This window comes from Nyctereutes procyonoides, unplaced genomic scaffold (assembly GCF_905146905.1).
Source record: "Nyctereutes procyonoides isolate TBG_1078 unplaced genomic scaffold, NYPRO_anot_genome, whole genome shotgun sequence".
In the NCBI taxonomy this organism is placed as follows: domain Eukaryota; kingdom Metazoa; phylum Chordata; class Mammalia; order Carnivora; family Canidae; genus Nyctereutes; species Nyctereutes procyonoides.
In genome coordinates this window covers 13,441,056-13,500,036 of record NW_026575037.1, presented here as the reverse complement: position 1 = coordinate 13,500,036, position 58,981 = coordinate 13,441,056, and the positions used below count along the sequence as shown (strand labels likewise).

General features: G+C 53.6%; 1 protein-coding gene across 1 annotated transcript; it reads left to right on the top strand.

Moving 5' to 3' along the window:
* Nucleotides 1-3,413: 3,413 nt before the first annotated feature.
* On the top strand, nt 3,414-39,696 carry QSOX1 (quiescin sulfhydryl oxidase 1). The gene is made up of 12 exons (XM_055318978.1): nt 3,414-3,745; nt 10,887-10,987; nt 18,838-18,883; nt 19,380-19,482; nt 21,681-21,771; nt 24,185-24,330; nt 26,113-26,247; nt 28,436-28,565; nt 30,925-31,047; nt 31,855-32,002; nt 35,718-35,897; nt 37,775-39,696. Exons 1-12 carry the CDS (start codon nt 3,487-3,489, stop codon nt 38,533-38,535), a joined length of 2,223 nt encoding a protein of 740 aa, XP_055174953.1. The 5' UTR covers nt 3,414-3,486; the 3' UTR covers nt 38,536-39,696.
* The last annotated feature ends 19,285 nt before the right edge of the window (nt 39,697-58,981 follow it).

The following is a 58,981-nucleotide window of genomic DNA, read 5'->3' as shown; positions in this document are numbered from 1 at the left end:
TTGACCAAACACAATCCTGTTGCTCACCATAATTATCTGTATTTGTGTGTAAGCTGCATTCCTCTGGCCATCTGTCTTATTTTTGGTTGACAGACTTCCAGATTCCCACTCTTTTATTCATGCATAATACACAAATGATTCACAAATGGGAAAGTCAGCAGGGCTCCTTCTACCTCAGTCTCCTCGTCTGTATAAACGGGATAATAATACTGTCAACCTCACAGAGCTGGTGTGAGAATTAAATGAGTAACATCTGTAAGTGTTTAGAACAGCAGGTGCAAAGTATTGTCTAATACTATTATTATACTCTCTCATCTGGTTCCTCTTGGCTCACTTTCCTGAGCTTGTCTGTGGCAAGGGAAGCAGGGGACCTGGGTAGGAATTCCCAAGTCCCCCCACTTTCAAGGTTTTCCTCAGCTTTCCCCTCCCCCTCCCCCTCCATACCCCATTGCAGAATAGATCTCCTTCTTTGCCATCTTTTCTAGCCCAAGAAGCTTCTGGAAGGGCAACCAGAGCAAGTTGTGATCCTTATATGTTCTGCTTTCAGTTCTAGACTGGGGGTTTTCATATGGTGGCCTGGAGAGCCCTAGGGCTCCTAAAAAGCACCCCCCCACACACACACACACCAGACCACAGAAAGTGGGTATCACTCTAGGTCACATCCTTTAGCTTGCTTTTATCTGTTTAAGCTTTCTTTCAAGATTTTGTTTGAACAGAGGCTTCCAGGACTTTAAAAAGTTGGAAATCCCTGTTCTGAGATATTGAAGCCCTAGATCTGGCAACTCTCAGTCTTAATTTCTTGGACTCCAGTGCCAAGGAACTTTCTTTACTTCATTCAAATAATTTGTATTCTTTTCTATTTCTGATGCTCTGTAACAGATATGTGAACAAGCACATCTTTGTGTATTTGTCTGGGATGTCTTTCCCAGGTCCTGAGTATGTTCAGCAAATATTGTCTCCTTAATTTGCAGGCCTCTAGGGAAGATAACTACAGCACTGTTTAACAATAGAAACCTTTGAAGGCACTTGATGTTTACTGGCACCCTACTCAGCCACTGGAATACTTCCAACCCAGGAATCAAAAGACTACTAGGACTCTATCCTGATAAGACTGGGCCAAGCCTGCTCCTAATGGCTGCTAGCAATAAGGGAAGTAAGGTAGCAGAAGCTGTACAGGACTGGCAGGGAATATGTGAAAGGAGCAAAAGCCCTAACCTCCAGATCTTTGCCTGGAATGCCTTTATCCCAGATTGCCACAAGGCTCCCTCTCATTTGGCTCAACTATTACCTCATTAGAACTGCCTTAAGACTAGGGGCACAAGAAGCTCTTACCTTCGGCTCTGAGCTCTCTGGTCGTCTTCTAACCATAATCTTTTCCACCGAGCAAGAAGCCCGTGGGCCAAGGGCCCACTCAATTTCCTGCTCCTCATCCCTTATTAGATCATACTGTGGGTATCCAAGACCCTAGAATTCTCTGTCCCTATAGCACTAGGCCAGCTTCTAGAGATTTCATTGGCCTTTCCATCTTCTAGAGGAGCCAAGAAACAGCTATTTGCAGGAGGTGTGAATGAAGCTCAAATGTGCAGACTCAGATATTGTAGGTGTGGGCAGATGGCCCCTTGAAGTATGGGAAAGAGCTGGAGTGCAAAGAATAGGAAGAAGGCCAGGAACCAGTTACCCCTTAAACCACCCCATTCCGGTGTACATCTTGGGGGAGCCCAGGAATTCTAAATTTAAATTTGGCCTTCCAGATTATGATGAAGGTATACTGTCACAATGAAAGGATAGGAATTTTACATGCCAGTTTAACTTAGTTTGTAATTTTTAAGTGTGTAGACATACGTGGGCCTCCATTTGTACTGTTGACCAAAACTCTGTAAATATTAGGGGTAGACTCATCCCTGACCACACTGTGTAAAATAAAATAGCACTTCTCTGTCACTCTATTGTTCCTCTATTGTATAGTTCTTCGTAGCATTTGTCACCATCAAATCTACATTTATTTGTATATCATCTCTCTATCCCTAACTCCACTAGAATGTAAGTCAGTGACTGTAGAGTCTTGGTTTGGTTTCCTGTCTTAGCCCCCCCCCCCTTTTAAAGACTTTATTTATTTGACAGAATATGAGAGAGAGAGAGAGAGAGAGAGAGAGAGAGAGAGAAAGCAGGTGGAGCTGCAGAGGGAGAGGGAGAAGCAGGCTCCACCTGGAGCAGGGAGCCCAAAGTGGGGCCCCATCCCAGGACCTGAGATCATGACCTGAGCCCAAGGCAGAAGTTTAGCCAACTGAGCCATCCAGGCTGCCCTGCTCTCTTATTCTTAGTACTACCTAGTGCAGTGCCTGGCACAAAGAAACCACTCAGTAGATGTTCAGTGAATAATGAGTCCGGTCTCAGATGGCTTGCAGATGAGGTGGGCTAACAGAGAAAACACACAGGAAAAACATCACGTGTGACAATGCTCTAAGGAGCTCTGTCTGTAAAATCACTCCGCCTAGGAGCTACAAAAGGTGACCAGGGAAGATTAACTATTAAACACCTCAGTACGCACGAACACAAAGTTAGTTGCGGGCTGCCTTGTGAGGGGACACCTGAGTGCCCAGGGCTTCGAGTGAGGTGTGGGGCACCTGGGCTGCTGGGAGCCCCACTGGAGGAATCCCCTCACAACCTTAGGAGGGCGGCCAGACCCGGGCACCCAGGAAACCTTGATCCCAGCGCAATGACCACACCAATCTGGCCCAGCGTGGGGGGGAGGGGCTCCTCATGCACGACTAGGAAGCCCTCAAATATGCTTCCTCGGAGGTCACAGGCCTCAGGGGTGTGGGCACATCTCATCCCTGTGGGGTCAGGAGGATCACAGACTCGGAGACCTTCCCTCTTCTCTTTCACCAGTTTCTAAACTCCCATCTACCTGCGTGGAGCGGTCTCCAGAACTTTTGGTACAGCATGAACCGGTCCAATCTATCCCAACTTACTTCTTTTCCGTTAGATACGGGGCTCCTGAGAAGCCAAATGACCTCCTCGAGTCCCCAGCAGCCACGGCAATACCGGTCCGGGACTCGGCCGGGCGAACGCCCCTCGGATTTGGGGTGGGGGCTCCTGGGCGGGGGCTGCGCTCCTCGCACCCCCTCCCCACCCCCCGCAGCGGGAGGCGGGGGGGGGGGGGACCGGCGAGCGCAGGTCCTCGGGGCGGGGGCGGGGGCGGGGGCGGAGGGGGCGGAGCCTGGAGGCTGAGGGGCGGGGCCTGGAGGCTGAGGGGGCGGGGCCCGGAGGCGGGGCGGGCGGGGCGGTGCCGGGCGGTGGAGGGGCGGAGCCCGGCTGGCACAGCTCCGCGGGGCGGGGGAGGGGTCGGGGTCGAGGGCGGGGCCGGGCGGCGGAGGGGGCGGGGTCCCGAGGCTCCTCCCCGCGACCGACGCCGGCGAAGCGGCGGAGCGGCCGGGCGCCCACTCGTCCGACCCTGGGGCGCGGAGGTGGGCGCCGCGGCGCAGGATGGGCTGGTGCGGCTGCCGCTCGGGGCCGCCGCCGTCGCGGCTGCTGCCGCTGCTGCTGCTGCTGGCGGCGACCGGCGCGGCCCCGCGCTCCGCGCTCTACTCGTCCTCCGACCCGCTGGCGCTGCTGCAGGCGGACACGGTGCGCGGCGCCGTGCTGGGTTCCCGCAGCGCCTGGGCCGTGGAGTTCTTCGCCTCCTGGTGCGGCCACTGCATCGCCTTCGCCCCGACGTGGAAGGCGCTGGCCCACGACGTCAAAGGTGAGAGGCGGGCGGGGGGGGGCCGCGCCTCCAGGCCGACCCCCTCCCCCGGCCCCTGCCCCTGCCCGCGCCCGCACCGGGCCTCTCCGCGCCGCGTCCGGCGCCCGCCCCGTCAGCCTCCGCCGCCCCGCGCCTCCGCCCGGCTCTTCCTCCCTGCCGCTCGCATCCCCCCCTCCCCCCGGCCTTCTGGCCCTCAGCTCCGTGCTTTGGCCCCCGCGCCTCGCGGTCGCCTCCCTTGGCGGCTGCGGCGCGCTTCTCCCACCGCCGGGCCGGCCGGCCGGGCCCTCACACCTGCTCTGCCCCCTGCCCCGTCCCTGCGCCGGCCTCTGCTTTGTTCCTCCTCCCGCTCTGCTGTCGCCGGTGGCAGGCACCTTCCTGCCGGGGTCCGCAGCTGCTCTGGGGTCGGTGCCGGGGAGGAAGCTCCCTCCGCCGCCCTCCAGCCCCGCTCGGCCTGTTGACCCGGCGGCTACCGCGCAGACGTCGCTCTTCAGCCTCACTTTGGAGCCGGCTCTCCTGTCTCGGTTCTAGGCCTCTCCTGACCTGCGGCCTCCAGCTCCTGGGCCGCATGCTCCCCCTTCCCCTTGGCCAGGCCCCCTGTCAGACCCTCTGATTTAACCCGCGAACCCAGATGCGCGCCCGAAGGCAGCCTCTTGGTGTGTGGCCCCTGCTCCCTGCTCCTGGTCCCCGGCCTGACCGCCAGCAGCATATTCCCTTGATTCCAAGAGCCCCTCCGTTGTGAGACGTGCCACTCGTTTACTAACAGTCTGAGGGGGTAAAGAGAGAACGAGACCGCTAAATGTTTTGAGATTTAAAGGTGTACTCTATTACAGAAATGGTAAGGTTTTTTTTAGACACTTAAGATCTGAACTGAAAAAAATATGGTAATAGGAGTAATGTTTGCAGATGCTCACTCTGTGCCTGACACCTTCCTGGGTAAGTACGTGACTCCATTATCCCAGAGTTTCCTTTCCAGAATTTAAGGATCTCTGTGGTGTCACACGGCTGCCTAGCCCAGATAGTGGGTGTTTGGTGGGTGTGGTGGTAGTGATTTGCTTCTGATTTGCTGCCTCCGAATGGAGCTACTTCCTGGTTGTGGTGCTAGGGCCCTAGCTCGGCTCCTCACTGGGAATGGTCACTGAATGAGAACTGTGGGCATCTGAGGGAACAGGCCTCTCTCTAGAGAGAGAACTGGAACTGTTGTTTCCATGCTGTGCTGTTGGCATTTTTTAAAGCTCTCATTATTATTATTATTATTAATTATTACTCAGAGAGAGAGAGAGAGAGAAAGCACAAACCAGGGGAGGGCTACAGGAGGAGGGGGAGAAGCACACTGCCTGCCAAGCAGGAAACCTGACATGGGGCTCAGATATTGACCTGAGGATCATGGGACCCCAGGATCACGACCTGAGCTGAAGGCAGACATCTAACCTACTAAGGCACCCAGGCACCCCTGGTATTTCTTGATCATCTCAACCATTCGTGATAGAGTAGTGCATTTGTAGCTGTTGGTTTTCAAACTCAGGCTTCCCCTGAGCAGCTTGCATAGCGGTTACTGAAGTGGCCAGATGGAAAGATGTGTACATCTGTTAGCCATATGGTCCTGGAACGTTATTTTTAACAAAACCGATAAACTGTTTTTACCTCCAGTGTACATGTAGGCACTTGTCAGCATGCCTCTCTGGTCCCATCACCTGAATGTGCCATTTCTCAGCAGCTCTTCACACTGTTTCAGTGATGTCAACACATCTAGTCAGGGCAAGAGGAGGCGAGAGTGCTGAACATGGAACAGGAACACCTGAGGGGACATTAGTGTTCAGGGGACCTTGTGGGCCTGAAAAATCATAAGAATCCCCAGATCAGTTTCTACCTTGAGGCTGTGAGAGGTCTTGAAGGGCTGCCGATGAGCCCAATCTAGAAGATTCTTCTATCTTAAGAATGCTGGAGGGAAGGTTTAGGTTCCAGCTGACTCATGTGTTTGGCCTTCTGCAACCCACAGTTTTCCAAAGAGTTGCATAGCCAGACACTGACCCAGCTCACTCCTGGCTGAGGGCTGCCCCTTCCAAAAGGGGTCTTTTCCTAGTGCATGGGGTGGCAGGCTTCCCCTAAAAACTGCAAATGGAAGCTTCATCTCAGGAAGGACAGGGGAAGCATCAAAATCTGTGGAGATGAACCACAGCCAATGGGAAGTAGGAAATTTAGGTGGGGAGCAGAGGTCTCCCATGAGCCACTGGGATGGGTCAGTCTCCTTAAGAAGATCGTGTTGGGGGAGAGTGCTGGCCGAATCTGGTGTCAGCCTGCAGTGATAAGAATGCCCCCACTCCATTCCAAGGATGAGGCCCCGCTGAGAAGCCAGGGTTGTTCTCACATCATCTCTGTTTTACTGAGTTTCAAGGCTCCTTGGCTCGAAAATGGCTGTGGGCCTGCAGAGGCTTGAACATCATCTGGGGCCTGTGGGAGTGTGGCTCCTGCCTTCTGCCAATGCTGTATCTGGGGTAGGAGCAGTGAGAGTGTAGAAGGTCATGAGGGGAGAGAAAAATTTTTGCAACCCTGCCCAGCTGGCCTCAGGCATTTAATCGGACTGGCTAGGGCTCATTTATTCAGTGACTTGTGGGATGGGTTCTCCGGGGCAATTGTTGCCATGGGCCAGGGCACTGGCTTCTAAATATCTGGTTCATCCCTTTCTATTCCAGGACGGCTCTCACTGTGTCGCCATATGTTTGGGAAATTGATTGTGTTCCTTTTAGATCTTCATTAGTCTTCACTGGCTAATCAATCTGTAAATATTTGTTAAGTGACCTCTGTGTGCAAAACCTTGTTTACATTGCAGTTTGGGAAATGAGCTACACATAGCAGAAAAATTGGCAACAGTAAGAGGCTGTGTTTGAAAAGGGCCAAAGGAGTGGCTCAACCATTTCTTGTAGGAACTCAGGGAAGGGGACAGTCACAGAGGGCTAAGCTGGTCACCAGGCCTTAATTTAAGCAGTTATTGATCACACACTTGCTTAATGCACTTTGCTAAGGGCCTTTACAGGTTCCTATTACTTGTGTGTATATGTATATACACACACACACATATATGTTATATATAACCTTTATGAGAAAATATCTGAGGAATCAATTGTTCTTTGTTTTTAACAGATAAGTAACTTGCCCAAGATTGTACAGATGCTGGGCGAGGTTCCTGAACCCATCTCTTTCTCTCCAGACCATAGGCAGGTGGAGAGATGGGTGACACTCTGGGTGACAAAGTGGTCTCTGCAAAGCCACGGAGATGACATAAGGCATGGATGTTTGAGTGACACTGACTGGTGTTGGTTTGCCTTCTTTTCTTTTCCACGGGTGTAGACCGCCTCTCTTGTACCCCTGTGATGCCTTAGTGCAGAGCCTGGCACAGGGTAGGAGCCCACTGAATATTCACGCATGCCAATGGCATGAGCCTCACAAGATTCCAAATGAGAATATAGTGACCAAACCTTTTGCTGGTGCTGTGGCTCTTCTGGACTCAGACCTGGGGTGTCAGCCAGGTGTGAAGGCTAGGGATGGCATTTTGTCTATCCCGTGACCTCACTGCCCAGAAGTCTGCAACAAGGAGGAAGGGATGCGGTGGTGACAGCATGGCACAGGTGGGATAATTCCCCATCAGGTGGTCTCCTGGAGACTTGGATGGGGGTCTGGTTCTGACCACTCGACTTGAGTGGCTCTTGGTGCTTTGGGTGAGCCTGGCCTCTGTCTTTTTTTTTTTTTTTTTTTTTTTAATGATAGAATGAGAGAGAGAGACAGAGACACAGGAGGAGGGAGAAGCAGGCTCCATGCTGGGAGCCTGACGTGGGACTCGATCCCAGGACTCCAGGATCGCGCCCTGGGCCAAAGGCAGGCGCTAAACCACTGAGCCACCCAGGTTCCCCCTGGCCTTTGTCTTAATAGGAGCCTGATTAACATTCAGAGGACTCATGGTCATTTTTCTTGTGGAGAGTTGTTTGCCATCCAGCACTTGAACAGTTGTTCGAACTGGAAAGGGCAGGAGATACCATCTATCCTGGTCCCCGTTTGACCCACAAGGCCCAGAAAGAAGACATATGGTGCTTTGGGCACTTAGAGCTATACGCAAGTCACACAACTTGCTCCGGGTCCATGCCCCTTCCTGGACTGGTGAGTGGGGGTGGGGATACTGCCTGTGTCTCCAGATGGAGCCCATGACCCCCCCTCGCTACATGTGCCTCCACTCGCTACCCCAGAGACCATAGCTACCCCAGTTATGCTTGTGTCCACACCCCTCCCCTCTCTGTTTGCTCATTTACTCCGTTGTTAGTAGAGAAATCACTTTGCCAGGGCAGTAATTGCACCAGGAGACGTTCTCCCCAAGAGTCGGGCTGGACTGATACTGCTAATGTTAAGTGTTACACCTGCACATTGTGGTGTTTTAAGTCACCTGACACTTAAAAAGCCTCCCTCACCCAGTCCTCTTCTTTGACAGCACTGCACTTTACCTAAATGCAGCTTTGCATTACCAGTGGGCACCCAGACAAGGGTCCTCTTTATTCCTCCTATGGTTACTAGAATGATGAATGGTCAGGCCCGTGGTGATTAGAATCAAACCAGATCTTTATATGTCATTATGGCTCGTTAAGGTATTGACATTGATACTCCTGAGAAACATTGCTTAGCCAAGACTCTTAACACCTGACTGGCCTCAGCCTCCTCCTCCTCCTCCCCCTGGGGCTGGAGCAGGTAAGAGGAGGCAGTGGTTCCATTTCATGGAGGGACTTGGAATCAAGGTATAAATATAAGGTATAAAGAAGTCAAAGACCTGCCCAGGAGCAAGGGGCTGGCCACCACCTTTCCTCCTGGTCTACGAAGGGCCCCCTCCACCCCACCGTCTCTGGCTTTCCTGGTTGGACAGCCAGCAGAACAGCTCTGTCTTCTGTCTTGGGCCCCCTTGAGACTAGAGGAGAGACTCAAATTCTAGGTTCAGATCCCAGATTTACCATTGATTCATGTGTACCTTGGGCATGGTTCTCAGATCCTTCTTTTACAGTGGGGAAAAGTTCTGGAGATAATAATTCCTTTCTTTCTTCCAAGGGTAGTTGCAGGTTGAAGGAGATAAGTTAAGGGCAACAGACTCTTTGTAAACTCTCTGTATGCATGATATCATCATCTAAGAGCCAAGCCTGTGGCAGTGACTGGGTGCTTGAGTTCGAGAATCATATGGTGTTTGAGGACAGCATGGTTTTTACCATTCTCTTTTTCATGGGGAAGGTAGTGATCAGAGCAAAGAGCGAAAATAGAGGGGTAATTCTGTCCCTGGTGAGGCAGAGGGGGAAGAGAAGTGGGTTTGAGTCTGGTAGCCCTCGAACAACTTGGCGGCTTCAGTTGCTTTTTGTAAAGTAGGGGGAATGGTGTCCCCCTCCAGGGCCAGCAGCGGAGAGAGGTCATTTAGGGGTGTCCCCATTGAGCGCCAACTGTCTCTTCTGTCCCCTACCTGTCCCTTCAGCCCTTATGTGCCAAGGGCAGCAGGCACTGACTCCAGCCCAAGGGATGGCCTCCTGCACTCTTGGAGAGGAGAGTCCTTGGTCACCCCACCACGTGGCTTTGTGAGACTCTTTGCCAGCAGCCCTCACTGGTGGAAGGAAAAGAAATTGCTCTGTTCCATGCTTGTGTCTCATTGATTTAATCTTTTGAGAGTAGCCAAGTCTCCTCTATGGGTCTCACCACACAAAGTGACCAGAGCCCGAGATGTGTAATAGAAGGAGCAAAGCCTGCAGTGTGTCAAATGGCGGAAGGGGGTGACTTGTGCTTCCCTCTCTCCCCTGGGCCTCCCCTGGGCAGGGAGGAGGGCACAGAAGGGCGGCCTGAGGTGCTCTTGTCTGTGTTCCAGGGCAAACCCTGTACCTGGGCAGCTCTGGTCGTGGGCATTACCTTCACCCCAGGCTTGGACCTGCCAGGCTGAGGCAGAGCTGAGAGTCGCTGTCCTGGCACTGGGGCTGCTGAGAGCCAGGCCCTGGCCCGTGTGACGCAGTCAGCGGTCACTGAGCACCTATTGTGTGCTGCACAGCAGGGAAGCCAAGCAGTGAGGATGCAGGAGGCACTTGGGGGTGGACAGGCTCATAACTGTGGAGGAGCTGCGAGCAGGGCCCTGGGCTTGTTGCTCACACGGGGCCCCGTCAGCTGACCAACAAGCTTCCACTCAGTTTCTCCCTTTCTGGCAAAGCTCGTGCTTAGTCCCCAGGGCTGGTCACCCCCGTGTCCTCACCCCGGTTGGGCTCTGTGCCACGTAGCAGGCACCCATCCATCACCACCTCATGGTGGCTTCACATGCAGGAAGCTGGCCTTCCAGCTGAAGCGGCCTTGCTGTAACGTGGAACTTCCGTAGCTACCAGAGGGGCACCTGAGCCAGAATCAGAGCCCCGGTGGCCTGTGCAGTAGGGAAGTCTGTTTTCTGTTTCACAGATCTTGGGCCATGGCCCAGAATGGTGCCATTAATTTCTTCTGCCAGAGTTTCAGCAGAGGGAGGCCTGGGGCCTATGGCAGGAGCCGAGTGCCCAGGCAGCTCAGGGAGCTTTTCATCTCCTTCCAGACTCTGGCCTCAGGGCTCCTTTCCCTGCAGTTACTAGATTCCAGGTGCCTATGCCTTCTTCCCCGGGCTTCCTGCTTCCATCTCCAGCAGGGGAGCCAGTCCTCAGCACTCTGTGCGCCACCCATGCAAGCTGGGCTGACTGCCAGGACCTCTGGCTGCAGAGGTCTTCACCAAGCATCCACTGGGGAGTTCTAAACATCCTGAGGCATGCTAATCGCTCTTCTGGAGCCCAGCAGGGACAGAAGCCATGTCAGGGTTTCTCCCCAGGGGTTCAAGCCCATCTCACATCTCTCTCCAGCCCCTGTGGCCTCCCCCACTGTGGAATAATGGAGGAGCACAGATACCATTAGAGGACAGCACTGCTTGTGCTATTTGGCCATGTTCTGAGCACGGACTGAGTACAGAATGACCAGGCTATCTCAGAGAACCTTCCTGAGCAAGGGGATGCATGACCTTTCTCATGAGAACCTTGGGGGCACTGGTATGGGTGGAGTATTACGTGGGGGGAGGTGAGCAGACAGGTGCCAGCCCCTCTTACTTACCTAATTGTTTTTCTTTTCCTTTCAGACTGGAGGCCAGCACTGAACCTTGCTACCCTAGACTGTGCCGATGAGACCAACAATGCAGTCTGCAGGGACTTCAACATCCCTGGCTTCCCAACCGTGAGGGTACGTGAAAGGGAGAGGAGAGCAGGTTGGGGCTGGCAGGTGTGGTGTTGCCAGTTGCCCCATGCTTCCCTGGCATCGGAGCTCCATGGGGTCCTCTGATGTTTCTGGGCTTGATCTGCTTAAATCACAGCCCCTGGAGCACTGCCCCTGTGTTTGATGAGACACCTGTTGTAGAGGCAGAAGGAGGGTGTGCATTGGGAGGTTCATTTGGCCTGGCATGTTCTGCCCTTTATAAGGGAAGGGACTGTGGCAGGGGAGGGTAGTTGTGATGGGCTGATTTGAGCTGTGAGGTGGCTGTCACTTGGGCTCATGAGAACCCCAACTCCTAAGGGCCTCTTTCCAATTCCTCTCCCTCCTGACCTCCCACCTGTAGAGGTCTCTAACCCTATAAAACCCACTTCAGGCTCTGAGCCACCCGTGGTCAGGATCAGATTCAGGGGGGCCTGATGATCTTCCAGAAAATACCAGCAGGCTTCATCCTCATCAGGCAAGTGCCTTGAGACCAAGTAGCTCAGAAGTGACCTGTCAGGGTAGCCTCACCCCATGGTCAAATGCCGATGCCTCGGGCAGCAGGGATCCCCATCGCGGGAGTCATCACACCCAGCACATGAAGGCTCCATCACCCCAGCTCTCCAGTGAGGCCTTGCCTGACACCCTGCCCACTGTGGGGCATCAACAGCTTAATTAACATCTGAACAACTTCCAAGACTCTCAAGTAGGAGGCCCTGGAAAGCCCAGAGTAACAGGGCCGTGCAGTTATACTTAGTGCCCTCCCCAGGGCTCAAACCCAGCTGTAATCCAATTAGCTTGCTTCCAAATTAAAGAATCAGAATCTCTCTCCTTACCTCCAGGTACAATTAGCCTCCTTCTACCAGAATGACATCTAGAAAAGCATTTCCTCTGTAACCACGAAGAACGATCAGGAAAGGCCTCTGAAAGCTAAAATGCCAAGCGCTGTCCCCTGAACAAGATATCTGAGTTCAGGGGCCTCAGGTTCCATGCAGAACCACAAGCCATATCTCAGCCTAATTACTCCAAGAGAATTTTTCTGGAAAGCAAGGCTCTACACTCCAGCAAGAATGCCCCGCTCGAACTCCATGTGACCTTTCTGTTCCTCACACCCAGTGAAATCCTGCTGGGTTCAAGGTTCCCACAGCCCCAGAGAGCTCCCTCCTACATTCTTGTTGCCACGTGGGTCAGGCCCAGACCCCAAGTTTAGCTGAGACCAGACTGGTCCAGGGAATAGCTCCTGCTATATCATTTAAAGGTGGCAGTAGTGGGATTGCTTATCAGTCATTCCTTTCAAGTAAAAGACATCCCCGGCAGGGCCATTGTTTTATCCACATCCCGAAACATGTAACTGAAAATATTTAAAATTACTATCCAGGGGAAGACAGGGATCTCTGTTGCTTTTATGAGCCAGGGTGAGTAGCCCTGTGTGGGAAGTTGTGGGAAGACTGGCGTGCCTGGAAGAGCCAGTGATGACTGGCCATGGGGTTTCAGCCCCTGGGAACGGGATTGGCATTGGTGCCAGGTCAAGGTCAGGACATCCTGGGGATGGGGATGGTGGCGGTGGGTTCAGTGGGACCTGGCACCCGAGGTTTTGTATTTCTTCCTGGGAGTGGCCGGGGCTTGGTTGTTATGAGGGAGGTGGCTCAGGCAGTCCGGAGGTCCCGAAGCTCCCAGTGCCTACCCAAGTCACGCAGCACACGCAGCCTGAATGCCTCAAGTGATTAATCATCTCCTGCACCGCCCAGCTGGCTGTGGGAGGGGAGCTGGGAGGGCCCCCAAGCTGGTCGTCTTGACCTTCCCCAGCCTCCACACTGACTGGGCCCGGCAGTTTAGTTTCAGCAAGGAGAGGCCCTCAGTGAGCTGTCCTCAGGACTCTAGCCCAGGGGGCAAGTAGTCCTAGCTCCCACTGGGTCTCTGCTCTAATGGCCAACACAACTGGCTTTCAAACATTTTTACTATGACTCGTGGTACAATATATTCATTTTACAGTGAGATCCAGAAGTTGGTTTGTATGTGATCACTAAAACAAAAGTGTCCTCAAACAATATTTATTCTTCCTAAATGCAGTACATGCTGCTATTTTCTGTTCCATATATTTTTAAGAACTATTTCTCTTCCCACTTATTTATTTTTTAAAATACTAGCTGTTACCTCTAAATTGTTACAGCTTACTACTACTACTACTATTCTTTTTTTTTTAAGATTTATTTATTTATTCATGAGAGAGACAGAGGCAGAGACACAGGCAGAGGGAGAAACAGGCTCCTCGCAGGGAGCCCGATATGGGACTCGATCCCAGATCCTGGGATCACGACCTGAGCCGAAGGCAGGTGCTCAACCGCTGAGCCACCCAGGCGTCCCAATTATTACTGTTCTTTTAACTATTCTTGAATTTGCTGTAGTTGCTTCGAACGTTTGGGAAATGCTGCTCAAGGAGATTGCAGAGCTCCAGAGAGTCTGGTGTGCCTGTAGGCATCACACCTGGATTCCCTGAGAGCCATGCAGACCCTGGAGGTTGGCCTGGCTGCTGGTAGGCTGCAGTGATAGCCCTGTTGCCCTGTCTGCTGCCCCCCCCCCCCCCCCAGGGCTGGACCTGTCCTCACTCCTACCTGTAAAGGCTATGGGAAGTCTAAGATCAGGACACATGGTGAGCAGGGGAAGAGAGAGTGTTGCTGATATGATGGAGAAAGACCCACACATGAGTCTGGGCCACCCCCAGTTACATGTATCATTGTCCCTTTCCTCTGCCTCCTGCCCCTTGTCAACCATTAGCAAGCAGTCAGCTTCCACTAGTTCAGCCTGTTTAGCAAACACCCGGCCCTGCAGGGCCAGCTGGCTGTATCAGGTGCCCATCAGGGAGCTGGAGCCCAGCTGGAAGGAAACAAAGGTGTCGGGGAGGGAGAGACTACTCCGCAACAGTTCTGGCTGGAGCTTGGGAACCTAGACACTGGACCAAGGAGAGAGAGGCTTTGCCATGGGCCACAGGAGTGCCCTCAGGGAGGTGATCCATCAGGACCCCTGTAGCCAACGGCCCAGCTGGGATCAGGATTACAGAGAGCATCAGCAGTGACAAGGACACAAGTCTCCCATTGGCAAGATTCTGAGGTAATTGACGTGGGTTCAAATCCTGGTTCCAGTGCTTACTGTATATACTGTGTGTGACTCAGAAAGTTGTTTGACAGTTCCTCAGCAACAGGCCTTAGTTTTCTTTGTAAAATATGGCATGATAATATCTATTCCTAATAGGACTGTTGCCAAACGTGAAGTGAGATCTAACACATGAGTGCCAGGACACTGTGTGGTATTACTTGGAGTTCAGTTCATGTTACTTGGCTTCCTTCCCATTGTCCTACATCGTCCCTCAGTCACACTAGCTCCTCCATGGGCACTGCATTTAGGCAGTCCGTCTGTGAGCAGCTGTTGAGCGAGTGTTTGCTGGGGCCTGCCCGTGCTTGCCATTGTTGGGGGGCACATGGGGCTTAGCAGCTGGCTGGCAGGCAGTGAATGATCTGTATGCCATGGGTGCCAGCGGAGCTCACCTGGGCTACAGAACCCTTTCCCTGACCTATCAGAGAAACTTGGCGGAAGAAGACTTCCACTTGGTGTTGAAGGACACCTGGGTTTGCCTAGGAGAGGAGGAATGCGGGCAGAGGAGGAGGTAAGAGCAGAGGCCCTGTGTGGGCAGAACTGTGTGACATGTTGAGAAGACTGGTCTGACTAGAACAGAGGCTCCAGTGCAGGGCTGAGGCAGGGCAGTGGGGCCTAGTAATGGCAGGTCCCCGAATTCAGGGCTGAGAGTGTGGAGGTTCAGAGGCTAGACTATTACTTTATGTGGCTCTTGCTAGAGGGTGAGATGTCAGGGAGGGTACTCCTGCCTCTCTCTGGAAGAAGAATATGCACCCCCCACCCCACCCCCGCCGCTGTCAGTAGCTGCCTCCTCTCCTCTTGCCTCCGCCACAATCAATTCCAGCACAGCAATGGTTCGGTTTGTGGATCCTCCTGGACTCACCATAAGCTGTTTGGAGACTGCCTCATTTTCCTTGAAACTTGTTTTAAAAGCTTGGATTCAGCGTCATTGATGGTCACTCCTGGAAAGCATGCTTTCCATTCAGCCTCATTTGACCCCTAGAAAGGCAGTTGCTCCTTGATGTTGGTGTTGCTTCTTACTGGATTGGTAGAGACCCATCTCCTGCCCCTGGGGAGACATGAAGGTCTTCCAGGAACACCAAAGTTGGGGAGAGCAGAAGCTCCTGTGTGAAGTGATGGAAGGAAAGGGACTGGGTGCTGACCACTCCTGGAAAAAAGAAACTCACCGCTGACATCTTAATTGCCTGTTGCCAAGGAGTTGTGGTGGTATTCCCTGGGGAGAGCACACGCCTCCAACAGCTGACTTAAGAAGGATGCATTTTAATAGGAGGACAAAAATGTGCCCTGACTAGATTTTAATATGGTTTTCACATGAGCATCTAAGATGATCAAAGGGCAGAGATTCTCTGTTCAACTGAACAGATGTCTTCTGAGTACTTCTATGTCTTAGACACTGTGGGGCTTACAGAGATGCCAAAGTGTGGTCCTGTCCTCAAGAAAGTTCAGGGTTCAGGCCCATCAAAGCTGAGGGGTAGGGAAGAGGAGCAGTGGAAGGTAAATTTCAGAATTTGGGTCAGATCCTGGAAGGCCTTGAACGTAATAAGTTTAGATATTATTCATTGGTAATAGGCAGTCATGAAAGAGATTTGAGGAGGAGTGACATGATCAGACCAGAACTGTGCTACTAAGCCAAGTGACAATGAGGAACATAGTTGGGGAATGAAAAGATTGAGCGGATTAAAATTTCTGAGCTCACAAAGGGACAAGTAGGGGTGGTTGCATGAGTCCAGGAAATCGGTGGTAAGCCCTGGTCTGGACAAGGCAGCTGGCCCAGAGCACTGTTGAAGAATCACAAAGGTCAAACTCACAGAACTTGTCCTCTGACTGGCTGGTGGGGATCAGGGGAAGAGAAGATGCTGGCCTGGTTAACAAGGGGAGGACATGGGGTGAGACAAGGAGCACGGATGGAGAAACAGGTTGGGGGAGGGGTGACCAGGTCTTGGAGAGTAGAGGTGGGACAGGCACCAGGAGGAAACAGAAGTCTAGGAAAGGTGAGGACTTGAGACGAGGGTTCAGATTGCGGATCACAAATCATTTAGACCAAGTACATGATGTTGGCAAGGAAGACCAACAGTACGCTTGTTTGTTCACTCATTCACTTTCCCCTTCATTCAAAAGCATGAATTGACCCCCCCCACCACCACCCACCCCCTGCCCCGTTTGTAACAATGCCTCTCAGGGCTTTTTAAACAGAAGAATGTCAAGAGCTGATACATGGCAGGAGGAGAGACTGGGAGCAAGAGATCGTGGGGGCAGCAGACACAAGAGAGGAGCCAGAGGAGAGGCTAGGACAAGGGCGAGGGGAAGGCCGTGGAGGTGGCCAAGAAGGCCTGGTCAGTGTCAGGCAAACCGAGGGAGGTGGCAACATGAAGGCCAAGAAAGAGTGTCAGGAATATGGTGCAAAAATGACAGCCCCTGGTTGGCAGTGCTAATGTCAGACACTGCAGAAAAAGCAGGGAGGGGCTGGGGAGGCCATTGGATTGGCCAGAGGGGGTCAGCTGAGCTGGAGGTGTGCGAGGGGGGGGGATGCCATGAGACACGGCCAGCTGCTCGTGGCTGTGAAGAGGGGTGGTCGGAGGGGGAGAGCAGACACTACTTTGGGAAATTTGGCAGCACAGGGAAACAGGACATGAGCTGGAGGAGGAAGGAAGGCCTCTCTCTATTCCCATCTGCCGTCACTTCCTGTACTTTTTTTTTTTAAGAAATTAGATTAGGAGGATTGGAGTCTATTTGTAGGCATAGGGAAGTTGCTGACAGAAAAGGAGAAAGATTAAGTGATAGGAAAAAGTTCCTAAGAGCATGAAGTGTGGGAGCCAGAGCTCCAGTGGTGTCATTGCTCTGGAAGGTAGATGCAAGGCTTCTGAGGACAGAAGGGAAGGCTGTGTGGCAGCCCATGGGTACACAGAGGGACACGGGAGGCCTTCCCGTAGCTCTACACTCCACAGGCTTTGTCTTTGCATTCCCCTGGGTCTGTCTTGCTGGGGGCTGGGGAGGCTGCCTTCCAGCCTTCAGTAAGGCACCTGTTCAGGTCTGGGGGAGCTGGTGGTGGCTGAAGAAAAGTGCTGCTTTGCATACCTGAAAATAACAACTGTGGCAGTGTCGGTCCATAAAAGCCTTCACATACTTTCTCTACCTGATCTCATCACAATTCAGGAAATTTGTGAGCATTTTTACAAGTGTTAGGATAACGTATAATTTCACACAAAATCTGTTCAGTCACCACAAAGAAGCTTATTATAAATACATGTGGCAGAGATCAGTGGATGGTTTCCACCCAGAATAAAAGTTATATTGATGGTCTAAAAAAGAGAGAGAATAAAGCAGTTAGCAGGAGTTAGGAGCCAGGTAAGGTCAGAGGGAATGGGAGAAGGTTGCAGGTGGGAAGAGATGGGTGGCTTCTGTCCATCTCTGTGGAAGGGGTGGGCAGGTGGCCCCTCAATTTTCATTTTCTGCCTACAAATGACTGGAGTAAACACATACTAGCTGATCAGTGTTTCCTAGTGTTTAAAAGGTGGAACAAGGGAAGGGGATGATGATAATCCTGCAGTTAACATTTATTGATCCCTTGCTGTATGCACCAGACACAAGCACTTTAGGTGTATTGTCTTTGAACCCTCACAGCAATTCTTCAAGGTGGATAGTGTCATCCTCATCTTAAAGATGAGAAGGTACAGAGGGCTTAATGGATTGTCCAAGGTCACACAGCAGGAGTGTAGCAGAGCAAGGTCTTGAACCCAGGTCCGGTAGACCCAGGGGCCTGCACTCAACCACGAGCTTGGAATAAGGCCAGATGGCCATGCTGTTGCAGGCAGAGGTCCAAAGAAGCTACAGGTGGCCCCAGAGGACCTCAGGAAGAGGCCTCTTCCCGGCCAGCAGGCTCTCTGCCAGACAATTACATGGCTGTCGGTCTGTCAGGACACCTAAACTTTATTCCCTCTTGAGCTCAAGAGAGCCCAGGCCAGAGCTCTGGCAGCAGGCTTGCTACTTAGGCAGAAGCCCAGATTCTGATGAGTAGTCCTTTGTTCTCTCTGTCCTCCTACCCAAGGAGGTGACAGACTGAGCCCGGAGTGTCACGTACATGGGGAAAGAAGACAAAGTGGTGAGTTAAGTTGACCTGTCTGTAACAAGACTTGTTCCTTTGGGGGCTCAGGCCCACCCTTGGACAGGACTTGACCTGGAGACTCCTCCCTTCACGGGGGTTCTGCTGTGCCAGGCTGGGGGTTCTCAGTGGACAGATACCAGCCTCCAAGGACAGATTGCCTCAGAGGGCAGCTGACATTTTCTGGGGGAAATATGAGGCGAATTTGTTTTATCAGTTGGGTCAGCCTCATCTACTCATTCATGCAATGAATATCTTCTGGGCACTGTGTGGTAGGTGCTGGTGCTTGAGAGAGACCGCCCAGCACTAGTACAGTGTGTAAGCACCGTCTGCACTTCCCTGGGTGTGTCAGAGCCACGGGGTTGGGGATTGGATGCAGAGACTATGGGGACAGGAATCAGCATTCAGCTCCAGGAGCAGATACCTCCTTATTCTCCTTTTACACACGAGGAAACTGAGGCACATAAAAGTTAGTTAATTTGCCCAGTCAGCCCCTTGAGGAAGCAGCCGGGTCTTAGACATGGTCTTTGGCACCGGCGTTGTGGTCTTAGCTCCATGTGTTACTGACTTTTACCTGTGTGTTTGCTTCCAGTTCTTTAAGGCCTTTTCCAAGAATGGCTCAGGAACAACATTGCCAGGTGAGTGTCCTGGTTCCAGTTACCAGTATCTTCCTCTTTTTCTTTCCTTTTGATTTCCACTGAGGTGAGGAGAGCCCAGCAAGGTCTACAGGGTAAGGAGTTTCCCAAGTGAAAGCAGAGTCTGTGTTTTCCTGGGACCTTCCCAGCCAGCCTGGAAGATGCCTTCTGTTTTGGTCCATTCGGAGTCCTGGGAAGAGGGGAGGGTCACCAGGTACCCGGGCTAATGCTTCATGGGGTTGGCATCCAGAGGGACAGACCAGACAGCCTTCGAGGGCCTGAGGGCCATCCCCCCAGGCCTAAGGGACTCTTTCCTGCCCTCTGAGGGATGGGGTTCCTTGTGTAACTTAGGGGCACAGAAGACCCCAACCCCACTGCTCTGATCTCTCAGAACTAGCCTGTGCCCCGGGCCCTTTGTTTCAGTGAAGCTGACAAGGGCAGTGGGATTACTCTCCTTCCCTCCTCATGTTCACACCCCCCCATGTCCATCTTCATCCAGTAGCTGGTGCTGATGTGGAGACGCTGCGGAAGAGGCTCATCGATGCCTTGGAGTCCCATAGTGACACTTGGCCCCCCGCCTGTCCCCCACTGGAGCCTGCCAGGTACTCTGGGCTGGAGCAGACTTGTGCAGTGTGGCCCGGGATTACAGGCCTGGCAGCGAGAGGGTAGTAGGGACAACTGCATAGGGAAGATGAAGGCCTTTGTCTTTGGAGCAGACACCTCTGTGGCCTCGAGTCCAGAGTCACTCTGGAGCAGCTGGTGGAAGACTCCCTGTTGCTGGAGGTCCTCCCTGAGGAGCCCTGGCTTCATGGGGCTGACAGGTGCAAGGGCCTGTCCTGCCAGGTAGGAAGGAAGAGATGGGCAGGGGTTTCTCCAGGTCATACCTGCCTCTGCTTTTCACATCCTGTCCTCAGGAACTTTTTGGGGGCACAGCAGACTTCACATGATTTCACCCAGACGGGGCCCTGAGAGAGTGGACACGGGGAGGAAGGAGGGAGGCTCAGAGAAGGGAGCCCTGTCTGTAAAAGGAAGTTGTTATCTTTCTGAGCAGTGACTGTGATTAGGGGGAGGGGACATGTGACTGTTGTGCTGCAGAGCATCAGGCACAGTGGCTGGTGGCTGGTATCTGCCTGCCAGGCAGGCTTCCAGGATTGCCTCTTCTAGGGGAGAAAGGGGCAGGCTGTCTCGCTATGGCTCTCCCATGAAGAATACATTGAGAACACTGGGTCTCGCCCTTCCAGATGAGAAATCAGGACAGGCTAGAGTCCACCTCAGGGATTCCTGCCAAGAAGGAACAAATCCAAGTACCAGCAGGCACTTCTGGAGGGAGCTCAGCTTCAGAGCACAGTGAAGATTCCAGGGCCTGAGGAAGCCTCATGAGGCAGGCCCTGGTGCTCCAGGTCCTCCCACACTGACTTAATGATGTTCTCGAAAGTCATAGCCCTGTGGAGAGACTGTGCTTCTAAGCATCAGTTGGGGTTGAATCCAACCCATGAGGACTTTTTAATCAGCTTCTCCAAATGTCCATCCTCCTGGAGGGTCCCACAGAAACCCAGGGCCCAGCATTCACCTGGGTATGGTTTGGGGCTACACAACGAGATCCATTCTCTCCAGGAAACATTCACACCAGTCTGCTCCTTACTTAACATTTCTTGATGACCATGTCCGTGTCTTTCTTACACACATCCCCCAGGGTGTCAACCTCCCTCAAGGTGACCCTACTAAAGAGCTTTACAGAGGAGGCAGTGATGTGTGATGAAGTGTGAGCTGCCTCTTCCAGAAGACTGAGTGGGCATGCATGGGGTGAGGGGTGTAGGCCACCATGTAGCCTTGCTTATCTGTCAGCTGAGAGGAGGTCTGGTGAAGTGGCCTGAGAGGCTGTTGGCATCCACAGCACCTCTTTCCATCCCCCCCTCGGGGTACACTCTGGCCCCTGCCTCTGGTATATCCTTTTGGACTGCCACTGGACTGGGCTGGGCTCCAGCATTGGCCCTGTGCTCTGTGTTCTCTCTGGACGTGATCACACCACATCATGGGATCCAGGGGAGGGAAATAGTCCATCAGGTTGGGGATAAAAAGAAGTTGCAGTCTCCCAGTGCCTTCTTACTGGCTGGTCTCTTAAGCATGTGTTGACGATGTTCTGGTTTTAATTGGAATAAGGAAACAAGCCATTCTTGTGCAATTACTTTCTGTCAAAATTTTGAGATCCCAGAATAGCTTATAGCTTCATTTTCTGATTTGAGGCAATAAGACTTGCCTTTTTATCAATTTCCACCTTTGTTCTGGGCCTCAGTTTCTACATCTTAAGATAAGGAGGTTGGGTTAGACAGCTTCTGAGGTCTCCACACAGGACTTTGATTCTTTAATTCTTTAATTCCCTTTTTATGCCAGTTCCGGGAGAGAAAAAAGCAAACCTCCCAGTTAGTAGTGACTTGCTACTACCTTACCCAGAACATAGAGACCTCTGGTCTCAAAGCACCCCTCCCCCGTCCTCAGTCGCCCCTGCCCCCACCCCACCTCCCCCAGATGGCTCATACTCACTCGAGATTCTTACCGTGAACAAGCAAATCAGCAAGGTGGGCCAAATGGAGAACCAGCTGAGGTGGTGGAGGCCGCATCCCTTGCACCTCCCTGCTCCCCGGAGGGCTGGCAGTGGGAGACTTCCAAGGAGCCTCGTGTGGACACAGGAGGGATTTGTGTGGCTGTCCCTGCATGGCTGCCAGCCACTCCTGGTGTCCCCTGCAGTTCTGCTTTATCCCCACCGGCTGTGGAGGGTCACTGCCGGCCTGGTCTCTTGCAGGCTGGAAGAGATTGATGGATTCTTTGCAAGAAACGACGAGGAGTACCTGGCCCTGATCTTTGAAAAGGAAGGCTCCTATCTGGGTAGAGAGGTGAGCTGCCCACAGGGTCCTGGCACCTCGGGGGTGGCCATCGGGAGGGAGAGAGCCCAATGAGTACAGGGACAGCGCTGTCCAGGCGGACTCTAGGGCCTGGGTCATGTGTGCTTCTTGGCCCAGCACTGGCCTGACCCCTGCTGGGGGACATGGGAAGTGCGGGAGCTGGACCTTTCTCCTCATTGAAACCACCCATGTGACACCTGCGTTCATTGAGCACCAGACTACAGTGCTGGCACACGCGGTCGTTAATCCCCAAAATTAAGGCTGATAATCAGGTGGCACGTTGAAGATCCCACGGCCAGTGAATTGGTGGAGCAGGGCTTTGAACCAGGTCTGTGAGCCCTGCAAGCCCAGGCTGTTTCCACACTGCCCTACCCCTGCAGAATTGGAGTGGAAAGCTGGGGCACAGGGAGGGCCAGCAGAGCTCGTGCAGTGCCTCAAAACCAAGTGAGGTCCCAACCTGTGAAGCAGTGAATATCCGCTCTGTGATGATGCCTGTGATCAAGTTACCCAGCTTCCCCAATCCCCACTGCCCTGTCTGTAAAGCAGTGATAATCACCTCTCCTTCGAAGATTGCTGGCACAAATGGGGCTGTTTAGGTAAAAGGCCTGGATTGGTAGTAGCTGGCACAGAGTAGGTGCTTTTTTTTATTTTTTGAAAAATTTTTTTATGATAGAGAGAAAGAGAGAGAGGCAGAGACACAGGCAAAGGGAGAAGCAGGCTCCATGCACCGGGAGCCCGACATGGGATTCGATCCGGGGTCTCTAGGATCACGCCCTGGGCCAAAGGCAGGCGCCAAACCGCTGTGCCACCCAGGGATCCCGAGTAGGTGCTTTTTAAAGATCCATTTCCCTGGCCTCATGCGGAGAGCTCTCCATTCTGCTGCTGGCTTGCAGACTTCTCTATATCCTTTGTGGGCTTTTCCCAGGTGCTGAGCACAGATGGGCCAGGGTATGGGTGAGGTTGCAAGGCAATGTAGGGACACAGAAGAGGCATGAGAGTGGAGAGGAAATTAAACACCACTGTTGGCTCTGAGGGGCTTTCGTCCTGGGGCTCATCAAGCACAGCCAGAGAGTTCTGGGCTGTCTCTAAGCCTCTGAGTCCCAAGAGGGGAAACACAAGAAGGAGATGGGGAGGGGCACAGAGCTTTGCTGAAGGATTGCCTGACCCCTCTGGGGTCCCAGTCCAGGCCTGGGGTCATTCCTGTCATGAGGAATGAGTAATACATGTTCACTGGAATCAGATCCTCTTCCCACTGTCCTCCTAGTCCTCTGAGAAGCCAGAGGCAAGGACCTTGTGTCCATGCAAAGGTGCTCAGGGGTGGTGAGTTTGAGAAGCAGGAGGGGATGGTGGCCAAGAGCCCAGGATCTGGAGCCAGGCTGAATTGGGATTTACTGCCCAATTCCAGTGCTTGCTGACTGTGTCACCTGAACAATTGCTTTCACTCCTCAGCCTCAGTGTTTTCATTTGCAATAGGCATTTTAGTTTTTTAATGAACATTTGGTCACTGTTACACGTTTTATAAAATTAACCCCTTCAGACCTCTTAACAGCCCTCTGAGGTTGGTATGTTTGTTATGATTCCAATTTTGTAAGTGAGGAAACTGAGTCACAGGGAGGTTTAGGCCCATGGGGCCAGAATACAAACCCAGGCAGCCATAGTATATTGTGCCTGCTTCATTTTCTGATTTGAGGCAATAATAGTCCATCAGGTTGGGGATAAAAAGAAGATGCAGTCTCCTAGTGCCTTCTTACTGGTTGGTCTCTTAAGCATGTGTTGACGATGTTCTGGTTTTAATTGGAATAAGGAAACAAGCCATTCTTGTGCAATTACTTTCTGTCAAAATTTTGAGATCCCAGAACAGCTTATAGCTTCATTTTCTGATTTGAGGCAATAATAAGACTTGCCTTTTTTATCAATTTCCACCTTTGTTCTGGGCCTCAGTTTCTACATCTTAAGATGAGGAGGTTGGGTTAGACAGCTTCTGAGGTCTCCACACAGGACTTTGATTCTTTAATTCCCTTTTTATGCCAGTTCCGGGAGAGAAAAAAGCAAACCTCCCAGTTAGTAGTGACTACTACTACCTTACCCAGAACATAGAGACCTCTTGGTCTCCTAATAAGAGTTCCTGTTTCATAGCATTATTTTCGAGATTAAATGAAGCAGTATATGAACAGCACAGTGTGGTGTGCACAGTTCCAAGGCCCCTTGTCCTGGGCAGCGTGTGACTCTTGTCCCCTGGGGGGAAGATGTGGCTGGTGGCATGGACCAGCACACTGGTCCACTCTCTGAAAGGCTTAGAGTCTGTATGGAGCACAGCTGCCACCCAGGTGCCTGCCCACAGCTCCCTCTGCCCAGGGGCTGCCCCTCCCTGCCCCACCTCCGACAAGTCTGTCTGTCTCTGCAGGTGGCTCTGGACTTGTCCCAGCACCAAGGCATAGCAGTGCGCAGGGTCCTGAACACGGAGGGTGATGTGGTGAGCAAGTTTGGGGTCACCGACTTCCCATCTTGCTACTTGCTGTTTCGGAATGGCTCTACCTCCCGGGTCCACGTGTGAGTGCAGCGCCTCTCTGACCCCTCCCTCCTCTCCGCATCCCCTGCTGTGGCCCATCCTGTCTGCCCACCTAGAGAAGACTGCTGGCCTCTTGCAGGGGCTGACGGGTTCTTTTCTCCTGCAGTTCTTCTGAGGAGCCCCTGTGCAGGAGAAGCAGCTGCCGGCCTTTGTGGGTGGGCAGTGCGGGGAACACAGCCCCTGGGCCCCAGCTCAGGACTCCTGCCGTAGGAGTCCTGCTGCCCCCACCACCACGGCTTCTGCACCGTGGCCACCTCAGCGCCGGCCCTACTCCCCATTCTCCTCCGTTCACAGACTGCTTGGCAGGCTGCAGGCCTGGCAAGCGCTGTTTTGCCTGAACCTCCCTCCCTTTGGTTTTCTAATTGCAGAAAAGTTCATTAGGAGCTAGACAATAGCCAGTTCCAAAATGCCAAGGGAAAACAATCAGGCCAGCCACAGTCCCTCTGTCAGGCTCCTGCTGCTGAATGGCCCGGTAAATGGCGCCAGATGGTGCCGTGGTGCCCTCTCTGGGCAGATGATTGATGTAGCCTGGCGCCTGCAGGCAGGAGCTCGAGGGCCAAGGAGATCAAGACTTGCCTGAGGTGCCCAATGAGCTGCTCTGCAGGGCCATTAGTGCCCTCCTGGCCTGAGGCCGGGCAGGGCGGCCACGTGCCCTTGCCAGCCCCAAGCACCAAGGAGCCCTGGGCCAGCTTCCTCGGAGGATTCTGCTGGGGGAAGGAAGCCTGACGGCTGCAGGGGGAACAAGGAGGGACAGAAAGTGCCAGGCCTGGTGGGGAGAGGAGGCATTGTTTCTTCACTTGGAGCTGGTGGAGGGGAAAATTGTTTGTGACGATGCTGCTTCTGAGCCATCTGCTCATCGATAAACGTCGGGCCAGGACAGTGGAGTGGAAAGCAGTGCTCCCCGATGCCAGCTCCCCCGGGGTGTCCCGTCACACTGCTGTTGGTCCTCACAGCCTCCCTCCAGGCGGCTGTGACCAGGAGGTGGCACCCGCCCCTGAGGACTATCCAGAGAGAGAAAGCAGAAGTATCCCACAGGGATTTCAGAATTTCCTGTTGCTGTTGTTACCACCTGTTTTTTAAAAATCAGGTGTCCGACTCCCTTGACTTCCCATGGGGAGTCATGTCGCCTTTGGTACCTCAGAGCAAGCTCAAGAGCCAGCAGCTTTCTTCCGTCCCTGACGAAGGTAGTAAGACCCGGCCATCCTGTCCATGGGCAGAAGCAGCTCCATCCCACAGCCTCTCCAGGGCAGGCCGAGGAATTCTCAGTCCGGCAGCTTTTCTAGATGGGACTCTGACATCAGACTGGTGTCAGAGAGGCTTTCCACAGCGAGAGTGGGGGGGTAAAAAGGCTAAAGTGAGGCAAGGGTGCCTTGATTTGACCCCACTGAGGATAAGACCGAATCAGAATCAAATATTTCTTAATGAACATTCCCGTCAAGGGGTGCCTGAATGGCACAGTGGGTGAAGCCTCTGACTCTTGATTTTGGTTCAGGTCATGATCTCAGACACATGAGATCAAGCTCCGTGTCAGGCTCCACACTCAGCACAGAGTCTGCTTAAGATTCTCTCTCCCTCTGCCTCTCCTGCTTGTGCTTGCGCTCATGTGCTCTCTCTCTAAAATAGATAAATCTTTAAAAAACAAAAACAAAAATAAAATAAACACTTCTGTCAAGTGAGCCACCTGCCTCCTCCTGATGTGAGTCCATCCTGGGATTTGTTTCTCCATACTCACTGCCTCTCCTCTGTGGTTTCTTCCCTCCCAGGCTTCAGGAATCCAGGTCCTTTTACACCGCTTACCTGAAGAAGTTTTCCAAGCTCACCCGGGAGGCTGTCCCAACCAAGGTTGTGCCAACCACCGCTCACACGATAGCTCCCACCGTGTGGAAAGTCGTGGATCGGTAAGGCCACGGCCACTTCCTTCCCTCCCCCCAGCCTTGCCTCTGATCACAGACCCCCTGCCTTCACACCACACTCTGTTCCCTGTCTTGAGCTTAGCACATGCCTTTCCAACCCCAGACCCCCTGAGGGCTGGCCTTGGCTTTTGGGCTCCCCTGGCTGCTGACCATACACAGAAGAGTCATAGTTGTGTGGGAGCAGCATAGTCAACCAGCGGCCAAACAGCATTTACTGGTCTCCTTCATGATGGAATAAATACTTTCCAATGCCCACAGTCCTTAAACTTAATGCTATTCAAGAATAAGTAGAGAGTCAGCTTAGAAGGATAGTCTGTGGCCTTCAAACCAGCTTCCCTCCACCTCCAAGCAACTGTCTCTTGAGCAAATATTTTGAGTACCTGCTACACACTAGGCACCGTAATACAGATATGTAGTCCCTTCCCACAAAGAGTTTACCATCCCTTCTAGGAAGGTACTGACCTCATTTGAATGCCTCTGATGCTGGGGAGCTCACTACCTTTTGAGGTAGACTGTATCTTTGTGCACAGATGTAACTATGAGGAAGCTGCTTTTCTCTCTAAGACTCCTTGGCTCTGCTTGGCAGTAGAATTCCTACTTGTGGGGCAGGAGATGGGTCTATAAACCTCTTGCACTGGCACCTGACAGTATACCAAGTAGAAATGGCTGCCCAGGGAGCTCAGAGCTGCATCAGGAGGGTGGCCTCCATGAGGAGACTCTACAAGTGAATTGGGGGAAAGCCATCTGATTTCCAGAGGATTTTGCATGCCAGCAGGTAGGACTTTAAGGGCAGAAAGCACCAATGGAGAGATTTTTTTAGTCAATCAGGTGAGAAGGAGAGACAGAGAGGTGGTCATTGTGGTCGTTCACATTAGGGTAATTAAAATCATTCAAATTATAACAGCTGACACTTACTGGCTTTATGTGCCAAACTCTGTGCTAGGCACCTTCCATACATTATCTCCGTTAGTCACGGGGCTACCTCTTTTTTTTTTTTTAATTTTTATTTACTTATGATAGTCACAGAGAGAGAGAGAGAGAGAGAGAGAGAGAGAGAGAGAGGCAGAGACACGGGCGGAGGGAGAAGCAGGCTCCATGCACCGGGAGCCCGATGTGGGATTCGATCCCGGGTCTCCACGGGGCTACCTCTTGAGGCAGACCACATGAATGGAGAGGGACTGAGACCCAGGACGCCACGGTGGGGCACAGAGAGGAGCCTTTGCCATGAGGGGGAAGCCCAGGTGGTCACAGTGCTCCCCCCACTCCAGACCTTGTTGACTTCCTACAACGTGAGGAGGTAAATGTGACAGGAGTCATCAGTTCATTTCACAGGGGAGTTGACTGAGGCCCAGAGAGGTAGATTGAGTTGCCTCCCAGAGCTGGCTCGCTGCAGAACAGGCCAGAACCCAGGCCTCAAGAGGCAGGGATAGAGAAGCAGCCAACACATGACAAGCCCTTGGCTTCAGAACCCCAAGCCCAGACCCCAAGTGAGCATGATGGGCACAGGGTGGAGCAGCCAGCGTGGAGCCTGCAGCCTTTCCTCTGGGGCTGGGATCAGCCAGAGAGGTTTGATATGGAGCTTTACCTGCTACCCAGGGTCTAGCAGCTGCAAGGACATCAGCCCCCACATAAAAACACATCCCACTTCCCCTCATCTGCCACCATGCCCTTGGTGGGCAGCCAAAGCCCCGGTCTTTCAGAGCAGGCCCAGGTTTTCCAGAGGCATGTTACTCTGTCTGTCGGGCGCACCTGTCTGTCTGTCCTTAGGGGTCTTGGTTCAGAACCGGGAACAAAACTCAACCTTCCACTAGCAGCCTGATTAAGCTGATTAAGGATTCATGGGAGGGACTGGCCCTGAGCCTGTGGAGTTTGTGCTGGGAGTTGCTGACAGGTTTACATTTCGGTTTCTATTCATTCTTTTTATCAACCTGCCATGAGCAATTTATTATTTACTTACTATCATACATGAGGAATTGAGGCTCAGAGAAGTTGAGTAATGTACTCAAGGTCACAGAGCTAGGTAGAGGCAGAGCCTAGTGCCAGCCTACAGGACTCTGCGACTATCAGCAGTGGCCCTCCTCTTCTCTCCCCTTTGCTCTGGGTGTTCGTCCTCAGCCCCTGCCCTGTGGTTAACACCCCTTTCTCTCTCTGCATCCTTCTGGGTCCTCCTCAGCTCCAAGATCTACATGGCTGACTTGGAATCTGCGCTGCACTACATCCTGCGGGTGGAAGTAGGCAAGTTCTCTGTTCTGGAGGGGCAGCGCCTCGTGGCCCTGAAAAAGTTCATGGCCGTGCTGGCCCAGGTGAGCAAGGCCCCAGTCTCCTTCGTCCACACAGCTCCACATCGGATCAGTATGCCTCCCTGCAGCAGGCCCTATGCCAGGCCAGAGGGGTCAGCCCGGCCTCTCCCTCAGGAGATCATGATCTGGCTGGACATCCAGACCCACAGCTCTCCAGGGCCCCTGTGGGCTGCTGCCCTGCAGTCTCAGTCATACCTTGCACCAGGCTCACACTGCCAGGGACATCCCTTCCCAGCCCTCCCTGTGCAGGTGGCTGGGCTGGGCAGGGCCAGATGCCCTGGGGATGGCCCGGCTGATTCAGTGACTGTGGCTCTGCCTGAGGCCTCTACCACAACATGAACCTGTGGCTCTGCCTGAGGCCTCCACCACAACCTGAACCTGCAGTGTGGCCTCCCACTTCCTGCCAGAGTCACTGGGAAGCAGGACCCATGGAGGTTACAGTAAAGGAAAGAAGCCTTTCCGAACCTCCTCTCTTCCCTCCCAGTCCCTGATCATGGTTTGACTAGGTCCTTGGCCCTAGCCATGCCTTCCTTATTCCTTTGTGGTTTCCTGCCAACTTGGCTACTCTATGAAGTGTGTAGCTCTTGCCTGTTGAGGACCTGCCGTGTGTCAGGCGTTTAATCCTCTTACCTTTGCTGCACAGTGACAGGCATTACCCCCTTTAAGAGGCCCAGGTTGTTGAGGTGACTTGCTTTATGCCTCCCAGGGAGGAGGTGCTGCGAGGATCTGAGCTGAGGTGCCCCTTTCTTTGCCATGCTACTTCCTCATCTTTGAAGGTGAGACGCAGGCCCCTTTCCTCTCTGCACCTGACTCCTCCCTCCCTGAATCCTTCTGTCTGGCTCCAGAGCCACTGCCAGTGCTGCCCTACTTAAAGCCCAAGGCTCTGGGCTGCTGAGGACTGCTGAGTCAGATGCGGGCTCTGGTCCCCTTCCGAGCCTGCCTGCTGACTCAGCCACCCTCAGCCCCTGGGTGCCAGGTCTGAGCCATCCTCTGTGGGGCAGGTCCACCGGCAGCTGGGGTACCTCTGGGGCTGATCTGGGCCTCCCACTCAGGAGCTGCCAGCCAGCCTGCTCCCTATTCCCCACCTCACCCGCAGCCCTGGCCTCCCTGCCCAGTGGGCTCAATCTTTGTGCCTGAGCGATGCTGTTATTGTCTGAGGCTGGAGCCTCTGTTCCCTCCCGCGGGTCCCTGCTCTCTCTCAAAAGCAGCTGGCGGGCCTGGCCACTGGGTGGCGCGCGGTCACCAGCGTTTCCTGCTCCTGGCAGAGGGTGGCTCCCTCTAAGTCCAGAGCCCTTAATTCATCCTTCCTCCTGACACCAGGGCCTGAGAAGGAGGAAGGGTCCAAGTCAGGATGACGGCGAAGGTCAGTGAGAAACGCTGACTTGAAGCTGTAAATTCATGTTGAGGGCCTGGAGGCCTGAGTGCGCTGACCAAGAGGGAGCATGTTAAAGACAAGATTCTTCCGGCTGCTTCTCCCTCGGGGCCTGTGTCCAGCCCTGGAGCTTTGAGGGGAATATGTAATGGCTTTCGCAGAGGCCTGGATCCATCGGCAGGCATTTCTATTCAGTGATCATTCTTTGCTCTTTTTCCTCCAGCAAGGTGTCTTGGTCCTCTTGACCTGTGCCTTGGTGGTTTTATCTGCCCTGCTTCCCTGGCATCCCTCTCTTCTCCTGCCGGCCCCCCCGACCCCCCGCCCCTGCCGCCCTGGGCGTGTGTGCACACACACGCCTGCACACATATCTGTCCTCCTCCCTGGGGTCCTTGTGGTTTTAAAGTGCTGATACTAATCAGATTTCAGTTGACTTATTGTCAGAGTAGCTTTTCATGTTCCTCGGAGACTCTTGGGAGTTACCATCAAGGTCTGGACTTGGCTATAAGCCCCCGGGCCGTCTTGTCCCCACCAGCAGTCCATGGAATACAGATGGAAGGCTGTTCACCAGCCTCGCCCAGCAGTCAGTCAGTTGGCAAGTCAGCTGGTCTTCAGAAGATGACACGCAGAGAGGACTGTGTGGCCCAAGTTCTCAGCAGCCTTGGGAAGCCACGCGGGTGCTCAGCCTTCTTCCCAGGGGCAGTGTGGGATCAAGAGTCAGCCTTGAGAGAGGGAGGCCCAAAGGGTCCAGCCTCACCCAGAGCCTCGGGCCTCTCCCCACGCCATCCTTCATGTTGCCAGGTGCCCCAGAGCAAAGGTAGTAGGAACCTGCATTTGTGTCTGAGGCAGAATGTTTTCCTGGTGGTTTTGGAGAGTTTCAGGGAACTGCCTCCCCCCACTTCTGTTTAGTCCCCTACCCTCTCCAGGACTGGGACTGCCGAGCACCTGGGGACTTGCTTTTCCCTCTCCAGCTTTCCCTTATGCCTCCCACAGCACTTCCCGGGCCAGCCCTTAGTCCAGAACTTCCTGCATTCCGTAAATGACTGGCTCAAGAGGCAACAGAGAAAGAAAATTCCCTACAGTTTCTTTAAAGCTGCCCTGGACAACAGGAAGGAGGTGAGTCTGGGGGAAACTGAACACCTTCTCCGAATCCTCAGTAACTGTGGGGGTGGGAGGGGTTCGCCCTGCAGCCTCTGTGCTCCTTCACGCCCTTGTATTCAGGAAGGAGTCCTCGATCTCTCTTGATCTCTCTCTCGGTCAGGTCCTTCCATCAATAGACTACTCACGGAGCTGTCTGCATGCCCATCTTGTGTAGCCTTCCCAGCGGTGGTGGGAGTAGCTCTGATCCCCATTTAGCACATGGGGAAGCTGAGGTTAAGAGAGGTTAAGTAACTTGTCTAAGATCATAGAGCCAATGGGTGGTTGGGCTGGGATTTAAGACCCGAGTGTGAAATTCCAGTTGTGAGCGAGTTTGTAGCAGCTTCTCTCCGTGCCTGCAGGCACATCGAGCTCCTCACATAGCTCCTCTGGCCCTCTCCAGGGACCCCTTTCTGGCTCCTGTGTGTGCCACTCTTTGCCAAAGTGGCCCACTGCAGCTGGCAGAAGCACACAACCTTACAGATGTGTAGGATGCCAAAGCTCAAAGGGACCTCAGAGGCCAAACCCCTCATTTTACAGATGGAGAGGTTGAGGCTAGAATCAGGATGCGACTTGGTTCGTGTCACAGCTTTTCAGATCTGCTGCTCCTTTGATGGGTGTAGCCAGTGAAAGGGAGATGCCACCTTCCAGGTGATAGAGAGAGGGACCTCATTTGTCTCAGGGCTATATGCTGACCTTCAAATCTCCTGAAAGCTTCTTTCCTCACCACCCATCCCATTCTTCTTCTTTTCCATATATGCACTCATGCAAGTACGTGTTCCTTAGGGCACTATGATTGCCAAGAAGGTGCACTGGGTTGGCTGCCAGGGGAGTGAGCCACATTTCCGGGGCTTTCCCTGTTCCTTGTGGATCCTCTTTCATTTCCTGACGGTGCAAGCAGCTCGGCACAATTTAGACCACTCACAAGAAACAGGTGAGTCCGAGGCCTGCCCGTGTCCCCCGCTACCCCCAGGCCTGTGCCCCAGCCCCACCCTGCCCTGCCCTCCACAGGCTCCCCACTGCCTGCCCAGATGTAGCAAATTCTGCATTTGCAGTTGGCCTCATGCACTCAGCATAGAACCAGAATGGGGAGGACCTGAAGAAGCCCCCCAGTCCTGCCTCCTGTCTCAGGGTGGTACCCCTTGCAGGCTCAGGGACACCTGAGTGTCTTTCTGGCTTTCCTGGAGCCACAAGCTTGCTTTGTTTATAGAACTTTGTGAAAAAATTGTGGTTCAACTTTTTATACTCCTATAAAGGAAATTATGTCTATTTCAATCCACGTGGCTGGTAGTGTGCACTTTGAACAATTCTATTGTTTCCCATGGAAAAGTCATTTTCTTTTTCTTTTCTTTTTTTTTAGAGAGTGACAGTGCACAAGCTTGGGAGGGAGGGGCAGAGAGGGAGAGAGAGAATCTTAAGCAGACTCCATGCCCAACACAGAACCCGACACGAGGCTCAATCTCACTACCCTGAGATTGTGACCTGAGCTGAAATCAAGAGTCGAACACTTAACCAAGCCTGAAAAATCATTTTTTAAGGGAAGCTGGGGAAACGTCCCTCCTGCCTTGCTCCCTCCTTAAACTGCGTGGTGGCCTGCCATCACCCATTCTGCCTCACAACCAGAGGGCAGGCCTCCAATCCAGTCCACATTTACTGAGGGTTCTCTCAGGCACTGGTTCAGCCTGGAGGATGTAAAGGTGGAAAAGAAAGAGTCCGTGCTCTCAGTCGGGCAGGTGAGCAGAGAGCTGTTCTGCAGTGTGCCAAGGCCGAGAACTGGCAGAGAAGGCATGCAGTGAGAGGGAGGAAGTGCTCCATGCTGCTAGGAGGGGCAAGAGGAGGAAAGCTGAGAATGGATGGGTGAACAGGAGATGAGCTAGGAGGGAAGAGTGCCCCGACAGAGGGAGGGAATTAGAGGAGCTGCCAGGGTGCAGCCAGCCACCCAGCGTTTACGAAGCATCGTCAAAGGGTCAGGCCCTGCTCCAGGAGGGGGTACAGTGGTGCGTGAGATGTGAAGTCCCTCCTCAGAGGGACAGTATTCCAGGGGCAGGAGACAGTAACCATACAGATCGATCATCTCGGGTGTGGTGCTGAATGCTCTGAAGAAGATAGACTACGTGGTGTGGAAGAGGGGTGGGGGAGGGCTGCTGTGTTCAGACAGGGTGGCCAGGGGAGGCTTCCCTGAAGACGTGGCCCGGTACTCACCCCTGACTGGAGAGAAGGAAGCACTGTGGGACATCTGGGAAGAGAGGCCTCCAGGCTGCACTGGTTATGCCAGGGCTGCCAGAAAGTGCTACACACTAGGGGACTTGCACAACAGAAACCCATTTTCTCCCAGTTCCTGAGGCTGGAAGTCCGAGACCATGGTGTGTCAGTAGGGTTGGTGTCTGCTGAGACCTCTCCTTGGCTTGCAGATGGCCGTCTTCTCCCTGTGTCTTCATGTGGTCTTCACTGGGTGTGTGCCATGTCCACATTTCCTCCTCTTATAAGGACACCGGTCATATAGCTTAGAGCCTGCTCTCATGATCTTATTTTACCTTAATTATGTTTTTAGACACTTTGTCCAAATACAGTCACATTCTGAAATGCTGGGGGTTAGGACTTCGACACATGAATGTGAGTGGATGCAGTACAGCCCATAACGCAGGCCAAGGACTAGCAGGTGCCCAAAATAAGTCTGGCACGTTTGCAGCACCAGAAGAAGGCCAGTGGCAGAACCTGGGGTAGGGGAGGCGGCGGAGAGGGTGCAGGTCTGGTGATCTCGGTGAAGGAGGGGTTTGGATTTCTGATTCAGCGTTATGAGACACTCCTGGAGAGTTTCATAGGGGAGTGTCACCAGCGATCGATCTTTAGGGAGACTGCTGGGTGGAGGGTGGGCTGCCCCAGGAAATGGTGGAACTAATCCAGGAGAGGTGGTGGTCGCCGCCCAGACCAGAGTGGTAGGCAGCACGTGGAAGAAGTGGTCAGGCTTGGGAATATTTTGAAGGTAGTGCTGATAGGAGCCCGTAGCAGGCTGGATGAAGAATACATGCAGGAGCCAGGACCCAGGGTGGAGGGTGGACCCCAGCGTTGTTGGGCCTGAGTATCAGGCGGACGATGGTTCTATGAGCTGAGAGATGGGAAGGCTCAGGGGTGGGAGGGTAGAGACAGTGAGGGACTTTGCAGTCTGGGCCCATCAGCTGTCTGAATGGAGATGTAGACAGGTGAATCTAGGGTTCTGGGGGGAGGTCCAGGGTAGAGATACAAATCCTGTGGGCATTAGCATGTGGGCGATAGCTGAAGCCTCAGGACGGGGCAAGCAGAGACAACACTGAGGCCTCTGCTCTGGGGTGTGCAGCCTCTGGGCCTCTGCTGAGGAACCGGAGCCAGCAAAGGAGACTGAGAAGGAGCCACCACTGCATCTCCAAGTACAGTGTTGGAAGGAGGAGGGTGCAGTGAGCCGAGTGGGGGCGGCTGTGCTGCCGGAAGCGCTGCCAGACAAGGAGCTCTCTGGCAAGAGCTGTTGTGGTGGAGCAGCCGGCAGAAAGGCCCGGCTAGATTGGGGAGAAGAGAGAATAAGAGGCGAGAAATTGGAGATAACGGGGCAGTAACTGGGGTCAGAGAAGGGATGTCTTTATTGCAATTGTCTTTACCGATCAGAATGATCTCGTGTTAAGGCAGCAATTGATGATGTGATAACAAAGGAATATATTTCCAGGTGTGAAATCCTGAGATGGCCAGAAGGGGTGAGGTCCAGAGCACAGGGCAGGAGAGAAAGCGGAGCCCAGCTGCATGGCCAGCGGTGGCAGTGGGCAGGTGGCAGTGGGTGGCTGGGCCAGAGGCCAGAGAAGGCCGCCCAGAGGGGGCCCAGGAGGACAGAGGTGGGGCATGGCTTTCAGGGGTGCTCAGGGTGCCAGGAGTGATGACATGGGGAGTAGTCATGAGCAGGACACAGAGCAGGGGCTGAAGTCCCGGTGGGTGCAGGTGTGGGACCCAGAGTTTGGTTTGGAGGGGCTGAGGTCTTGGAACAGGACAGAGAGTTTGGGAAGCAGCCAACAGCAGGGAGGGTCCTTCCGTCACCCCCAGGCCTGACGTGTGAGGAGTGTGGAAGACCAGAGGGTTTCAGAGGGGCGTGTATCGGGGAGCCCAGTGTCAGGGGAGGAAGGTGAGTGGAGTATTCAGAGGTGTGTGCTGATGCCAATCCAGGGGGCCCTGTGGGAGGGAGTGGGGGGCAGGCGGAGATGGAGACAAAGCAGGAGATGTGGAGAGGCAGATCCGAGGGACCCCTGAGGCAGTGCCTGAGGGAACAGGAAGCCTAGAGCAGATTGGGCACAGGAGGGGTGCAGGGCACAGCTGGTAGGTAGCTGGCCCCTGCCTGACTCTCCGGACAGGTCTCAAAGAGCCTACGTATCCTGCTGATGAGTTTGGACTTTATCCCAACTGTCAGTAAGTGACAGGGACCTGGGTGAGTGGCAGAGAAAGGGAACTGGGATTTGGAGTTTGGGAAGAGATGGGGTCAGCTCTAGAGTGACCCCTATAAGGCGGACAGGTATGCAAGGAGACCCCGGGCCCCTCCTCAGAAGGTGGGCCGTGTCAGGAACAGAGTAGGGGCTGGTGGGCGCAGGCCGCCCCCGAGGACCCCGTGACCGGAACACCATCTCCCCTCCCTGTAGCCGAGGCCCAGGAAGTCCTCCAGGCCATCCGGAGCTACGTGCGCTTCTTCTTCGGCTGCCGAGACTGCGCCAACCACTTCGAGCGGATGGCGGCGGCCTCCATGAACCGGGTGGATAGTCTGAACAGCGCCGTGCTCTGGCTCTGGTCTAGTCACAACAAGGTCAATGCTCGCCTGGCGGGTAAGGAAGGACCGCCTCCAGGGCTGGAGTCACCCCCAGAGGAAGAGGGAGGTGAGGGAGTTTGGGGGACCTGGACCAGAGGTAGGAGAGGGACACTCAGCGTCCCCGAGGGGACACCCCATGTTCCATGGTGCTTCACGGCGCGCAGGGCCCTTCCACGTGCTCTGCCTGCCGTGCTGAGGTAGGTCAGTGTCCTTAGACCTGTTTTCCGAGTGAGGAAGCTGAGGCTTAGACGCTCTAGGACCGTGGTCTTCTGATGCCTCTGCTCACTCTGTCCCCTGCACTCTGACCCCTTCCTCAGAATGCCTGGGGTCCCTGTCCGGCCTCCCCTGTTCTGCTTTCTGACTGGCAGCTCCTTCCTGACTCAGACCATTAGCGAGGAGAGCCGGGCTGTTCCACCCACTAGGAGGGCTCTGGCAGTGAAATGTGCTGGAAGAGAAAGACCGCGTGGACCGATTGTCTTCCCCACTTACAGTGTTTTCTACTCCCAGCGCACAGGAGTGGGACGTGCCCAACAGGCAGAAGCATTAAACTCCAGGGTGACCAGAAGCTGGCGGGTCAGGAGGGAGCCATCTGTGGTCTGCCGGGGGCCTGGGCTTATCTGTGGGGAGGGGGAAAGCTTGAGGCCCACGGTCACCGCCCCCCTCCCCAGGGCTGGGGGGGTTAAAGGAGCGAGTGGAGCAGGTGGTGGTGCAGACTGTGCTGTGCTAGCTCTGTCTCCTGGGGCCTCCTGGTGGACTCGGGAGAGAAGGACACGCCAGTCTCTCCTCTCACCCCTTCCCTCCCCGCTGCCACCCCGCCCCTGCCGCCACATGCTCCATTTGACCCTCCAGCCCCTTGACCAGGGCAGGCTCCCTGCTTCCCTTGGGACCCAGCAGGAGGGCCAATCAAGGCTACTCCTGGAGGGGCCCAAAGGAGGGCAGTACCCTGACCTCTGTGGCAGAGTCCTTGCGGCTCAAACTGGCTCAAACTAGGAACAGTTCGAGGCAGGTATAAACTGAGTGCGCACTTTGCAAGGCAGGTCTCTACTGCTTCTCAAGGCATCTTTGGAATCTATCTGATGTCCTCTCCCCAAAGTAACTATTCTGACTTTTACATCACTTGCCCCTGCTTCATTCCGATCCGCACCTTTTTCTTACCCCTATTAAACCCTTTAGGAGAGGTGCCTCCTCCAAGCCATCTGGGCTGATGGGTGTCCCCAGGGTGACCCGGGCCAGGAGCAGCCAGTGGCGGCCCTTGGGGGCTCAGCCATCGGGGTAACTTCCTGAGTCTCCCGAGTGCCCTTTCCCCATCCAGGCCCCTGGGCACCCCTACACACAGCCATCAGAGCCCACCTGGGAAGGAAACCCTGCTGACTCCTACCTATCCCCGGGGGCTGCTGGGACAGAAAGGAGGACACCTGTGGAATGACCACCCACCATGAACTCTTGTTTTAAAACACATTTTCCCTTTAAATTACAAAAGTAATGTATCTTCACTGTATAAAACTTGGGGAATTTCAGAAAAATATGAAGAAGAAAACGACCAGCCAGGCCAACCAAAGTCTGCAAGACGGAACGTCTTTCAGCCCTTTCCCGTGCCTGGGAGGGGGTGGGGTGCAGCCCAGCAGCAGAGCTGATGAGGAAGTGGCAGCAGGGGGCTGTTCTCCGTCCCTGGGGGCTGTGGGGGGCTGCGGGTAGGAGTCGGCCCTGACCAGAGCCACACCAGCACCGCCCTGTGCTAGTTTGGTCCCTGGCTTCTATCACGCCCATCACTTCCAAGGGCAGCGGTGAACCCTTTTTGCAGACGAGGAAGCTAGCATTCTGAGTGAGGAAGGAGTTCTGGGCTTTGAGGTGGGCGCAGTGGTGACAGCAGCCTGTGTGTGCTTCCCTGCCCAGGTGCGGCCAGCGAGGACCCTCACTTCCCCAAGGTGCAGTGGCCACCCCGTGGACTCTGTTCTGCCTGCCACAACGATCTCCGGGGTTCGCCTGTGTGGGACCTGGACAACACCCTCAGATTCCTCAAGACCCACTTCTCCCCAAGCAATGTTGTCCTGGACATGCCTTCTGCTGTACCGGGCCCCCAGATGGGTGCCCTGAGGATGGCAGCCGGGAATGTTACTCTGAGCCCCAAGAAGGCTGGGATCGCGGTAGGCCCAGGGACCAAGTCTCCCAGAACCACTGTTCCTGAGGTTCCCACAGAGAGACTCAGTGCCACGTACCCCCAGGATATGCTCCTCGGTCTCAGTGTGACGCCAGCTGAGCCAGACCGGGGATCTCGTGAGCACAGAGCAGAGCTTCAGATGGATAAGCTGGAGCAGCCAAAAGGGCAGCAACACTTGACCAAGCGAGACACGGGAACAGTATTGCTGGCTGAGTTCCTGGCTGAGAAGAACCTCCCCAGAAACCCTTCAGAGCTGAGGCGAGTGGGTCGCAGCTCAAAGCAGCTGGCCAGCATTCCTGAGGGGGAGCCGGAGGCTGGGCCCATGGGGGGCCGGGACCAGTGGCTGCAGGTGCTGGAAGGGAACTTCTCCCACCTGGACATCAGCCTCTGTGTGGGGCTCTACTCCCTGTCTTTCATGGGCCTTCTGGCCATCTATACCTACTTCCGGGCCAGGATAAGGGCACTGAAGGGCCATCCTGGCCACCCCACAGCCTGAGCCATTCAGCCTGGGAGCGGGGCAGGAAAGGGAGCTGCCACTCATGGTGCTCTTCCAGCCCCCTGCCCCTCTCTCCCCTTTTTCCCCTTGTTCCTTGTCCAGGGAAATCCAGGGAAACTAGTTGCTCCAGTGAACTCCTTGGGCCTTCTGGGAAGGAATGTCCCATAGACATAAAAGCATGCATAGGGTTTGCGTTCAGCTGACAACACCCGGGAGGGCAGCCTTGGGCAGAGGGGTTGGGAGGCTCAGTCCCTGGCCCCTCAACACCAGCTTCCTCTTTTTCATCTTATTCAAAGTCCTGCCTGTTCTCGCTGAAACTTCCATGTCTCCCCTTGGTCTTGGCCCTAAACTGGGGCAAGCAAGGCCACAGCTCCCCAGTTTCCCCATCCAAAGGGGAGGGGTCCAGAGCTAGTGGGCTAGAGCAGAACTCTGCTATATTCCAAGGTTCTGTCCATCCCCCTCTCTTCTGAATATAAAGAGGCCTTCGTGCCAGAGAAAGAAGGATTGCCTCTGGCCCTCTGTGGCCTGTTTATCCTCCAGCCCCTCACATCTCCAGGATGGGGTTTGCTCTGTGTGTGTGGATGGCGGGGGGGGGGGGGGGGGGGCGTGTCTGGAAGCTTCTGAAAGTCCTGCTGGTCTCCCAGGTGAGGCTTGAGTCAGGGTTGGAAGGAGGAGAGCCTCTGGATCCTTCCCCAGACCTCTGCCGCTGGAAGTGGTGTGGACTTGGATGAGTGATGGCCACAGGGCTGGGTGGTGAGCAGCTGGCTCAGTGGGACTGGAGAAGAGCTAGTATGGGATTTAGGGAAGGGTACTGGTGTCTTTAGTGCCTTGGCTCTGGGCTTAGCTGTGAGAGTACAGCGAAGCCACAGGAAAAAGATGGTTGCTTCAGATGTGCTTTGGCTCCTCCCCAGTGGACTCTACCCGGCTTGGAGTGGGGTCTTTTGTCTTTTGATCTTGGCCTCCAAAACAGATGCTAATCTTTGAATGTGGAGGGTGCTGGAGTGAGAGGGGAGTATCATTTCTCTTGAGGGTCCACCTCCCGTCGTGTAGAGGTTAAAAGGGTCAGAGGGGAGGGTGACTATATGTACACATGCTTGATTCCCACTCTACCCCACTGCTTGGGGTGGGGGGTTGTGGAATAAATTATTTTTGTTAAGGCAAGCCCTGGCGTGTTCTTGAACTTACTGTTTGAGACCTAGTACCCAGGTCTGGGCAGCAGGCACAGAATCCAGCCTCAGTGGGGATCCAGCCAGCCATGATTTCTGTCGGCTCACGTAGCTCCTGCCCCGCAGGGGACACGGTGACCTGGCACAACCCCTTTCTCCTGGTTGGGGCCCTCTGAGCCCCTGCCGCCTCCACATGCACCAGGAGGCCGATAGGCCTTGGTGGAGGTCTAAGGCCACCTCCTTCTGTCCCCCCCAGGCTCTCCAGAGCGCCTGCGTCGGTGCTTCCAGTTCTGCTCCAGGAACCTTCCTCTGCGCCTGCCCAGGGCTCTACAGCCACCCCTCCTGCACCTCCGGCTCTCTCTCTCAAGGAAGGAGAGGGCTTGTTTGTGAGAGCAGGCTGCCGCTGGCTATTCAGCAAGGAGGAGCCTACCAGATTAGAGAGCCTGCCCCTAATCCGGCCTGCTGGGTTTTACAAGGATCAGAGCGGCTGATAATGAACCTCATTAAGGGGGAGCAGGGGCCTCAATCGGATTTGGGGTTTTCTCTCTGACATCTTCACTCAGATGGCCTTGGCACCGGTGGGCAGTGGGGAGCAGGTGGGATGCCAAGCACCCTCACTCTGCTAGGGCAGCTGGGATGGGGGACACAGGCAGGGGTCAACCCCCCCCCATCCCTGCTTGTGTCAGCCCTGTGTTACCTCTTTAGCTGGATGGATTCCAGCCTGGAGCCTCTCTGCAGGCCTCTCGTCTGCCTGCAGGTTCCCTGTCTGTGTCCCGAGGGGGTCCACTCATCCATCTGCCCCCTCTATTCTCCTAGGCTGGCTCTGCCCCTTTCCCCTCTGCCCCACTGGGGTCTGGCTGGGAGGCTGACAGGCCAGCAAGAAGGAGAAAGAGGTCCTAGGGCCAGCGTACACCGGGCCGAGACCACCCACCTTGCTCCTCTGGTACCTGGTACCTGACACAGTGTCACCGGCAGAGGATTTCCATCAGTGAGCCCTTCTGGCTCTGGTGAGGCAGGCTCCGGGGGGGCCTCGACTGTGGGTGTGGGCCTCTCCCTCACAGCCCAGCCTTTCTTGGGCTGTCCCAGCCACTCTGATTGATCAACAAGGGTGGGCCCCTCCTCAGCGGGGCTGCTGCCTTTCACCTTGATTTCCCCAGGGCACGCTCTGCGGCATCGCCATCGATAAACGGGCTTGCCCACCAGCCTGGCCCCTCCCCCAGCCCGTCTGCCAGGCTGGGAGGACGGGCTTCTGTGACTTGCCATTCTAGGACGGGCTTCTCTGCTTGCCATTCTAGGTGGTTCTCTGCATCCTGGGAGAGCTCCCACTCAGGAGAGGGTCCTCAGGGAAGCCCTGCAAACCGAAGGCTCCTTGATCTGGGGCTGGACAGAGAAATTCCCCTCTGCCTGGAATGCGGCCTACTGAGCATTCAGAAATGATTTCTTAGAGATGGAGGCAGCTGAGCTGGCTTTTGAAAAATGAGTGGGTGTTAGCAAGGAAAATGAGGAAAAAGGCATCACAGACCAAGGGGAAAGCACATGCCAAGTCCAACAAAGAAAATAACGAATACAGGAAATTCTCAATAAAAAATATAGAATTTTTTTTATTAAAAAAAAATTTAAGGGGCATCTGGGTGGCTCAGTCAGTGGTGCATCTGACTCTTGATTTCATCTTAATTTCGGCTCAGGTCATGGTCTCAGGGTCTTAAGATCCAGCCTCACCACGGGCTCTGCTCAGTGGGGAGTCAGCTTGAGATTCTCTCTCTCCCTCCCCCTCTGCTCCTCCTCCTCACTCGTACACACTTGCTCGCTCACTCACTCGCAAAATAAATTTTTAAAAAGAACTTTAAGGGTTTTTTTCAGTGTTGCCCTGGACTAAAGCTGGGGATACACAGAAGATAGGGTTCTCACTGTTGTGGTGCTTCACTCTAAAGGGAAGAGACAGGAGAGAAAAATGTGCTCAATGCTCTTAAGGAGGGGCCAGCAGGAGGATTGGGGGAGGCTTCCCTGAGAGCTGAAGGATGAGAAGCCAGGGGGTGACCCCATCTCCAAGCCTGGTTCCTCCTGGGCAGCCTTGGCATGGGGTAGGGGTGCGGGGCAGGTGCTTCACATCATTCCCTGGGTGTGGGGGTAAGGACTGGGCTCTAGGGGACCCACACAACCTTGACCCTTGGTTATCAGCAGTTGAAGGAGGAGGAGATCTCTTTCATTCCTATGGCTTGGCCACTAACCAGCTGCATGTGACGGGTAAACCATTCATCTCTTGGGTGCCAGCCTCCTCACCTCTAAGATAAAGGCCTCAGATGAAGCTTCATGGTCTCTAAGGTGCCTTTACCTCTCTACAGTGCTTTCTTGTCAGCTCAGCGAGGGGGCATGTCCCTTCAGAGCCTTCCAGTAAGGACTTCTGGCCAAAGGAAATCACAGCCTCTGTGATTTGTGCCCTCTTGGAAGCCCAGGATGACCATGAGAAGGGAGCGCTCATACCAGCACCCCACAGGTGTCCTGCACTGTGCCCCAGCACTGCCTGAGTCTCCCCCCGGATTGCCTTCCTGAGCCAGCTCCAGGGCCAGCCCAAGGACCCCACCCTAGAGTCCCTCTTCTTCCCCTTTGCCTCATTTTAGGCCCCACCTCCTAGGAAGGCAAAGGCTGTTTCTTAGGCAGGTTGATAGGATTTCCCCCCTTCACATAGTCACCAAACCCCTGATCCCCTGTGCCTGGCTTGCCTCCTCCTCAGGCCTGCCTCTGCAGCCCCCACAGCAGTGCGGGGCCCTGGCTTCTCCTGGCTTTTCCAACCTAGTCCAGCCTGTGCCTCCCACTTGCCTCCTCTCTTCCTCTGCCACCTCTGTGTGGCAGTGTGTGGAGGGGGTCCTTCACACCCAGGATGAAAAACAACTGCTCTTCTCATTCGTCTGTCTCCTGCCCTGGGTCTTAGCCCTCCTGACGGGCCCCCCGGCAGTGCCACCTCCTCAACAATGAGTGGCCTGCCTCATGGCCTCAGGATCCCAGTTCCTGGAGCGACTCTGTTCACCGCATGCAGATCCCCTCTCAAAGCCTCTCTGCTCTCGAAGACAGCACCCCCAGTGGGTGTCTGCAGGAGCGTGGCTGGAGTACACGAGATTGGTGGCCCAGTCTCTCTGCTCTCCCTCCCTGGCCCCTTCTCTCTAGGCTTTACCTCTGCCTGGGGAATGTGTGTGCCGGGCTTGGGTCCCAGGCAGGAGGGAAAGGATCTAGAAGTCACAAGGCAAAGTCTGGGGGTGGGGATGGGGGGATCCCTCCATTAACATGAGGGGATGAAGTTAAGGGGGAGCTCCACAGGGGTGCTGACCTTGGGGGAGTCAAGGAAGACCCAAGGAGCATCTGCTTAGATGTTAGGGTGCGATCCATTTGAGTTGGCAAGTTTCCAGGTATCTCATTGGCAAGACTTGCTCATCTCTGTACTGAGAAGCAAAAGGCCTTTCCCTGGGGCTGCCAGGCTCTTCCAGAGGAAAATGGGCCTCCGGGCCGCCTGTGAGACCACTTTTTCCGCCACCAGGAGAGCATGACCTGCCTCTCACCAGCGTCAGCTGTAAGGCACTGCCACCGCAGAGAACCTTGTCTACCTTGATCTGCTCTGCACAGTCCTCAGCAGGTCCTCAACCATCAAAGCTTCGGCTGTTCACATAGTTCTGCCTGGAAAGAGGGAGGGACCTTTGGGCAAATGATGTTGAGGATATTGATTATTTAAGGAAAACTCAGCTAGGATCCCACCTTCACACCATACGCAGTGATGTAAAGAGAATAAGGCATAGGAAAATATAGTTGAATACTATTTCTGTAAGCATAAAAACAATTGAAAATGTAACTGAGGTGAGCGTTTGATCTACTTGACAACACCAATTTTTTAAAAATAAGTTTAAGATGGGGCACCTGGGTGGCTCAGTGGTTGAGCGTCTGCCTTTGGCTCAGGGTGTGATCCCAGGGTCCTGGGATCGAGTCCCACATCGGGCTCCCCACAGGAAACCTGCTTATCCCTCTGCCTATGTCTCTGCCTCTCTCCCTGTGTCTCTCATGAATAAATAAAATCTTAAAAAAAAATCTAAAAATGAAATCAAGCTATATGTTAAAAAACTGGGAAAATATGTACCTTAAATATGATAAAGGCATATGACTATTATGAAATATGCAATCGTAAGAATGAGATCAGTTTGCATAAAAAGATGCCCGAGAAGGATGCATTTTTGTAAACATAAATACTATTATTTATTACTATATTATTTTAAAATGTATGTAGTGGGGCACCTGGCTGGCTCACTCAGAAGAGCATGTGACTCTTAATTTGGGGGTTATAAACCCCATGGTGGGTGTAGAGATTACTTAAATCTTGTGCACCTGAGTGGCTCAGTCGGTTAAGCGTCCAACTCTTCGTTTCGGCTCCGGTCATGATCTCAGGGTTGTGGGACTGGGCCCCACGTCAGGCTCCTGGCTGGGCTTGGAGCCTGCTTAAGATTCTCCACACACACTACCCATGCTCTCTCGCTCTCTCTCTCTCTCTCTCTCTCTCTCTCTAAAATAAATAGGTCTTTTAAAAAATAATGATTAAAAAATAAAATCTTTTAAAAATTAAAATGTATGTAGTTATATAGAGATATATAAACGTTAATGTTTGTCTACAAAGTCTGGAAGAATCTACACCAAACCCTGACCAGTGGTTATATTTAGAAAGCGAGATTAGAGTGGCCTGGAATCAGGGCTAGGACGCTACAAAATTTAAGGAGACACTTATCCTCAGGTTTGGGCCCTGAGAGCAAGCGCCCCTTAAACTTGGGGCCCTGGGTATCTCCATAGCCTCACCCTAGTCCTGGCTCTGACATAAATACCTTTTCGAATTTTTGCAATAAATAACATTTCTTTTGAAAAGAAAGAATAACAGGGAAGATAACAAGGATTAAAGGTTTTTAAAGTTCTATTGTAAATAAGGAAATTTATTAAAGCCATGTTGAAAATAATGGGCTGAAGTATGAAGACCAAAGGAGAGGTGCCACTTTTGTCTCTCTTATTGGCAGAAAATGAAAGGAAAAAAAAAAAAGATAATGTCTGGTGTTAGCTCGAGGGAGGGAAAAATGAGGTGTATCAATTATGTATTGCTGTGTACCAAACCACACCAAAGCTTAGCATTTCCAAACAACAACAGTCCTTGGGATGCCTGGGTGGCTCACTGATTAAGTATTTGCCTTCGGCTCAGTGCGTGATCCTGGAGTCCCTGGATCGAGTCCCACATCGGGCTCCCTGCATGGAGCCTGCTTCTCCCTCTGCCCATGTCTCTGCCTCTCTCTGTGTGTCTCTTATGAATAAATAAAATCTTTAAAAAAAAACAAAACAGTCCTTGATTTTGCTCACAAATCTGCATTTTGGGGGCACCTGGCTGACTCAGTTGGTGGAACATGTGACTCAATCTTGGAGTTGTTAAGTTCAAGCCCCACTTTGAGTATAGAAATTACTTAAGGGGATCCCTGGGTGGCGCAGCGGTTTGGCGCCTGCCTTTGGCCCAGGGCGCGATCCTGGAGACCCGGGATCGAATCTCATGTCGGGCTTCCGTGCCATGGAGCCTGCTTCTCCCTCTGCCTGTGTCTCTGCCTCTCTCTCTCTCTGTGACTATCATAACTAAATAATAAAAAAAAAAAAGAAATTACTTAAGAAAAATAAAATATTAAAAAAAAGACCCACACCAAACTCTAAAAAAAAAAAAAAAGCCAAAACCCAACAACAACAAATGTGCAATTTGAGCAGAGTTTAGCAGAAAATGGTTCATCTCCGCACTGTGCGGTACACTCGGATGCAGTTCGTCTGGAGAGCTGATGCTGGCTGTCACCTGGAAGCTCAGCTAGGCTGTGAGCAGAGGGCTTCGGGTCTTCTCTTCATGGGCCTCTCGTGGGGCTGCCTGGACCTCCTCATGGCCTGCGGGCTCTGCTCCAGGAGCAAGTATCCAAAGAGAACAAGGCGGAAGTGTATGGCGTTTCCAAGTAAGAGCCTCAGAAGACACGTAGTGTTATTGTTGCTAAACTCCATTGACTGAGACAGACAAACAGACATAAAGTCTCCCCAAGGATGCAGATACAAAGGGCTGCCCCGGTTCAAGGGGAGGAGTCCTGGACTCCACCTTTTGGCAGGTCAGTTTCTGGAAAACCATGTGAGATCAGAGAGATGGTTGAGGCCACCTTAAAAATGCATAGTCTGCTGCAGAGCATCTTCATGCACTGCTTGTAGGAGGAAAAACAGATACAACCTTTGGGAAATGTGTCATTAGTAATATAACATAACAGGCAATATGTTTTAAAAGCCTTAAGAGAGGGGATCCCTGGGTGGCTCAGCGGTTTAGCGCCTGCCTTTGGCCCAGGGCGCAATCCTGGAGTCCCGGGATCGAGTCCCACGTCGGGCTCCCGGCATGGAGCCTGCTTCTCCCTCCTCCTGTGTCTCTGCCTCTCTGTCTATCATAAATAAATAAATAAATAAATAAATAAATAAATAAATAAATAAATAAATAAATAAATCTTAAAAAAAAAATAAAAGCCTTAAGAGAATATATAACTTCTGATCCAGCAATTCTATTTCTGGAATTTGTCCTAAGAAAGTAATTGAGGATACTCACTAAGATCTGCTACATGATGAATATTTATAATATCAAAATAAGTTTGATCTAAAGTCCAAAATAGGAGGTGATTAAGTTATGGTACATCATTACGATGGAATACAACACAACCCCTAGAAAAAATCTGGATGTGTACCTTTATTTATTTTTAAAAAATATATTTTATTTATTTATTCATGAGAGACACAGAGAAAGAGGCAGAGACACAGGCAGAGGGAGAAGCAGGCTCCCCGTGGGGAGCCCAATGCGGGACTCGAACCCAGAACCCCAGGATCACACTCTGAGCCCAAGGCAGGTGCTCAACCACTGAGCCACCCAAGCACCCCTGGATGTGTACTTTTAAAGCTGAAAATACCTCCACACCATGTTGTTAAGTGAAAACATGAAGTTACAAGAGCAGTTCTATGTAGTATGATCTCATTTTTGAAAAAGAAGATGCATATATACATATGGATACTGAAGGCATGTGTCAAAACTGGAACATTTTTGTAATGTTCCAATTACATTGTTCTGGAACCTGGGTGGCTTAGTGGTTGAGAGTCGGCCTTGGGCTCAGGTCATGATCCCAAGGTCCTGGGATCGAGTCCCGCATTGGGCTCCCCACAGGGAGCCTGTTTCTCCCTCTGCCTGTGTCTCTGCCTCTCTCTGTGTGTCTCTCATGAATAAATAAATAAAATCTTTTAAAAAAATGGGGGGGGGGCAGCCCCGGTGGCTCAGCAGTTTAGCGCCGCCTACAGCCTAGAGCATGATCCTGGAGACCGAGGATCGAGTCCCACATCGGGCTCCCCATGGAGCCTGCTTCTCCCTCTGCCTGTCTCTGCCTCTCTCTCTCTGTGTCTCTCATGAATAATAAATATAATAAATGAATAAATAAATAAAATCTTTAAAAAGGAAGAAGGAGGAGGAGGAGGAGGAGGAGGGGAGCGGACCTAGAGTGCCAGGTCTCTGTCCTTGGCCTGCCCGCCAGCAGGCAGGTCCCCTCCCAGGAAGCCCACAGTGCCACCGGCCTCTCGTGTGTCCTTTCAGACCCATTCTCTGCAGATAACAGGGAGAGACACACACTACACACGCCATGCGGCCCCCCCGCCCCTGCCCGGTGTGTCACTTAATGCTACATCCCGAGGACCCCCGGGCGTCGCAGACACAGACTGCCCACACCCGCAGTGTCCTGCCTCGGGACGCACCTGCCGCCTTGAGCTCCACTTGCAGCGTCTGGCCCCCCGACCTGCTTGCCTGGGCTCGCTGGCCCCCGGGCTCCCCCGGCTGACCCGGCCTTTCTCTCCAGGCCAGGTCCCTGCCTTGGCAGCCGCAGGAGTTTCAGGAGGACGAGGCCTCTCCTCGCTTGTCCTCCCTGGAACCCCGGCCAGGCAGCGGGGCCACCTGAGCCGCCGCAGCAGGTTCACCTTTTCCCGACCTCTGGGGTTTTCCTCAGCAGCAGAGTGGGGTCAGTGCACTAGGCGCTCGGGACACAGGGAGGAGTAAAGGAGGGTCTCTGGTTCCATTTTGTGACGAGGTGGCGGGAAGACACAGACTCCCGTGTGCAGAGAAGCGCGTGAACAGGACCCCACCCGCGGTAAAGCAACGGAGAAACGCGGGCCGGGGACGCTCGTTGAGGCCGGAAAGGTGTCACCGAAGTGACGTTCGGTGCCGAGGGCCGGGCAGACCAGCGACGTAGAGAGAAAAGTTCTCTTCAAATTAACCTGAAGGTCCGCATAACCCCAGTCGAAGTCCAGATGGGTTTTGGGGTTGGGGGGGACTCAGCAACCTGATTCCAAGTGAATATAGGGAATTGGAGGCCCGGGGATCACGAAGTCAGTTTGGGGGGAGGAAAGAGAGTAAAGAAGGGGACTTGCCCTATGAGGACTTTTTGTAAGTGTGATTTTAACCATAGGAACCCCAATAAAAGGCCCAAAGGAAGACCCATGACCACATGGACATGTGCCACGCGAGGAGGGTCAGGGGTGCGGGAGGCTGGCTCGGGTCTGCAGGGCGCGGCAGCCCCGCCTTGCTCCGAGGCTGAGCCCAGACGGACTTAAAACCTCCCCGAGAACGATGAAAAGTTCCTAAGCTAGTAAGAGAAGGTTCGGGAGCGGACGGTTGCCACGTGGGCTGGAAGAGCGCCGCTGAAGGACCAAAAAGCACAAACCGTGAGGTGAAGCGCAGACAGATTTCTTAGCTCCTAACTGAGAAGTTCCAGGGAGGCCGCACAGGCCCACCCGGGGGTGAGCAGAGGTTATGGCGGGAACCACCGGGCTGGGGGTGCGGGGACTGAGGTGACGGATGAGGGACTGAGGTGGGGGTGAGGGACTGAGGTGACAGGTGAGGGACTGAGGTGGGGGTGAGGGACTGAGGTGGGGGTGTGGGGACTGAGGTGGGGGGTGAGAGACTGAGGTGGGGGTGAGGGACTGAGGTGGGGGTGTGGGGACTAAGGTGGGGGGTGAGAGACTGAGGTGGGGGTGAGGGACTGAGGTGGGGGTGCGGGGACTGAGGTGGGGGGTGAGGGACTGAGGTGGGGGTGAGGGACTGAGGTGGGGGTGCGGGGACTGAGGTGGGGGGTGAGGGACTGAGGTGGGGGGTGAGGGGACTGAGGTGGGGGGTGAGAGACTGAGGTGGGGTGAGGGACTGAGGTGGGGGGTGTGGGGACTGAGGTGGGGGGTGACGGACTGAGGTGGGGGGTGAGGGGACTGAGGTGGGGGGTGGGGCCTGAGGTGGGGGTGAGGGACTGAGGTGGGGGTGTGGGGACTGAGGTGGGGGGTGAGGGGACTAAGGTGGGGGGTGAGAGACTGAGGTGGGGGTGAGGGACTGAGGTGGGGGTGCGGGGACTGAGGTGAGGGGTGAGGGACTGAGGTGGGGGTGAGGGACTGAGGTGGGGGGTGTGGGGACTGAGGTGGGGGGTGAGGGACTGAGGTGGGGGTGAGGGACTGAGGTGGGGGTGAGAGACTGAGGTGGGGGTGAGGGACTGAGGTGGGGGGTATGGGGACTGAGGTGGGGGGTGAGGGACTGAGGTGGGGGGTGAGGGGACTGAGGTGGGGGGTGAGAGACTGAGGTGGGGGTGAGGGACTGAGGTGGGGGGTGACAGACTGAGGTGGGGGGTGAGGGGACTGAGGTGGGGGGTGAGGGGACTGAGGTGGGGGGTGTGGGGCCTGAGGTGGGGGGTGAGGGGACTGAGGTGGGGGGTGAGAAACTGAGGTGGGGGTGAGGGACTGAGGTGAGGGTACAGGGACTGAGGTGGGGGTGTGGGGACTGAGGTTGGGGGTGTGGGGCCTGAGGTGGGGGGTGAGGGACTGAGGTTGGGGGTGTGGGGCCTGAGGTGGAGGGTGAGGGACTGAGGTGGGGGTGTGGGCACTGAGGTGGGGGTGCGGGCACTGATTGCACTGATTGGGGGCGCGGGTCTCCCCATGGGGGTGGGGGTGCGGGGCGGGAGGTGGATCAGTCCCGGCACCGCAGGAGGATGACGGGTGTGCTGGGCGGCTGCCCACGCCCTCTGCCAGCTGCGGGTGAGGGGCTCCCGGAGACCAGTTTGATTCATGGCCAGTCAGAGGTCCGATCATGAGCACCAGCCCTGAAATATGTGTGGTAAAAGGGACAAATTACCCTGACGAGTTCCAATTTTCACTCGGCAGGAGCAATTCCCCGCAGGCCTGCTCGGGAATGGCAAGTGTGAAATGCAGCCTTCATGGTGGATTACCCGCCTAAAGGAAGCTGTCACCTCTGGGCCTGGGGGAGACAGGGCCAGCTAATTCTGCTTCTCCGTGGGAGAACTCCTTTCTGGGTCCAGCCTGTGACCGGAGCCACACGCTTCCTGTCACCGCTGTCCTACGCCTGTGACTGGAAAGACAGAAGTAATGTTGTACATATGTTTGAGGGGTCGGGGGACTTGCAACAGGGGGCCACAGTCACGGACGCTTCAGACAGCAGAGCTAACGATCTCGTGTGGAAGTGCTGCTCCTGGGATGCCTGCGTGGCTCAGTCAGTGAGGCATGGCCTTGGGCTCAGGTCATCATCTCAGGGTCCTGGGATCGAGCCTTGTGTCTGCTGACATGAGCAGGGGCTCAGCGGAGAGCATACTTGTCCCTCTACCCCTCGCTCCACTTGTTCTCTCTCTCAAATAAATAAGTCTAGAAGAAGAAGAAGAAAAGAAGAAGGAGAAAAGGACATTGTGTCCTTTTTATAGAGGAAAGCGTTGAGTGGGCAGTAACTTTCATAACAAATATTTATTAAGGTGCCCTGCCCTTAAGGACCGTGGAGTCCAGAAGGGGACACCGACCGGTAAAGGGATCCCTTACACGTCAGCCTGGTGGATGCCCCCACAGAATGGCTGAGGTGCTGTGGGGCCCCAAGGACTCACCTCCTCTTCAGGAGGCTTCGGGGGAGGGACGCAGGCAAGAAGAGCAGGGGTTCACCAGGAAAGTAGCCTGGGGGGGCAGGGGAAGGAAAGAGGGGAGGAAAGCCCTAAGGATGTGTGGGCAGGATGTGGCCTAAGCAGGGGACTGAAAGAAAGGCCTGGAAGTCTGGATTGGACTCTGCAGGTAACAGGGGCTGGGGGGGGGGGGTGTTTCAGAGGGCATAACCTCACGTATTTATTTTAATTTTTAAAAAAAGATTTTCTTTATTTATTTGAGAGAGAGCACAGCAAGGGGAGCATCAGGCAGAGGGAGAGGGAGAAGCAGGCTCCTCGCTGAGCAGACAGCTCCATGCAGGGCTTGATCCCAGGACCCTGGGATCATGACCTAAGCTGAAGGGAGACGCTAAACCAACTGAGCTACCCAGGTGCCCCCATTTTTCAAAGATATTATTTATTTATTTATGAGAGAGAGAGAGAGAGCAAGAGAGCAAGGGGGAGGAACAGAGAAAGTCAAGTAGACTCTGCACTGAGCACCAAGCCGGATGCGGGGCTCAAGAGTCAGACACTTAACCAACTGAGCCACCCAGGCTCCTTCTCAGGGATTTTTTTAGCAAGATGTCCCCAGTGCGAGAAGTCCAGGCCTGAGGTCCAAGTTCTTCTCAGCCCATAACATGTAAAAGCTTGGTGCCGTTGCCTAGCTGCCTCTCTGGCCACCCCCAGGGGAACCCACCCAGGCTGGACCCTAGGACTTGTATGTCCCTGAGTCTCAAGCTCTCTCAATCTGCAGGCTTTTGTGTGTGCTCTTCTCCCCACCTGAAAATCTTCCTCAGCAAGTGCCTGCCTGGGTTCACAGGTCACCTCCACTGAGAAGCCTTCCCTGACTCTCCTTGAGCCACACCCTGCAGTCAAGCTCTTCCTCTCCTGTGCAGGCCATGGTAAGAGCCATCCTTTTCCTCTCTGGCTGCTCCCCTCCCATTGCTGAAGGTGTGTGCTGACCACCCGGCCTCCCCCATCAGACTGTGAATTCTGAGAACTCGGGGAGAAAGGGGCTACATCCTCTCCATCCCTGTGTCTCTGTCACCCTGGCTCCTCAATTAGTGGCTGGTGAGTGAAAACATACCCTCCTCTCCCACCAGGATGTAAAACACTTCCTGAATTTGCTAGGACCCAGCTCCTCCTCTGCCCCAGGCTGACTGGGCTTTCTGTGCCCCAGATGCATCCAGCCACCCAGGGAGAGGAAAGATACTAAAAAGTGGGTTTTGTGTATGTTTTCTTTTAATTTGGGTTCTCAGAAACACTGTAAGATTTGTACATTGGTAGACCATTTCTGGTGAGCTTGTTGGCATGGCATCTGTCCAGCCCTGTAGTTGAACATCTTACAAGGGATCAGCCCCTCTGCCCAATGTCATGCCCTCTCAAAGCTTCATGCCGGAAGTGACACAGTGTCCCCTCTGCAGCATTCTGTGGGTTAAAGTAAGCCACAGACCCAGCCCAGATTCAAGGGGAGGGGACTCCACAGGGTTACAAATACTGGAGATGTGGTTCATTAGGGGTCACCTGTGGGACGCACTACTGCATGGTCTTTTCTGACTCCTATGAACACCAAAGGTCTACTCTGTGTATGAGTGTGTGGCGTGGTGTGGATGTTCTCGAAAAGTACAGTCACCTGAATTGTAACTAAATCTTTGAGAGCAGTTCACTACTGTGTTTTCAGGAAAGGGTCACAGATCTGAAAGCCAGCAGGACATCAGTGGGCCCCTTTGAAAAAGCCAAGATCAGGGACGCCTGGGTGGCTCAGCGGTTGAGTGCCTGCCTTCCACCCCGGGCATGATCCTAGAGTCCCAGGATCAAGTCCCACATCAGGCTCCCTGCATGGAGCCTGTATCTCTCTTTGCCTATGTCTCTGCCTCTCTCTGTGTGTCTCTCATGAGTAAATAAATAAAATCTAGGGGATCCCTGGGTGGCTCAGCGGTTTAGCGCCTGCCTTTGGCCCAGGGCGTGATCCTGGAGTTCCAGGATCGAGCCCCGTGTTGGGCTCCCGGCCTGGAGCTTGCTACTCCCTCTGCCTGTGTCTCTGTCTCTCTCTCTACGTCTATCATGAATAAATAAATAAAATCTTAAATAAATAAATAAATAAATAATAAATAAATAATAAATAAATAAATAAATAAAATCTTTAAAAAAGAAAAGAAAAAGCCAAGATCTAATTGTGGAGATCACCTATTACTCCTATCATTGCAGGTTAAGGAAATGGTGGAAAAGCAAGTAACTCCAGATGCTAAAGTCCTTTTGAAAGTCCTTGCAATAATGTAAGTGCTACTATATATAAAGCATACATCACACACACAAACACACACCAGAAAAATCACACTTTCAACCAAACTTATTCAAAGGTAGACTTTGTGGGAATAGTAACAGTCCCATGCAGAACCGCCTGGAAATGGCCCTGGCTGCCTTGAAAAGAGAGAGCCTCTGACCCCTGCTGTGTTCACACAGGCCACATGCCTGCCCTGCACCCGTGCACAGACGTGGTTCTGCAGGGGCAGGGGCTGGGCTAGGAAGTCCTCTCAGAAGAGCCTCTCAGAAGGCTCAGGACTGGTTCTGTGATGCTGGAAGTGCATGGGACTCAACGCTGGAGGTGAGCTTGGGGAAGAACCAGCATTTAGAAAGGAAGAGAAGAGCAGCTTGCATCCGGACCTGGGGAAGCCATCTGAGGGTTCACACAGGGAACCCCAGCCTCACTGCAGCGGCTGTGGCTGAAGCACCAGGCTGGTGTGGCTTTTCTTGTGCCTCCGTGTCCGGATCACCATCCCAGGCCTTTCCCCCTTCTTCTTTAGCTCATCACAGAGCCCAGGCCCATGTAATAAAGTCTACAGAGTGCTGAGGGAGAGCAGGAAGTCCATAAAAAGCCAGGGCCCATTAGGGGTAAGAGGTACGCGGGGCCCTGACAGCCGCAACAGTGAGTATCCAGCCGGCGACCGCACCAATAACAGGTCTGACAGCCTAACCAGGCCTGACAGGGCCACCAACGGTGCTCAGTGCTGGGGAGCAGCTGCTCCGAGCCTCACCATTGCCCGGGGGAGGATGTGCTCAGGCTTCTCCCGCTGTTGCGCTGTAGCCATGGATGACTTATAAACTCCCTCCCTCTCTCCCTCATCCATTCACAGAACAAATATTTAGGAAGAAACTGTAATATGCTGGGCCCTGTACTTGGAGCTGGAAGCATAATGGTAAATAAGACTGTTTCTTTACTGTCAGAAAGGTGTAAAGAAAGGGGCAAAGAACTTCATAACAACATTTGTTCCCATCTAAAGAGCACCTCTCAAGAGCCTGGCACTGAGCATCATTTTTTCATGTGTCATCCTGAGAGGTGGGTGTTATTCCATTTTCCTGTGGTTAAACAACGTGCCCAAGGCCCACAGCGCTGAAGCCTCTTGCAATAAGATCGCCTTTGGAGGGTGAAGCCAATGAGAACCTTGAATGCCTTCTCAGGGTCCTGTGTGCCTGGACCCAGGTGAGGGTACCCAAGTCCAGTCAAGGGCAGGAATGTGTTATCAGGGATATTCTTGTCATGAAGACTGCTGGAATCCTAAGGGGCAAGTTGTCCCTTGTTAGGGTGTTCTTAGGGATCAGTGGCCTTGTCAAGGCTATTGGGGTGTCTGAGGCCAGGAAGCCCGGACCCTGGGAGATAGACAAGCAGCCTCCAGGCTATCTGCAACACCAGCTAGTTCCCAGGACACACCAAGAACCTTGGCGGGGCAGACTTTGGATAGAGGCTCACTGGAGCCCATCTCTGGGCAGAAGCAGTCCCACTGGCAGGCTGGAGGGCATTGCAGAAGGTGCCTGGGCTTCCCTCTTCAGGCCACAACGGACAATATGATGAACCTGCAGCCTCAACACTGGGAACATCCCTGTCGCCAGCACACCACACACTTTTTTTTTTCCCTCCCTCCGGGCCTTCGCTTTCCGAACACTCCCCACCCCTCAGAACATAAATCCCTTGCTATGTGGTCCAGTACAACAACCCCAGCAACATAAACACACTGTTTAACCCTTGGTTTAAAGGTTAAGCTCACCTGGGGCTGGAATTCTGTGGGTAGGGCACTTGGGTGGGCTGTAGAAGAGCCTGGAAGAAGAGGGTCACATTTGCTAGAACAACTCACGCCACAGGTAAGACACAATACTTTATGCCCCCGTATGTGGTTTCAGAGCTCATTTTATGTGGTTTCAGAGCTCATTTTACGTTGTATGCACCTATGTTTCTCCTTGTTCTGAAAAACTGGGCACTGTTGTCTTCAGGAAACATTTCAGGTGCTTAATAAAGTTTTATTAAGCAAATCAAATTATTTTATTGAAACTGAGAGAAATCAAGCAAACTCTTTCACTGGTCAATGTGGAGAGGAGAGACCATGTCCATGGGCAGATGGCCAGAGGGTCTGGGGGAGGGTCCAGCCAGCTGAGACTGGCCTGTAAATCAGGGACCTGCAGTGCCACTGCAGCTAGGAGGTAGGGGGTGTCAAGTGGACCAGCCCAGCGCCTCAGATCTAGCTTGGATCCTGCCTTCATGGTGAGGATTTGGAAGCTCGGCTGCCTCCAAAGCTTGGATCCAGCATGAATGAAGATGGAATCAATACCTAATACTAAGCCCCAACATTTCCGGAACCTTTGGAATATGCATTTAAATGGCACAACAGCCCTATAAGGTACAATTCATTACTATTATGCCCATTTTACAGATGAATTCATGCTACCACTTACCATTGTATTCTGTTCACTGATCGTTACGTTTGACATTCTCCAGATGTCGGTCACGTATCTTTCTCTGTAGCTACTTTCAAATTCTGCTGATTCGAATTCTGCCTCTTGCCCATTTTTATTTTTGCCCATTCCCTCACCCAGACACCTTCTCTCTTCTCTCTTTTCCTTGTACCCAGATCCTTCCTGCTTTCCAGTCGCTGACCATCCCTATACCCAGTGGTCCTCCCTCAGCAGGGGAAGTCCTGTCCCCTTTCTCTCTCTGGTGTCACCTGCCCTTGGTTCCCGTGTATGCTCCAGGACACCCCAATCACCCAGGAATGTTCTAGGCGGACACTGGGGTGCTCATGCCATCCTGGCCACTTTCAAAGAGCTTGGGGGGCTGTGAGTGGTGAGAGAAGGGTCCTCCCAGGGTTGGCTGGGGGGGCTGGAGCAGGGAACAGGGGCAGCTGGGTCCCCAGAGGCCACAAGCCTGGCTCCTCCAGCAGAGGGACAGAGCTCACCAGGCTCTGGGGTGGAGGTGCAGGGCTGAGCTAATCACCTAAATGGACGCAGGCTGTTGAGAGACAGGCTCTATTCCCTAATAGAATTTGCCCTCAAGTGCAATTTAATTTTCTCTGAGGCGGTCTCCAGCCCCTCTGCTACCCTCCCCCAGACAGACCCTTATTTCCCCAGCTTCCAGGGGGGAGCAGAGCACCTTCTCTCAGAGAAAAGACGAGAGGGGCCTCCTCCGGGCTCTGTCCAAATCCATCCATTTGGCCTCCTCCTTTGGAACAGCCCCCACCCCACCACCGAGCGCCTTCCCCAGATGGGGCTGCAGCTCCCCTCCCAGACTCTGACTCCCCTCTAGAGCTGCCCACCTTCAGCGACAACAGCCACTCCCTGCCTCCAAACCCTCACCATGAAGGCAGATTCTTCTCCTGACCTCTGGTAAGTTCATATGCTTCGAGAATTCTCTTTGTCCTGCTCAGTGGCAGAGGTTTGGAGGGGAAGTAGAGGGGGTATGGGAGATTTGGAAGCGGGATGGTGTGGGCCTCGTGTACACACACTCAGGGCACCGTGGAAGGGGGCAGAAATGAGCTCAGAGTCCTGTGGTGGGGGCAGAGCTCAGCTCCTGAGGACCCCAAGGTCACTCTTGACTCGCTAGAGCCTTTCCTGGGGCTGGTTTTTCCTCCAGACACCCCACACTCCCAGCTCTCAGCCTGCAGTGTCCTGAAACCTGACGCTGGTCACTGAGAGTGTAGAAGATGTGGGAAGCTGGACTCTGAGTTGGCCTTTCTTCCTCCTTGCTAATTCCGGGGTGGAGGTGGGGAGCAGCTTCAGAAGCTGCTTTCCATCTCTTTCTCTGAGAGCATCTCAGGCTGTGACAGGGGCTCAGGGAAGACAAGTTCATGTCTTGCCTGTGTCCCTGTGGTCCTGGGCTTTCCCACCCCCACCCACCCCCCAAGCAGGGATGGGGCGAGGACCATGAAGAGAACCTGGGGGAGGGGAACAGGTTAGCTGGGGTGACTCTCGGGGAGGGCAGGAAGCCTGTGTGGCACAGAGTGGTTGGTCCCTGGACTCCAGGCAGTCCCATGACTATCCTCTTTATCTAGCAAGCTCTGGGGAGGGAGCGCTAGAATTCCTTTTTTCTTTGCCATCAGTGCCTTAAAAAGAGCAGAAAGTAGGACTAAGGATGATGGAGAATGGATGGGTGGCAGGTCGGGGTCAACTGCAAGGGGGAGATGGTCATTCTTCAGGCACAGCCACCTGCTCAGCCCCTCTCTCGTGCAGCTGAGGTCCCTTCATCAGTGTGTGGGGCCCACCTCTTCTGGGGCTACATTTGTGGGGATCCTTCCCGCACATTCACCCAGCAAATGCTTATTAGTCCCTTACTTGGTGCCAGAAACTGTGCTAGGTCCTAGGAGGAAAAGGGACTGCTGTGTGTGTGGTGTGGGGGGGGGGTGTGCAGCACACCCAAGTCTAAATACCCCAGAATAGCACTATCCAATAGAAATACCATGCCAGGCACTGTTACATTTAAAGTTTCTGGTGGCCATGCTAAAAAAAAAAAAAAAAAAGAAGGAAGGGAAATGGGAAATTAATAATAGATGTATTTTAATCCAATATATCCAAAATATTATCATTTTGACATGTAATAAAAGTTTTAAAAATCTTAATGAGATATTCACATTCTCTTCTTTGTATTAAGTCTTCGAAATCCAATCTGTGATTTGCCTTTTTCGCACATCTCATTTCTGACCAGCCACATTTCGGTACTCAGTAGCCCTGTGTGACTAGCGGCCACTGTCATGGACAGCAGAGTCCTAGAGCATTCCCACACAGTGAGGCCCACGGGCCAACAGCAGCAGCATGGCCTGACAACTTGTTAGAAATGCAGAATCTCAGGTCCCCAGACCTGCTGAATCAGAATCTGTATTTAAACAAAACGCCCCAGTAATTTATGTGCATAGTAAATCTGAGGACCTCTGTGTGCAAGAGCCAGGGAATAGAATGAGCATTCACGCAGCATTTGCCTCAGGAGCCTCTCATTTTGGATCTCATACAATCCCCCAACAACCCCTTCTCAGAAGAACGATCTGAGTATTATCATCCCCAATTCACACAGGAAAACAGAAGCTCAGAGAGTTTAACTTCTCACAGCCATAAAACTCAGATGTAGAGTCCATCCAGGATCTAGGTTTTCTACAGAAAACCTTCCTTGGGTGAGGTCTTGGAGAAATCCTTTGTCCCCCAAAGCTCTCAGTATTTCTTCCTTGACCATCAAAAGTGGCCACAGTTATAGTATCCTGGGCCCTTCTCTGGGGACCTGTGTTTTTAATCAGAAAGGTTTGTTTGACCAAGGGCAAGCCCCTTCCTGGTAAGCCAGGGCTACGAGCAGGGCAGGAGGCCAAGAGTGAGAGATGCAAAAGGTGTCAAGCTCCTTGTCCTTTCATACTAGTGATAGCTGACATCAGTGGGGACTCTCTACGTGCCAGGCCCTGTGCTAAATGGCTACAGCCCTCTGTGACAATACTCTCAGGCAGGTACTATTACTCTCCCATTATACAAATCAGCAGATGGAGGCTGAGAGTGGGCATCCCTCCAGCAGGCATCGACAGTGTAGTCCACCTGGCTCCAGGGTTGGGAATCTGACCCTGACTCACCACTTCTCCCCACGAACCTCCTGGGCCCATCTCCTGTCTCCTCTGCCCACATCTAACACATCTACATTTTTTGGTTGTAAGTCAGCTCCTGAGAGGAAACCGCTGAGTTAAGCTCCTCCAATAAAAGTCTTTCGCCAAGATGATGACAGGGTTATTTTATAGATTAGCCTTGACACCTGCAGTTATTTTCAAATGGAGCCAGGCTGGACATCCCCCATCCTCCCCGCCCCACCCCTTACAGCCTCCTCTTCAGAAGCTGAGAAGTGGACCATGTGGGTCTGAGCCCTCATCCAGCAATGCAGACAGCTCTCCCTCCCTATACCTCAGCGTCCTCATCTGGAACGTGGTCCTAATATGAGGGGCCCTACCTATCTTAGGAGGCATGGGTGACAAAAGGTATGTGGCGGACCTA

What these genes read in the sequence shown, in the direction of transcription:
- QSOX1 (XM_055318978.1), top strand. Translation starts at nt 3,487, where the DNA reads ATGGGCTGGTGCGGCTGCCGCTCGGGGCCGCCGCCGTCGCGGCTGCTG. An exon ending in CCCCCACTGGAGCCTGCCAG is followed by an intron (nt 19,483 to 21,680) that starts GTACTCTGGGCT and finishes GGTCTCTTGCAG; the next exon opens with GCTGGAAGAGATTGATGGAT. An exon ending in CCCTGGACAACAGGAAGGAG is followed by an intron (nt 31,048 to 31,854) that starts GTGAGTCTGGGG and finishes CGTGTTCCTTAG; the next exon opens with GGCACTATGATTGCCAAGAA.